Raw genomic sequence first — 65,788 nt, 5'->3', positions numbered from 1 at the left:
GAAAACAATTCAGAGGCAGGAGATGGAGATGGGAGAGAGAACAGAGAATCCAAGAGAGCTAGAGAGAAATTGTAACTTACATCGTATGAAAAGTGTCTTTAATATATTTTTCCAAGGATGGGGACATTCAAAAACCTTTATATTTTGAGCAGGACTGAAACTCTACTTTTTTGAGGCAAAATTCCATTATCACCTTGGCAATGTCACCACTAATAATAATACTGTGTTCATTATTTATCGCACTTTTACATCATCAACATATTTAATAGATCTTCACAGAATTTATATAAGTGAAGTCTACTTTATAATAGGACAGTGTACAGATTGACTTCAAGATCCTCACACTCAACCACAAATCACTTTATACACTGGCACCTCCCTACCTCTCTCACCTGCTTTATACATAAGTACAAGTTGCTGCTGTTGTAATACAACAACAACAAGATTTCATTTATAGAGCGCCTTTCACATCGGGAGGACGCTCCAAGGCCCTGGACAATTGGGTCAGGACCCGAGCAAGGGGAAATGTTCAGGGACGTCCTCCCGACGTGAAAAGCGCTATAACAAATGCAAGGATTATTATTATTATTATTATAGGGTGAGGGGAGGGAAGGGAGGGAGCGAGGAGGGGGTAGAGAGTCGAGAGGGGAGCCGAAAGCACTGTCGAAGAGAAAGGTCTTGTGATCGGCCTTGAAGGAGGAAAGGGAGGAAGCGGCGAAGGCACAGGGGTTGGAGTTCCAGAGCCTCGGGGCTGAGAGGCTGAAAGTCCGGCCACCGATGGTAGGGCAGTTAGGGCGGGGGATGTGGAGCAGACCGGAGCCGGAGGAACGGAGAGTACGGGCGGGTAAGTAGGGGGATAGTAGGTCAGAGAGGTAGGAGGGTGCAAGGCCGTGAATGGCCTTGTAGGTGAGGATGAGGATCTTGAATTCGAGTTCGAATAGTAATAATAATAATCCTTGCATTTGATATAGTGCTTTTCACGTCTTCTAGACATCCCAAAGCGCTTCACAGAATATACTGTAAAGTGAATTGACTGTATATTTGTGGACGAACGCGGCAGCCCATTGCGCACAGCAATGTCCCACAAACAGTCGTGGATTGAAAAATGACCAATTATTGTTTTGTTTTTTGGACGGATTATTATTAGGGATTATTATTAGGAGGGATAAAGATCGAAGAGGGGACAATCTTTCACCCACTTTTATTTCTTGAAATACCTTTGCCTTAGAGATTTGCTTGTAGACTCTCAAATAATGCTGGTATCTCAAGCTGTCACATCAAAGCCACCCTACACTGTATCACAGCCTTAGACATGGATTAAGAGGCTCAATGGACTCCTTTAACATTGGCTTCAGGAACTTATTTGCCCAGAAATCTTGTGGACTGAAGGGACGGGTGGCATTTGGCCAACTATTATGTGCAACATGTGAGCACTCATGATTTTAACAGAAAAACTGATGTTTGTCAATTTGAAGCCAGCTAGTTTTTGCTGCATGAAGTACAATAAAAACAAATTACATTTATGTAGCGCCTTTCACGTCAGGAGAACGTCCCAAGGCGCTGTTTGTTTGTTTGTTTGTGGGACATTGCTGTGTACATATTGGCCGCTTACAAAATACAGTCATTATTTTATTTTATTGTATATTCTGGCGCTTTGAGATATCCTTCTGACATGAAAGAGGTTGCATCAAATATAACGATTTCTTATTATTTAAAGTTTTGAAGGTATTAAGCAGGCAATGAAAAGCTACGGTCGCATTGCATACCATTCATGTAGACTGGCAATTAACTGTGATGGGTGAGTAGCCATCAGCATGGCCACCTTTAGAGAAAGAGGAGAGGCAGATTGATTGGTGAGAAATGGATACAAGGAAACAATGAAAGAGCGTGAAACAAATCTACGTTCGAAATCTAAGTTGGGTTGTGGGTGTAAGAAATTGCTTTCCAAGGTTCTGAAAGTGGAACTTTGTAGCTGGAAGTCAGGTTTGTTTTTAGTAATATTCATATCTTGAGTTATATCAATAATAACAAATTAATAGGTAATTAATATGCACTGCTTTGAAGCAATTAGGTTGAGTCAGTCGCTGATTATATCCACCTACAGTGAATGATCAATTTATCTAGAAGATTGTTGGTCAAGGGTTGGGAATAACTCCCTTCTCTTACCAATACACTATGGAATCCCTCAACAGTGGTAGCACAGCTCGCTCGCCTCGCAAGTGAGAGGACCCAGGTTCGATTACCTGGTGGCACAAAACCCTAGGCAAGTTTCCTTACTCCACCCGCGTCTGTTATCTGGCAGTAAGTAGGAAAACAGATGTTAGTCGATTGACGCATTGCTTTCTGGGGGTAATAAATCCTCCAAAAAGAAGAATTGGTCACTCAATCCATTGCTGTTTGTGGGACATTGCAGTGCACAAATTGGCTGCTAAGGTGATGTTCTTCGGATGACATGTTAAAGCCGAGGTCCCATCTGCCTGTTCAGGTGGACATTAATGATCCCATGGCACTATTTGAAAAGAGATAGGAGTTTCCCTCTCCCAGTGTCCTCTCATCAAATCCCCCAAATAGAATTGGTCAGTTACTCCATGGCTGTTTGTGGGATGTTGCTGTGTGCAACTGGCTGATGCCTTTCTCTCACAAATACACAGTCAACCCATTTTATAGTATATCCTTTGAAGTGCTTTGAGACATCTCAACATATAAGCCGTTATCTCAAGTGCAAGCAGTATTATTAATAATATTATCAATAATAATAATACTGTCAAGAAATAGGTAAGCAGGATGCCCCTTCATTGTAAGAATTCACATTCCATTCTAGATATAGGGAAATCTCCATGTGTAGATGTCAAACATACAATGGAACCCCCCACCACCCAGTCTGATTTGGCTACTCTTTGAGCGTGGCAATGGGTTTCTGCTGTCAGACCAAAAAAATGGCACAAGCGTACTAACAGCTATAACCATGCCATTGCAAACACTGTCTGGCATACCTTCACAGAGATAACATCATGAGCAATGATTAAAGGACTTTTCGCACATTCACACGCTTTGTTAAAGATCTCACCGCAGTGATGTTGCATCTTGGACAATCTGCTCCAGTGATCGATGGCTTGTGGTGCAATAACAATTTATATAGACTGTAGTACTGATTTATGGAACTCAGGATGGTGCGAGAGGATTTGTTGTTTTTCAATCAATCCATTTTAATTAAGAGCGACCAAACTGCAATAAAAGGGCAAATCTGCCCTACAAGTGAGATTGATCCTCCACTCTCCACTGTGCCTTTGTCCGCAGACTTTAATTTAAGTGGATTGTTCTCACTCATTCTCGATTTATAGCATTAATTCATAAAAGTTTAATTCATGTATCACTTTCAAATATTTAATTACTGTGAATATCTGCACCGAATAGACTCGAATTCAGGATCCTCATCCTCACCTACAAGGCCATTCACGGCCTTGCTCCCTCCTACCTCTCCGACCTACTATCCCCCTACCTACCTGCCCATACCCTCCGTTCCTCTGGCTCCGGTCTGCTCCACCTCCCCCGCCCCAACCGCCCTACCATCGGTGGCCGGGCCTTCAGCCTCTCAGCCCCCAGGCTCTGGAACTCTATCCCCCAGTGCCTTCGCCGCCTCCTCCCTTTCCTCCTTCAAGGCCGGTCTCAAGACCTTTCTCTTTGACTGTGCCTTCAGCTCCCCTCTCGACTCTCTACCCCCTTCTCGCTCCCTCCCTTCCCTCAGCCTGACCATTTCCCCCCTGCTTGGGTCCTGACCCAACTGTACAGCACTTTGGGACGTCCTCCCGACGTGAAAGGCGCTCTATAAAAGGAATCTTGTTATTGTTGTTGTTGTTAATGTTCGCTCCTCTCTAAATTACTGTTTTTTTCTTTCTCTCTGCATCCTGCTTCCCTCTTGCGCGTTGACCATCACACCACCTCAGCTTTATCTCGCCATTCCACATGTGAAAGCTAGTTTGGGGTTGAAAACAGCACTCGGACGTCAAAACCACCTTTTCTTTAGTGTGAACGTTCCTAGCTTCTGAAGCCTCTCCTCACAACTCGATGCTATGTTCTAGCTATCAACCGACTAAGTGTCAGCCTGACTCAGTTGGTAGCACTCTTGCCTCTGAGTCAGAAGGTTGTGGGTTCAAGTCGCATGTTAAGACTTTGAGCTCATATAGTCCAGGATGACCCCAGTGCTGATGGACAAGATATTAAACCAAGATTGTATCTGCCTGTTCAGGTGTTCAGGTGTACATTAAAGATCTCATGCCACTATTTAAATAGGAAAGGGGAGTTTCTCCAGCTGTCATGGCTAACAATCCTTGAAATAAAATTGGTCATTCACTTCCTGCTCTTTGTGGGACATTGCTGTGTGCAGATTGGCTGCCATGTTTGCCTACAAAAGACAGTCGATATACTTTTACAGTGTATCCGGAGAATCACTTTAGACATCTTCTTGATGTGAATGCACTTTATCTAATGCAAAGATTATTTATTTATACATGGAAATCCAATGTCTTTCCCTCCTAACCTAATTCCAGAGATTATTAGGCACTGTTTGGAGAGAGCCAAGGTTTGGGATCCTCAGAGTGCGTCCTGGAGGTAATGATGGAGTTTAACCATCTAACACCACAAAGTTTGTCATGAGAGCACTGACTGAGTAATATTCTGATTGTAGCACAGTGACAATTAGGAGGAAATTCATCAGAGGAACAAGAAAGGAACTGAGGCTTAATGACTCTAATGTTTCTGATAGAAAAAGGCATGGAATATGAGCTATCTGCATGCATCTTCTCTCTGTGTCAGGATATTAAGCCCCAGCACCGTTGGTTTAACTTCTTAACATTGCTGACTAGCTCTAGCAGAGCAAAGGGCAGGTTTTATTGTACTGTTGGCCCATAGTCAACATTCTGTGAATAAACTTACTTTCTTGTGTACAATTCCCTTTCTATTTATTTGTACACATTGAACGAGTCACTTTGATATGTCGTCCCAGATAACAGATAATCCTATGGGACTTTTTTCCCCTACACATCCAGTTTCTCTGTAGCTATCCTATCGAATTCCTTGACAGAGTTCCTCTTGAGTTATTTTCCATTTCTGGTCTGTATTTTCCTACACTTTCCTTCTCACAAACTAGTTTTACTATTATTCGGCTGGTTGGAATTGTCATCCTTAATTTTCAGCTATGCAGAGCTTTTCTTCACAACGCAATTAGGTACTATATCAAAAGCAAGGATTATTATTTATTATTACAGAATTAAGGGATCTTTAACATCCACCCGGATAGGCAGATGGTATCTTGGTTTAGTCTCTCTTCACCTTCGTGTCAACGTGCTGTGTGCTCACACAAGGCAGGAAGCTAATCTTTTCATTTGCCTGGAACAAAAGAAGCTCAACAAAAAGTCACGACAACTTGAAATAAAAAGGGTTTGTTTATTGTGTGTCAGTTTGGCTCAGTGCCTGCCCTGCTCGCCTCTGGGTCAGAGGGTTATCACTTCAACCAAAATGGACATAGCACCAGACGAGAAGATATTGCCCTTTTTCTTGGTCAGACAGGGGTCGACTCACACGGAAACCCATCACAAACCATCTCCAACCAAATTGCTGAGAGTTCCACATCCCGCGTGGGAATTTTCATTCCCGTCTGGAATGGATTGCGCACTCTCTCCCCAGAGGGACACACTCCATTTCACCCGATCCTAGAAAGTATCAGCACGGGTTGGTGAGAGCCAAGGTTTCCCCCCCAAACCCCCACCTCCCACCCCAGAGTGTGCGTGCGTGCTAAAAAAAACTCATGGCTTTCCATTTCAAAATCCAAATCCAACTTTGTTTTTTGAGGTGAGTTATTGATAAGTTTCTTTCAAAAAGCCGGCTTCAAAGTTCAAACTCTGAATGCTAAGAAAATGGGTGGAATTTCTCACTGTAACATGTTAAATAAGATTTTACTAAGCGCTCTGAGATGTTACCCTGCGTGGAGGGCGCTATATAAGTGCAAGTTGTTGCTGTTGTTCTTACTTGTTGTTCTTGCATTTCCCTTCGGCTTCCATACAAAGTACAGTGTAGATGCCGTGATGTTACTATGGGGAAGTGCAGAAGGAAAGCGTGCAGAATCAACGGACTGTGGTCTTCACCCCATTTTATTTCTCGCTCTTGACCTTCACTCGACATATCTGATGAAAAATGTGACGAAGCAACAGCCGACCAGAGACATGGCGGACGCCGAGATCACCACAACAATCACGCTGCCTGCCATGTTGACCAAGGCACCTACCCCGGCTCCCACCAGGATTTGTGCCAGCTGCACCATGGAGGTCAGTGCGGCGCAGTCGATGCCTTTACCCCGGCTGTCATATGGGAGTCCCCCATTGCCCCTGTGGTGCATCTGAAAAACACAGGAAAATCATAATCTTCTGTCTGTCGTAGGGCACATTTCCACCAGAACCTTCTAAACTCTGCAAATCCTTATCAACCATCACAACAACAACAACTTGCATTCATACAGCACCCTTCACATGGGCTGGGCTCTCAGAATTACCCTCGCTAAATGTGGCTTTGGCTCAGTTGGTTGTATTTTTGGCTATATCCTAATTGGTTATAATAGTAATAATAAAAAAATATAATAATCGTAATTTGGTCATGCAATCCATGACTATTTATGGACACTACTGTGCACAATTACCTGCTGCGTTTTGCCCACAAAGTATACAGTCAATTCACTTTACAGTATTTTCTGTGAAGTGTTTTCAGACATCTGAATGACATAAGGGTCTGCATTAAATACAACTATCATTCTCATTATTATTATAATAACCCTTGCATTTGATATAGTGCCTCATCACATTCTCAGACTACAAAGTACATCATGGGCTTTCTTTGCAGTTGGGAGAAACTCCCTTCTCTTTTCGAGTAGTGCCATAGGATCTTTTAACATCCACCTGAACAAGCAGACAGGACCTCGGTTTAACTCCTCATCCGAAGGATGGCACCTTTGACAAAGGAAGGACTCAATAGCCTTCAGCAGAGGTTGATGGTGGATTTTAAACAACATCCGAAATTTTGACCAATATTTCCTGTTTCTCCCGAAGGTGGTGGATATTGGTCAGGTTTCTGGGAGAACACCTTGGATTAATTCTAAGGGACCTTTAACCATCATAGCAGCGTCAGAGTTTAACGTCTATCTGAAGGAAACACCAGGAAGGAACTGCATTCAGATAGTTTGAGGTGTTTTACAAAGGGCCTTAGCCAAAGAGGCTAGGATCCTGCCAGATAAAATTAATCATTCACTTTATGGCTGTGTGTGTGTGTGAGAATTGGGTGTTTCGTTCACCTGGAACATACGCAGTCACCACACTTCACGGTGTAGCTGTGAAGCACTTTGAGACATCCTCTCGAAATGAATGGCACTGGATCAAATGTAAGGATCATTATTACATCATTCTTCAACATACATCCCAACTCTTACCTCTTCCTCTCTGTGGTACTCGGAGATCAGGTTAAAGGGGACTGTGTAAAGGGTACTGGACATCACCCCAAAGGCTGCACACAGGACCAGCGTGGAGTTGACAACAGGGAAAATGGCGATTAGCCCAGTTCCGAGACCAAATAGAAAATACCCTACAAAATATAATCCCTTCAGCCCTATGAGTGGTAAAAGGCCCTTTTGTAAATCTAAAAGGAAATAAAATGATATTATTAGGAATAATAATGTTAAGAATAATCCTTGCATTTGATATAGCGTTGAGACATTTTAAAGCACTTCACAAGATGTACTGTAAAGTGGATTGACTGTGTATTTTGTGAGCAAGGGTTTCAACTCACAACCTTGTAGTTCAAAGGTGCACCTGGTTGACACACAGGTGTACCACATCTCTGGTAAACCACAAGGCCACAAAGCACTTGTGTTATTTGTGGACCCACAAAATAGTAAACAGGCTCTGACTATTAAAGTTTATTTAGTTACTTCTGACAACAAGACAAATTACATTTGTATCACGCCTTTCACGTTGGGAGAACATTCTGGATGACTTTAATATTGTCACATTGTTTCATCCCATATGCCTTCAAGCCTCTACTCTTCATTATAAACAAGAAAAAAATGCATTTGTATAGTGCCTTTCATGTAGGGAGGACCTCCCAAGGCCCTGGGATACCTGTCTGCTTCCCTCTTGAAACACCTAAAGGGCTCTGTCTCTACCACAATACTTGGCAGGGCAATCCAAACTCTCATGGCACTATTTGAAAAGGAAAGGGAATTTCTCCCGGTGTCCTTATGCCAGCAATCCCCCCGGATAACATGAGTTAAGTTCACACCGTGGCTGTTTGTGGGACATTGCCGTATGCAAATTGGCTGCCACGTTTTGCCCATAAGACACACAAAGTCACACTACTTCACAGTATATCCTTTGAGATGTCTCGATGATGTGATAAGGCGCTGTATCAAATACAAGGATTTATTTGTATTTGGTTTTGAAACCTTCTAACTCAGAGGGCATGGAGTTCTCAGGGATAGCCAGCAGTCAACGGGATAACACAGCACAACTTTCTGAAAAAGTAGCACACAGACTCCATCTGCAGGTCACTGGATGCAGTATGCTTGCTGTGCAAGCAAACTGCACTTTGACAAGGCCATATAAGAGATCATTTTTAAGCTGAACTGCTTCCAAGGTGACACGCTTAGCAACACAATGTCGGAATCGAGCCAGTTCTCTGTGGCGGTCTCGCTTGTCCAATGGGTCTGCAATATTCTAAGGAACTGCTGATGACAGCACAACTCAGCCTGGCCCATTAGCAGGACTTGAAAGGGCAGACCAGTCACTGGGAGCAGTGAGGCATTCCACTCAGCTCCTTTTAACCCTGCAAGCCCTAACAGGTAGGGTGGTCCTAGTTGGACAAGCAGTGGGAAGCTTGCCAGATAGTGCTCTCAATGGAAAGCTATTTGGTTTAAGTTAGTTAAACTCCAGGAGTTACCCCAAACACACACTCTGGATTCTTGCCAAACTGAGTCTAATACTCTCTGCAGCAACTTGTACACAGCGATGACCCACAAAGAGGGCCAGGAAGGAAATGGTCATTTTTTATCTATGGGGATTGTTGACCAGGACACCAGGTGAAATGCACTTCTCTTTTCGAGTAGAGCAATGGGATCATTAATGTCCACTTAAACAAACAGATGGAACCTTGATTCGACTTCTCATGGTAAATAACAGCACCTCTATCAATGCAGTGTCATCAAAACCATGGAAGACCAGCTTCCAAAAGAAGCCTAAATTCAAGAATTTTCCACAATTCTGCATAATCTTGAATACTGAGACAACGTGTTCTTACAACAACAAATTACATTTGTATAGTACCTTTCATGTCAGGAGGACGTCCCAAGGTTTTGGACAGTCAGGGATTTGCACCCGAGCTGGGGGTTGGGATCCTGGAAGGTGGAGGGCAGGGGGAGTGGCAGTAGGAGGATGACCGAAGGCATGTTTGAAGAGGAGGGTCTTGAGACGGGCCATGAAGGAGGCAAGGGAGGGGGGGAGGCGAAGGGACTGTGGGATGGAGTTCCAAAGGGTGGGGGCAGAGAGGCTGAAGGGCCGACCACTGATGGTGGGGCGGGTCAGGCACGAGACATGGACCAGGCCAGAATCCGCTGAGTGAAGGGAAAGGACAGGTCGGTATGGAAATAGCAGGTTACAGAAAAAGGTATAGTTAACAATCCGGGAAACAGATCTGTATTGTCTTCTTGCCTCAGTTGCAACTTTAGGCTAGTTAGTGACCCATACCCGCTTAACAGTCCTTTTTTGATCTTGTGCTCATCCCTCCCCTTTCGAATCAATCATTACTTTCCAATCGGGTTACAGTACGCCACACTCCTCTTACTTTCCACCTACCATAGATCATCTCATTAAAACTTTCCTGCCCTGCATGATGGCATCAGTAAAAACAAGAACATCAGATAAGACTGTGGTGCAACTTTGGGTTTCAATTCAATAATCAATCCACATCTTATTGAGAACAGTCGCAGATTATTCTCCCTCATTATAATATTTATATTTCAAAGGCAAAGGAGCGATTGGTATCCACAAGACACAGTTGATCAGTAGTGAAGGATTTAGCTTCCAGCACTTACATGAATACAACGCAGATGAAACAGCATTGATGCAAAGGCCCCAACATCCTACTTCCACACCTTGTTCATAGATAATGTACGCCGTGGAATTGTGCTCTGCGTAGGGATTACCACGATAAACTATCTGAAACAAATGAAAAGATGAGGGAAACCAGCTAGGATAATAATCTTTGCATTTGACACAGCGTCTTATCACGTTGACGAGATATCTCAAAGCGTTCCAGGTTGCTGAAGCGGATTAGCTGCTCTGTTTGCTGAAGCTAAAGCCAAAACTACATTTATAATGGAATTGGATTTTCTTGCTTGGAGAGAAAAATAATACCAATGGGTAAGAGTAAAGAGCAAGGGAATGGAGTTAGAGCAGAGAGTCAGCAACAACAACGACGATTTACATTTCTATTCCTGGGGGGTAATAATTCCATCAAAATAGAAAATAATTTGGTCACTCAATCCATGACTGTTTGTGGGACATTGCTGTGCACAATTGGCTGCTGCTTTTTGCCTGAAGTCTTTACAGAATATTCTGTGAAGCGCTTTGAGACGTCTCAAAGATGTGATAAGGCGCTATATGAAATGCAAGTATTATTATGATGATTATTATTATACCTTCCTCCTCACGCAGAGTTGTGTCTCAGACTGCTTGGTCAGCATTAGCAGAGACACAATGGGATTGTTAGCAAAGAATCAGGGGAAAGGTTACTAATAATAATATTTGATCAGGGAGAATGGACACCCCAGAAACGATAAACGTCCTCCCCACCGACAGTGCCGACAGTACCCAATACCTCGGGAAAGCCTCCTGTATGTTGCGGCTATGATCGAGTCTCTGTTGTATCAGGGAGTCATTCACAAAGGCACGTTTACCATGGATTCTCCAGTACAGCCAGTCTGTAAGCCCGACGGGAACTGGCATCTCACGATTGATTATAGGCACCTTAACAAGGTCACCCCTTCCTGCGCATCTCCCATGTTATTAACCAGTCTGCCGCGGGCTGCCCGAGTGTTTTCAATCTTAGATATTTCCAATGGCGTTTGGAGTGTCCTGGTAGTGGCGGACGATCAATACAAGTTTACCTTCACCTTCGACAACCAACAGTATACATGGACTTGTGTTCCCCAGGGGTTTCACAATGCCCCCATCATATCCCACAAGGGTATGGCAGCAATTATGAAGGGGTGTGTACACTCCGAATGTGTATTCCACTACGTGGATGATGTACTGATTGCTACGGCAGACAACAACAACAACAACAAGATTCTATTTATAGAGCGCCTTTCACATCGGGAGGATGTCCCAAAGCGCTGGAGAGTTGGGTCAGGACCCGAGCAGGGGGGAAATGGTCAGGGTGAGGGGACGGAAGGGAGGGAGCAAGGAGGGGGGAAATAGTCAGGGTGAGGGGAGGGAAGGGAGGAGGCGAGGAAGGGGTAGAGAGTTGAGAGGGGAGCTGAAGGCACGGTCAAAGAGAAAGGTCTTGAGACCGGCCTTGAAGGAGGAAAGGGAGGAAGCGGCGAAGGCACTGGGGGATAGAGTTCCAGAGCCTAGGGACTGAGAGGCTGAAGGTCCGACCACCGAGGGTAGGGCCGTTGGGGCGGGGGACGTGGAGCAGACCGGAGCCAGAGGAACGGAGAGTACGGGCAGGTAAATAGGGGGATAGTAGTCGGAGAGGTAGGAAGGAGCGAGGCCGTGAATGTCCTTGTAGGTGAGGATGAGGATCTTGAATTCAATCCTCTGGGGGAGCAGCAGCATCTGGAAATCTTGGCTGATGTAATCCAGCGGCTACAAATATTAGGGTTAAAAATTAACCCTAAAAAGGCTTGATTGATGCAATCTACTGTCACTTTCCTTGGCGTCCAACTATCCGAAACAAGGCGAACACCAGATGAACACAAGGTGAAGATCATACAACGATTGCCCTGACCTACTTCCAAAACTGCCCTGCGATCATTTTTGGGATTGGTGGGTACTAGCGATCCTTTATACCATCTTTCGCTGAGCTGGCAAAACCTTTATACGAACTCCTGAAAGGGGACGATGATTCCTTGCTCCAGCAATGGACTTAGAGACTGAATTCAACACCGCTTTGACAGCAGCCAGGCTGCTATTGCGTGAAGTGGTCTGCAGGTGGGAAATACCACTGCAAGTGGACAGCCACCAGGAGTCCCATTTCACCGGGCGGATCTTTACCGAATTACAGGACTTGTTGGGTATCCAGCAAAGTTTCACATTTCCTTTCACCCCAAATCATTAGGGGTAGTGGAGAGGGGAAACCAGACACTTAAAACAATGCTCAAGAAGTTTTGTGCAGATCACCCCATCCTATGTGCCTGATGGCAATCAGAGCTACTCCACATTCCACCACAGGGATAACTCCACATCAAGCAATGGCAGCAATGGCACTTGATGATAAGACCAGAAAAACTGATGCTACCCAGCTTAACACCGGTCCAAATAAGCGCCATTACTGAAAATTGGGTACTCAAAATGAAAGAGCACATTCAGGCTACTAACCTGTACGTAGCCACCAATATCGGGAAAACCCAAGCAGCAATGAAACACTGCTTTGACAAAAAAGTCAAAGCAACTGAATATGACGTGGGAGACTCGGTTATGGTTCTGGACTTCGGAAAGAAATGCTACCCTTTTCAAGTGCGATATAGAGGCACCTTTCCCATAGTAGATAAAGCCAGCCTCTTTGTATACTTACTACAATACAATACAAAAGGAAGGAAACACACGAGATAGCATCACATTAATCAGCTGAAACTGTATAAGTAACACATCATATGCTTGATCCTTTACAGAAGCAGAACCAAGGATTGAAGTGTGGTACTCATTAGCAATCTGGATCATCATGTCACCTGCTGCACCAACACCCCTTCTGCATTTGATGTCACAAATGTTCATGATTGTCCAAATGATAGTGATGGTAGTGCTGATCGGGTCAGTGTGTTGGGACCACGGGCTAGTTCGTGAGCTGCAACAATGAGCAACCCAGCTGAACCTGATAGATTTAATTCGGAGGTGAGGGGTCAACGTTTAAGCCTTTCCCCCTCAAGGTGGGGACTGTAAATAATGATGAGTTATGGATAATTATGTTATGTATGATCAGGACTATAAGCGTTGATTCATATGATTATGGGTAATGTACTCGCTGCTGTTTAATAAGGAAAATAGGCAATTGAATGACCTTTGAAACCACGGAAGTCAGCAGTAAATTGAACCTAGCGGTCAGCAGGCTGGTACAAATGGGTTTAGAGCTATCAAAGAAGTTAGACGAAGTTACATTTTCCAGAAAAACAAAACATGTCAGAAAACAGTTTCAAGGCCGGGACAGGGAGCCTGGGACAAGGAGATTAGGAGCCAGGAGAAGAGTCACGAGGGGCAAAGGAATGCGTGAGAAATCATCACTGAGGGGTATCGATACAATGAACACCATGCGCAGGTTAAGATGAGCAGATCTGAAGGAAGGTAACGGTCAAAAGGTGATGTGACTGTAAGAGTCAGTACTTTTAGAAACTGAGTGAAGTTGTCTCGGATCGGGGAGAGAACAGGGGAGGAGGCTCTGTGGTCATCATTGCGAAGGGCTGACCTCTCCAACCGAAACCACAGAAACTCAAGATTGAGAACGACTCCTCGTAGGACGAGCAGGAGGGCTGAAGGAGGAAGAACAATACAGACTCCGAGTTAAAACTCAAGAGACCAGCAACAGGCAGCTCTTCCAGTCGATCATGCTGATCACCGGAGAACTCTGGACTGCAGACTTCAGGGGAAAGATCGATTAAGGCAGAATACCACAAACACACCAGAGGGAGACAAGGTAGCCAGAGAGAGAGAGAAAAAAAAGAGAAAAAAAAAGGAAGCCTTGTCACAGACTCCAGAGACCAGTCAGATTTGACCGCTGACCCAGCCTCCTTTCCCAGCACGCTGCTTCTACCCGACCCGGCTGATTGACTGCTAGTTACCGATAGTATAGTTTCGCACTTCCAAGCATCCATGCATAATGCACCCTCTTTCGCTTAAAACCTTTGATATCATGTGATTCAAACTTGTGATTTATTGAACTGTATTCGGGATTAGTATGCGGTCGACTGTATGTGATCTATTTAGTTTAAAGCCTAATGTCCATTTAACCCTTAAGGTATAACCAATCACTAACCCTTATGAGTCTTTCAATATTCGTGATGTCAGTTGCAACCAGTTATTTTGATTAAACTTATTTATACTATCGAAACGGTGTTCAGATCTGTGTGTGTACCAATTCAGCCATCGCCGCTACAGTTTACAGTTGGTGAGCCAGCCAGGAGGGTGTGTATCCCGAGTCATTGTGATCGGTTGATCAAGCCGGGACCCATATAACATGATTTCTACTCGATAGATATCTAAAAAGGAGTAAGCACATGGGGGTAAAAGGCAGGTAAATGGGACTGAAAGGATTGTCCTTTAAAAGAGCCACGACAGACATGACGGCCTTCTTCTTCGCTGTACATTTCTATGGCTCGATCCAAGAAGAATCTGAAAACCCAAACCATTCACAAGTTGTTCCTTTCTTACCTGCCCCATGAAGTCTGTAAAAAAGAGCATGATTGAGAGGAAAGCTGTCCATCCTATAAGGTGGCTGACACACAAGTAACGGTAATGAGCAGGCATGCTGAGCAGAGCCTTAATCAGGGATTTCAGCGTCATACGTGGCTGCACCTTGAAATGAAAGCAACATATCAGCGAAACCCCACAATGACCAAAATTCCTCACAGTCTTAACCTCGGAACTACATAAGATCACAAGAATTTGGTAGGCGAAAGAAGGTCCACATAGTATGCCTTCCACCATCCTGGCAGTCCGTGACTATACACAAACTATACACTGTATCCTGAGATATTATTTTCTAGCAGAACTTTATCTAATTCATCTTGAAACAAATTTTCTGCTTCCACTGCCCCTCACAACCTTCTCCAGTGTGAACAACTTCTGTCTTAACATGTAAGGTTTTGTGAAATTTATAATAAAAATATACTAATTTATAATATTAATTTTAGTAATATATTAATATTAATTTATACTTAAAAAATAAATCCGTGCATTTGATGTAGTGCCTTATCGCATCATTGAACCACCTCAAAACACAGAATATATAATAATAATCCTTGCATTTGTAGCGCTTTTCATGTCTTCCAGACATCTCAAAGCGCTTCACAGAATATACTGTAAAGTGAATTGACTGTATATTTGTGGGCGAAACATATATATATATTGTAATTAGAATTTGGAAGCAATTCTTAAAACTCACTCTTAATTAACCTATTAGAATTTGGAAAGGATTCTTAAAACTCAGTCTTAATTAACCTAATTTGCTTAAATAACCTAAATTCTTGACCTACGGGATAACCGATTCTTGAGTTAAAAGTAAGTTGAATAATTTTACAAAAATTGTGCACGATGTTAAATTTTAAGATCATGTTCTTTAGATTAAGGTCATGAGAAATTTCTTGTAAGGAACTGGGCAGCACGGCAAGGATAGATCTTTTTCCATCCCCTGCAGAACCCATTAAGAAATTCAGCCCAAACTGATGGGATGAATGTTTCCTTCTGAGATAAACTGGTGCAGGCTGAATGCTAGTCATCCTAAAATAAATGCAATGCAATATTCATGTGGAGATAGGCCATGGGGCCATGAATCAGGAACAAAGAAACGCTACTTGAAAATGAAAGGAGTTTCTCCCAAATTCCCTGTGCCTACAATTTCCCCAAATAAATCTGCTCATTCGCACCGTTGCATTATAGTGAATCCTGTGATGTGCTTTGAGATGTCCTCCTGACATGAAAGGCACTATATCAAATGCAACGATTATTATTATAATTTCTCAAAGCTTCTGTAAACCGCAGTGACTTTTTATATTTGTAGGCTAGAGGGGCAACAAATTTGTGCACAGCAATGTCCCACAAGCAGCCATAGTGCGAACTTTATTAATAATAACACTTGCATTTTTTACACTCAGATTAGTTGGATATGGAATGGTGACGGTGGTGAGGCTGAATCCATGTTGGGTTTCAAGTAGTGACTGGATAAATACCTGAAAAAGAGTCAGCTGCAAGGGTATGGGGAAAGGGCAGGTAAATGGAACTGAAAGGATTACTGTTGAGGGCCGAATGGTCTTCTTCTGTACCGTGAATTTGTATTGTTCTACCAATGCACTGTTCTCTCTGAGCTTTGCTTAAGTGTCAGCCTTGATTGTGAGGTCAACTCAACAGTATCTCAGTGGTTAAAGCACTCGGTTCCCTGGGTTCGTTTCCTGGCAGGGCGAAATGTTGAGCCAGTTTCCTTACTCCACGCGCCTCTGTTTACCTAACAATCAGTAGGGACCCGACTGTTACTTGATTGGCGGATTTTCCGGGAGTAATAATCCCTTCAAAATAAATCAAACTAATTTGGTCACTCAATGCCCACGATTGTGTATGGGTCACAGCTGTGCACAATTGGCTGCCGCGTTTCGCCCCAAAAATATACAGCCAATTCACTAAACAGTACGTTTTATGAAGAGCTCTGAGACATCTTGAAGATGTGATAAGGCACTATATCAAATGCAACGATTCTTCTTATTATTATTAACTCCTCGTGTGGGGCTCAAACCCTCAACCTTATTACCGAGAGGTGAGAGAGCTACCAATTGAGTCAGTCTTTTACAGTGTTCCCTTTCTTAAATCACCTCAACAACAATAACTTACATTTATATAGTACATTTCACATAAAATAATTGTCTCAGAGCACTTTACAAAGAGAACATTATTACACATCAGGTTAAAAGGGACTGTGTAAAGGGTCCTGGCCATCAGCCCAAAAACTGCACCCAGGACCAGCATGGAGTTGACAACAGGGAAAATGGCGATTAGCCCAGTTCCGAGACCGAACAAGAAATAGTCTACAAAGTATAATCCCTTCATCCCTATGAGTGGTAAAAGATCCTTCTGTAAATCTGAACGGAAATAAAACTCATTTTAAAATGATATTAGTAATAATAAGAAGAATCATTGCATTTGATATAGCGCCTTATCACATCGTTGAAACAACTCAAGGCACTTCATGGTATGGTATGGTATGTATGGTAAAGTGAATTGACTGTGTATTTTGTGGTTGAAACGTAGCAGCCAATTGTGCACAGCAGTGTCCCACAATCAGTCGTGGACTTAATGACCCAATTTCTTTGAAGGGATTATTTCCCCAGGAAAGTGATTTGCCAATTGACTAACAACCACCCTCCTGCTTATAGTTAGGTAAACAGAGACGTGTGGAGTAAGGAAACTTGCCTAAGGTTTCACCCTGCCTGGGAATCGAAGCCGGGTTCTCTGGCTTGTGAGGGCGAGAGCTCTAACCCCTGCGCTACAGGACTCCATGTATCTGAAAGTATTATTCTGGGTTTACTTACTCAGTCTCAATTAAAATCTTGTATTCCACTGTCCCTCTGAGACATCCTGACTTGTCTACTTGTTGCACATTCCTCTAACAATGCGCATCATTGCAATTGCTCTCCTCTGCACTACTTTAATGGCCTAGGCAGCTCCTTATCTATGGACAACATACCTCTCCTTCTGGTGCTTTGATATAGTTTTTGGCTTCAAATTCCCTTTTCAATAGTGGAGCATTTGGCTTGTACAAATCTGACTCATGTTGACCATCGCCCGGGCTCTCGATGGTTCCGTAGACAGAAGCGTCCTTATCCTTCAACAGAAACCTGTCCAGTTCCGTGCTTTGGCGAAACGGAGCCTCTGGAATGCTACACAGGTGCACGATTAGAAACAGAGTGAAGATGGTTGTCCCAAAAAAGTATATGACTTGAAACTCAGAGCCAAAAATCCTTCCCAGGATTGTGTGGTTCCACTCTATGGCACCAATGAGGTAGCCAAGTGCTCCTCCCAGACCTGCACAAAGAGAGACATAGAGGAAGAGTCATGTCCTGCATAGAAGGGAGGCTGTTATGCCTGTTGTGCCTTTGCCACCGCTACCCTTTTCTCTAACTCGCCTTTACCTCTGTACCTAACTCTTTTACCTCTCCCTCTGCTCAGCAGATTCTGGTCTGCTCCATCGCCCCAACCTGCCTGCCCCACCTTTGGCATTCATGCCTCCAGCCTTTCTGGCCCCACCCTTTGGAACTCCATCCAACACGACAGTCCCTTCACCTACCCTCTTCCCTTGCTTCCTTCAAAGCCCGTCTCAAAATCTTCCTGTTTGACCATCCCCTTGGTCACCCACCTACTCCCACCCTCCCTGCCCCCCACGCCTCCTGATCCCAACTCCCCAGCTCGGGTGAAAATCCTTGATTAACTGGCAACGCCTTGGGACGTCCTCCCAACTTGAAAAGTTATGCAAAATAATCTTTTACATTTTTTACTAATACCAAAAGCAGCTTCATTCCAATCAATGGAAACTGTTGATTATAATAATAATCTTTACATTTAATATTACATCTTTCAGGTTGAGAGGGTGTTTCAAAGTGCTAATTTTACTGTAAGGTTTAGGAACCGTGTATTTTGTACTCAAACGCAGCAGCCAATTTGCACACATCGATGTCCCACAAACAGCCACAAAGCAAATGGCCAATTTTATTTGGAGAATTGTTGGCCAGGACACAGGGTGAAATCCCTTCCTTCTGTTTTCGGGTAGTGCCACAGAATCTTTAACGTCCACCTGAACATGCAAACTGGACTTTGATTTAATGGCTCATCTGAAGGATGACACCACTGACAATGCAACACACCGCCAGCACTGCACTAGATCATCAGTCTAGAGCGAGATGTGAGTTCAAAATCCAGACATGGGTCTCAAACCCACAACCTTCAGCTACCCGCTGAACCAGGCCCGAAAAACAAATTAGACTACAACAATTTGCATTTGTATAGTGCCCCACAAGCAGGATAGAGTCTCAGACCACTCTGAGATAAATTACATTAAACCAGAAATATAAAAGACATACTGGACACAGCAAGAAAAGCAGCGTTAAAACGTGGGAATGTGTTTGCAGGACAATGTAGGAGATTCTTTTATGCCCATTGCTCTCTAGAAGTCATGCCTCCTGGTCTCCTGCCTGTGGTATAGCACATCACGAGGTGAGACTTTGTGTGTGTGTGAGTGCTCTCTGGAATGGAGAAACTTGTGATAATTAACACATGACTGGCTGCCAAGAGCATTAGAAGGCAAGCACTCACCAGTGAACAGAGCATGAAAGTGCAGCCCTCGCTCCTTATCCCGATGGGAGCAGATATCGAACAAATAAGCCTTGACGGGGCCATCTATGAAATCAGCTGAGAAGTCGAACAGGACCACTCCGAACATAGCAGCCAAGATTCTCCAAATGTACCTTTGCTTCTTGCTGCTGATCAGAGCTGAAACACACAGAGAGTGGCCAGTCAGCCTCCCTGAGTCCACCACTGGAATGTGGTTCACTTCTCAAGCACCTCACATCTGACTCTTAACGCAGAACAAATCAGGCCTTCTGTGCAACAGAGCTATTGGTCATTCACCCAGTTACTGTTGTGTTTTTTTTATATAAAAAGGGAAAAATTCCAGTGTTCATATTTAGTGGAGATACTTATTCAATTGTTTCAGAATTAGGGACTGACTGACTTTGAAGACAATTTTTTTGTAAGTTGCTGACGGTATAAAAATGCAAACTAACTATAAAAACATATTGTAATAAGTAAGATTCTCATATACTGCATATAACATATGTATTATAATATAGATATAATACTTATCTACACTATATCGTGATACGTATCTACAGGTAATACCGTAAGTATCTAAAGTGTATTGCAATATGTGTCTACAATACTTTGCATTAAAATTGCAAATAAAATCGTGATATCAGCTGGTCAGTGTGTAACAACTGACACACAAAACGTTAAACTCACCCTATGTTAAAAAAAACCTTCTCTCGATCCGAAATAGTTGCATAACTTTACATAAAAGTTAATATTAAAATGTAAAAAGTTAATTTAAAATTTCATAGCAGAGAACTTTCTTTTTAACAAAAGAATTCACCTGTGTTTCAAAAGAAGATTCCTTCTCTCCACCTGAGAACAGTCCCAATCAAACTCTGCATCAAAGTTTACTGTCGAAACTCCACACAAAAGTTTACAGCGAAACCTCAAACAAAAAGTTTCTTTCCAAAGTGCCGCATAAAAGCTCGTTTTAAAAAGAAAACTTCACAATAAAAAACGAGAGCTTTTCAAACCAAGAAAAAAATATTATACATATATATATATAATAAAACAAAGATAATATAATAAATAAGTCGTGGAACTTGCCCGAAACCAACACGTCTGCGTTGAGAAACAGAGTCATGCCCAATATCATCAGGAGCCCCAGGGTTAGGATGTAGGGTCTCCTGCGGCCCCAGGGAGACCTGCAGTGGTCGCTGGCTGAGCCGATGATGGGCTGTAGGATGAAGCCCACGGCTGGGCTGATGAGCCACACCAGGCTGTACAGGCTGCGGGGAAGCCCGATGCTCAACAGCACTGGGGTCACGAAAGCCGCTTCCACAGCGTAGCAGAACTCCCTGCCGAACATGACCAGGCTGTGCATGACCAGCCTCACAGAGGACCTGCTGGGCGGCTCCCCCGACCTCAACATCTCCCCGTCTGCCATCCTCTCACCAGCCGGGACCCCACCTTGGGCAGTGGATCCAAAACTTCTCCAAACCCCTCTGTTAAACGTGTCATTGCCTCCCCCCACCTCACACACTCTCTCTCCCCTCACACTCTCCCTACCCCCACTCTCTCTCTCTCTCTCTCCCCTCACACTCTCCCTACCTCCCCCTCTCTCCCCTCACACTCTCACTACCCCCCTCTCTCTCCCCTCACACTCTCCTACCACCCCCTTCTCTCTCCCCTCACTCTCCCTACCCCTCTCTCTCTCCCCTCACTCTCCCTACCACCCCCCCACTCTCTCTCTCACACTCACTCTCTGTCTTTCTCTCTCTCCCTCTACCACCCCCCTCTCATTCTCTGTTTCCCTTCCTCGCTCTCACTCTCCCACTCTCACTCACTCTCTCTCACCCTCTCACCTGTCTCCGTCCTTCCTCACTCACTCTCTTCCCCTCCCACGCTCTCCCCCTCCCACTCTTACACTCACTCTCTCCCCCTCTCACTCTGTCTCCTTTCCTCCCTCTCACACTCACTCTCTCCCACCTCACTCTCGCACTATCTCTCTCTCATCTTTCTCCCTCTCACTTTGTCTCCACTCATTCACTCTCTCTATTCCTCCCCTCCCTCTCTCTCTTCCCCTCCACCACCCCTTACTCTCTCTTTTTCTCCCTCCTTCACCTCACTCCCTCCCGCTCCTGACTCTCTCTCTCTCTCTGTCTTTCCCCAAGTCCTGCACACAAGCAACTCGTGGTAAACCAGGCAGAAGAAATACTTTACAGGATCTCTTGTGACTGAGATCTTGCCAGAACACAGATTTGGCCATCAAAAAAAGCAAGGCTAACCTTCCCTGTAGTCACAGGCTTCCAATTAGCCAAAGCTCCATTGTATCTGCTGCACAATGGTGAATGGAAATGTTAAATAATGCTCACTTACTTACATAACTGTGTGACAGCCTGGCTCGGTTCATAACAGTCTGGCCTCTGGGCTAGAAGACTGTGAGTTCTCCTTGCCAGGCCCCACTGACTCCATATTATTGAACGGATTGATTTCAACATCTCTTCTCTTCAAATCCCTTTACGCCCCGGCACCTCCCTACCTCTCCGACCCGCTTACTTCCATGTGAAGTTTTGAAGGAAAATGACCGAGGAAATTAGAAGAGGGCCAGAGGATCACCAATTCAGGTGAATTTAAGACTGCACAGAAGGAGTTGAGGGCAATTTTTTTTCCCTGAGGAGTAGATGGAAGTGGGTTCAGAGGAAGGGAATGGGTTGGAGAAGTTAAGGGAGATGAAATAATGGCATGAGTGACCTATTTCAGCATCATAGTGTCATGGGACCTTTAACACCCACCAGAACAGTAGCTCAGTTTAATATCTTGCTTGAAGAACAGTATTTCTGACAATGCAGTACTCCCTCCAAACATCATAATACATCAGGGTACACCATTGAGACCATGGAGCTTATTTGCATGTCAAAGCAACCACGAACAAACCTGCCTGATTCCCCATCACAACTCTTGTGATGTGGTGTCACTCATTGCATGGTGCCAGCCTGGATCAGTTTGTAGTACTTTTGCCTCTGAATTAGAAGGATGTAATTGGAAGCCCCATTTTGGGACTTTGAATGCACATAGCCCTAAACTGACAGTCTAAAACAGTGCTGGGGGTGCGCTGCGTTGATGGGAGGTGCCGTCTTTCGGATGAAACATTAAACTGAGATGCAATACAAAATTACATTTGTCTAGCACCTTTCATAACATAACATGTAGGACCAGGAGTAGACCATTCGGCCCTTCAAGCCTGCCCCGCCATTCAAAAATGGCTGATCTTCTAATCTAACTCCAGATAATAATCTGACCCTGCCTTATCCCCATATCCCTTAATCCCAATTTGCAATAAGAAATCTATCTATCTCAGTCTTGATAGATAGATAGTTCAAGGACTGAGCGTCAACAGCCTGTACTGCCGATGGTAGGGTGGGCCAGGCGGGGGATGTGGAGCAGGCCACAGCCTGCTGAGCGTGGGGAGTGGACAGGTTGTATAGGGTCAGAACGTTGCAGAGGTAAGGAAGGAGCAAGGCCATAGAGGGCCTTGTAGTTGAGGACTTTGAACTCTATCCACAGGGGAATGGGGATGGGAACTGCAAAATTCTGGAGCTAGTGGAGGGAAGAGTTGGAAAGGCCGACAAGCAGGGAGTTGGCGTAGTCGAGCCAGATGTGATGAATGTGTGGATGAGATCCCTTCTGTGTCTGTTCTGGTGTAAGTTAAAGATCCCATCATGCTACTTGAAAAGAAAAGGAAGTTTCTCCCAGTGTCCTGGCCAACAATCCCCTGTTAAAATTGGTCATTCACTTAGTGCACTCTTTGTGCAGCATTGCTGTGTGCAAATTGGCTGCTGTGTTCACCTACAAAACACAACTTGCACTTATTTAGCACCATTCACGTAGCATAGCATCTCAATAATCACTACAGTTTACAGTATATCCTGTGAAGTAATTTGAAACATCCTTCTGACGCGAAAGGCACTAAAGACCTATTATGCTAGTTTAATTGTTTCTGTGGCTAACCTTTCTGGAGGTTGTGTTATTTTTCAAAATATGCTCATGACCGTTTTCCCTTAGTGAATACAAAGGAGCTCCTTTGAATGCAGCCAATGTTCTTCACACTCCTGGTAAATTTTGTTTCACTGGTGACATCCAGATTTGTAACACTGTGGTAAAAATCCAATTTCACACAGTAAACGTTTTGCTTTTGAGGTTTCTTTGGTAGAGCTATGAACCTCCCGTTTCCTAATCAAATTCTTGATGGATATTGTCTTGCAAGTAATTTAATATTGGAAGGACAACTTGTAACATCATATTAATTTGGAGTATTCATACATTTTACTCTGAATGGCCTCAGATATTTTGTCTCAATCTCTGGAACTTCCTCCCTCTACCCCTCCATGTCAGCACTTTTGTCTTTAAATCGCAACTAAAAATCCAACTTTTCACTCACGGTTAGTCATCTCTCCTTCCCCCTCGCTCGATATCCAGCTAGGTCCTTGCAAAGTGCCTCTTCGTGGAGGTTGCTGTATAAAGGCAACCGTGTTGTTGTAATGATTTTCTCCTGTTCTTATAGTCAGTGCGGAATTGGAGTGGGTCTTATTGATCTCCACAAACTGTGATCCCCAAATTGTGTTCAACACTTGTGCATTCAACTAGCCACCAGGAGGCAAGCAGTCTCATTACATCCTATGTCAACTTATGCTACGAGTTTGAAGCGGTGGGGGAGGGGAAGGATAGGACGTATGAGACACCTGTACAACTTTACAGCAATACATTCTGTCTGCATTTCCCTCATTTTATGCAACAAAAATTTAGATAGTTAGAACATTTAATGCAGACGTGATTTATTGTTCAGTTACAATTTGATTTTTGATCATTTCTTCAAAAAAAATCTTTTCCTTCCCCAGACCTCTGCTCCCACCACCAGCTCGGGTGACCAGCCAAGCCAATGTTGTCCTTTTTTTGTAAAAATAATGATCTTAAATAATAATCCATGCATTCGACTCACAGGTGAAAGTGCTACCAACTGAGCCAGGCTGTGAAATCTGTAAAGCGGTTTGAGATGTTTTGATATTACTTGCTCTAAACAAAATGCAAGAATCATTAGTATTATGAATATGTACATAAAGTCTTGCAAACTTAATTTCTTTTAAAAAACACAAATTTGAAAAACAGTGGACAGAGCCCTTTACTCCACTGAGCAAACCAGACATTCCTCTCAAATGAGCCATGCTATAGTGCAGAGTGACACTAAGTACATTTAACATTTTCCCTGAAAGAGGAATTGGTATTCTTCAACTTTCTTGCTGAAAATATAAGACAGCGTCAACAGCACGATTGCATGTTAACAAGCCGTGATCCATGGGGAACGCGCAGTACGCATGCAACCATCTAGATAATTACCTGAGAGAGCATTCTCCAGAAACAGACATAGAATGTTGCTTGCTGTGAATCAACAGGAATTACAAAGTGGACCACAGCTCACAAGAAGTAAATTGCACTTGCAATTTTATGCATGATTTCAATCAATCATTCCAGGGAGCAAAGCAGTTACAATGATTGCAGTGGTGCCCAGAACACTGACGAAAACCGAAGGAACAGATCAGAATTTAAAAATTTGCTTTTAAAACAGGAATGGATACATTTTAATAAAAGCACCAAGTTAATCATAAATAATTGAAATTTCACTTGAATGAATCAAATTGAGATTTCCTCACTGGAAAAGTTCTCATATCAATGTATGAGAGACGGTCAGCCTCATATAAATCCCTCCACACCCTTGCATCTCCTTGCCTCGCCGATCTTCTCCTGCTCCGGCTCTTCTGCTCAGAAAACTCGGGTTTGCTGTGCTCCCTTCCCCACCCCCCCCACCCCGAAGGGGTGGCCATATGCTTCACCCCTAACCTCTGACCATAACTCACTCCCAATGCAGCTGAAACCTTTATCCACGCCTCCATCACCTCCCGCCTTAATTTTTCGCTGGTTTCCCCAGCTCCACATTCATAAAATCGAAATACGCAACTCAAAAGTTTGCTGCCCGTATCCACACCAGTACTAAACTCCACATGCCCAGCATCCATGCAAGCCAGTTTCGAGATCTTTACATTTACTTACAAATCACCTCCCTATCACTCCGACCTGCTCAAACCTTCTCCTCTACCCACCCACTCTTCTTCCCACTCAGCAGGCTCCAGCCTTCTGGATGTCCCTCATCCCCTCTGATCTGCCACTGGCGGCCATGCTTTCAGCCGCGATACCCCAAATCTCTGGCACACCTGCCTCAATCTCTCCACCTTGCCTCCTCCTTGGCCATCTTCAGATTATGCCCAAAGACGCCTCTTCAACCATGTGTACAGTCCTTAGATCAGCATCAAGTTCCGCTAATGTTAAGCTCCCTGAGGTGCAACCCTGTATGAAGTGCACTGTATAAATGTAAGTTGCTGTTGAATCTTAATTCTTTAATATTTAATGTAATTTATGCTGTAAATGTGTACCTATGTACTGGGCTCGTCAGCAGAAGAATCCCAAGAAAATCATTTTGATTATGTTAGAAAGCAAGTCAAGGCAGTGAGTTTGAGTCCCCATCACCACCTCTCCTCTAATGTGTAAGACGTATTACAATTTAGCTTTGGGTCCATTAAGTTCAATAACCTCAGCACATTGCAGTGCATTTATCTGTTCTCTGGTGAAGCCATATTCCATCAACACAGCTTCGGTATGTTCGCCGACTTTCGGGTCTCTTGCCAGACTGACGCAGGCAGGAGTCCGAGACAGATGAGGGGCTGGTCTAGGGCTCACTTGTCCGTCCTCGTCAGTAATAAAAGACCCCCGGTCTTGGTTATGTGGGTACCTGGAAGCCTCTTGCAGAGACAGGACAGGTGTGACACAAGCGTCAATGTTATCAAAGATCTTGCACCACACTGCTTGGCTCTTGCTTGCAAAGATCTTGGTAAAAATTCTCTTCAACTCTGGCCAGTCAGATAAGCTCATCTGAGGAGGCAGCTCACTCGAATTTAAGCCCAGTCCTGGCATGAAATGCAAAGAAAAGAGGTCAGCCCACAAACATGGTTTTTACAACGTGAAGTGCTGCTTGAAAATCTACTGTTTTTTTTTGCTCAGCTGGGTGTCCGACACGCGTGGCAACCATCAAAACACTTAAGAGAATTCAAACCAGAATTCCACGTATGTACGTTACCTGTAGCTCAGTGGTTAGAGCACTCGCTTTGCAAGCGAGAGACCTGAGTTCAATTCCAGGCAGAGGGCGAAACCTTGGGCAAGTTTCCTTACTCCACACGCCTGATAATAATCCCTCCAAAATACAAAACAATAATGGGTCATTTTCAATCCACGACTGTTTGTGGGACATTGCTGTGCGCAATTGGCTGCCGCGTTCGCCCACAAATATAGTCAATTCACTTTACAGTGTGTTCTGTGAAGCGCTTTGGGACGTCCTCCCGACGTGAAAAGCGCTATATCAAATGCAAGGATTATTATTATTATTATTATGTGTGTGTGTGTTGGGGGTACTGCTAGAGTTCAACCACCTCTTAGCTTACCATTGAAAACACTGTCTGACAAGCTTCACTGCTTGTCTAGTAAGGATCAGATAGAAAATCTATTTGTTCGGGTCACAGAGTTAAGTTAAGTTACTCAACAAACCAATATCCCAATGATATACACAAGTGTGCTCGACAGTTAGCTTTTGTAACATAATGTGCTAAAGCTTACCGATAACCCCTTTAATTTTACTTCCAGGTCAGACTTTTCAGCCAAATACCATGATGAATTCGAACCAACCTAATCCCTTATAATACAATCCTGGTCTCGCCTCCCATTATGGGTGGATCCACACTCGTGACTCTTTCCAATGTCTGGTTTAACCTGGTGAAAGGGACACAACCTCATTGGGGTGACTTACCCCTCTCTCCCCCACTCCTAATGTTACTCATTGAGTAAACACCAGCCTACTTCAAGTTCACAGCCCTGCACGACCCACCATCAGCGGACAAACTTTCAGTTATTCTGCCCCTGGCTCTGCAACTCCTGGAGTCCTTCCAACTCTCTCTCTCTCTCCCCACGTTCAAAATTTACCAATGCTGCTAATTGGCGTACCACCAAATCAACTGACTGAAGGAATATCTTACTTACGACGTCAGAACTGATCCTTTTTCTACAAAATACGCAAGGATCCCAGACAAGATCTATTATTCTCAGAACCGATGTGAATTAAAAGATCATAAGGCTGCTATAATGGCATTAGGCCAGGAACATTACTAAGGAAGAAAATGCCACGAAATTACTGAAAACAATAACTTGTGTTTTAAAAAAAACTGAATCAATCTGACATTAACAGGTTCAATTGGGGAAAAGATTCTTGAAGAATAAAGAGTTAAAGAAAGATAAGTTTCACTTTGTTTAAGGAATAGATTCTAAGCGCTCTGAGACACTACCCTGCGTGGAGGACGCAATATAAGTGCAAGTTGTTGTTGTAGTTTAGCTTTACTTCAAATGCCGCTGCAGTGCTTAGAACATGCAACAAACTGAGAGATAGACAGATGTTTGGACAGTAGATTTTAAGGGGCATGGCAAAAGGACAGTGCAATGCGATTATATATCATAGAATTAGGCACAGATGGCCATTCAGCCCATCGTGTCTGTGCCGGCTATTTAAAAAGAACTATCCAATTCAATCCACTCCCCCACAACCCTACAAACTTGTCGTCTCCAAATAAGTATCTACTTCTCTCTTCAGCGCCTTGGGACGTCCTCCCGACGTGAAAGGCGCTCTATAAATGGAATCTTGTTGTTGTTGTTAAAAGCTGTTATCGCATTGGCTTCCACCACCCTTTCAGGCCATGCATTCCAGATCTGAACAACTCGCTGTGTAAAAAAATTTCTCCTCACCTGCCCTGTTTCTTTTGACAACTATTTTAAATTGGCGTCCTCAGGTTACCGACCAACCTGTGGAAATAGTTTCTCCTTGTTCACCCTAATGAATCCCCTCATAATTTTGAAAACTTCTATTCAGTCTCCTCTTAACCTCTCTGCTCCAAAAATAATCCAAGCTTCTCTAGTCTCTCCTGATGACAGAAGTCCCTCATTCCTGGTACCATCCTGGTAAATCTCCTTTGCACCCTTTCCAATGCCTTTACATCCTTACTAAAATGTGGTTCCCAGAACTGAACACAGTCTCTAGCTGAGGCCTAGCCAGTGTTTTATAAAGGTTCATCATAACTTCCTGACTTTTATATTCTATGCCCCTATTTATAAAGCCTAGTATCCCGTATGCTTTTAAAACAGCTTTATCTACCTGTCTGCCACCTTCAAAGATTTACTTATATGACCCCTCAGGTCTCTCTGTTCCTTCATCCCCTTTAAGATTTTACCGTCAGCTTATATTACCTCTCTCATTCTTCCTCCCAAAATGCATCATTTCGCATTGCTCCACATTAATCCTCATCTGCCAAGATCTCATAAACTGTTAGAACATACAGCGTCGTTGAGCTTGAGAATGCTACTGGACTGAATCACTCAGTTACACATATGCATCATGGAAAGGAAAGAGAAAGGAAAAGGAGGCAAGAGCTCTTTCTGTCCTCTGCTAGCAATAAGTAAGACTATAGTGTTTGTCTCCACTTGCAAGACTGTCCTGTTCACACATAGTCTTAAGGCATCGGATGCTAGTCCCATCATAAACCTGTGAAAGAACAAGATTCACAGACAGGAATTTGCCCGTCTGTTAATCCAGGAATTGATATTCGTGACAGTCTCCTTGCATGGAATTTAAAGCCCGTGTTATGTAATCAAAAGGCATTCTCCACGGGAACCATTAAAATGAAATGCAATTCAATTTCTTTACATGCATTTTACTTACACCAGACTGCGTAAACTCCAGGCGTGGAAACAAAATTAACTTCACATTGTGATCCAAAGGCCAAGCTCCCTTTCCCCTAATTTCCTTCTAATGGGAGTACTTTCTATTTGTCACAAGTCCACCTCGATACCCACTTGCTGAGAAAATCCATTACCAGGAAAATGTCAGGGAAATTGTTTGAGGCAGAGATTACCAGAAAGAGAAGGTGCCATAGTATATCCTCTATCTCAACTGTGTGAAAAATGATTGGGAACAAACTATTTGACAGGGGCTCTATTTGGCCTCAGAGAATCATCTCAGACAACACTTTCTGTGTGTGTGTGTGTGTGTGTGTGTGTGTGTGTGTTGGTGTAAGTGGAGTGGAGGGGGGGGTCTATAATAATAATACTTTTATTATTTAGCACTTTTCACGTCTTCTGGATCATAGAATGTTACGGCACAGAAGGAGGCCATTCGGCCCATCGAGTCTGTGCCGGATGTCTCAAAGTGCTTCACAGATTATGCGGTAAAGTGAATTGACTGTATATTTGTGGGTGAAACGCGGCAGCCAATTGCACATAGCAGTGTCCCACAAATAGTCTTGGATTGAAGTGACCAATTTATTATTATTTTTGAAGGAATTATTATCCCCAGAAAAGTGATCCACCAATTGACTAACAACTGGGTTCCTACTTACTGCTAGGTAAACAGAAGCATGTGGAGTAAGGAAATTTGCCCAACATTTTGCACACAGCAGTGTCCTACAAACAGTCGTGGGTTGAAGTGACCAATTTATTATTGATTATTTTCTTTAGGGATTATTATCAGGCATGGTGTAAGGAAACTTGCCCAACATTTTGCCCTCCAGGAATCAAATCCAGGTTTCTCGCTTGCGACTCGAGTGCTCTAACCACTGAGCTACAGGAATGGAAAGTAAAACTGAGCACGACTCAATGGAATTAATCCTTGCATTTGTTATTGCACCACCATTAATTTTGGGATAACCCACACGAGCCGAAAGAAACACAACAAAAGGTAAACTTTGTAAAGGTCATTGTTTGGAGTGTTGCATTAGGCAATTGGGCAGGTTAGCGCCTGTTGCAAATTACTTTTTAAATTCCTTCAAATGTATCTATACAATATGAAAAACAGCATTTGTCCCCATCAGACATTTGAGAGCTGATAGCCTACTGCAGTAATTGCAAAGCTCACTTCCTCTTGATGCAATAATAAGTGATTTCAGTGATTTTTTTTTAAATTTTGAAGAGTAAAAACATTTATCAAGCCTGTCAAACAAAATACACGTTACACAAAACACAACATTACTGTAGACATCTCAACGCTGTGATAAAGCACTATGTCAAATCCAATGATTATTACTCACATGCTTTGGGATCCGTAATTACTTAAAACACTGTTTAATTGCGTTTTAACACTGCTTAGCTCAGATAACCATTGGTCACAACAACACCAGTGTGGTGGGTGAGCTTAATTACTCCCGGATTCGCAGAGATTTTGGATACTATCATGAACTTAACCTTTTCAGAACCACAACACTTCACCCTCAAAAGTAAAGGTGATAAAGGGGTGATTTTATTATAGTGACAGTTATTCTCTCCGTCTCCTACAGTGCCTGCCCTTCTCTCTCTCTCTCCCATAATGCCAATCCAGGAAGTGTGCTCGTGTGCGCCGGAGGCAATGATTAACTTATATTTTATTTTGGACCCATTATAACAAGCCATCTAATCTTATGGACCTCAAACATGTTGTAACAGATTGCCCTGTAGCAATAAACCGGATGAACTGTTAGAGCTGTCTATACACACACCAACATAGACTTTTAGAACCTATAGCTCACTTCAATGGGAAGAAGAATTTTTTTTCAAATAATAGCTTTGCATTTGTTATGGGCCAAAAATGCCAAAACATTTCAAAGCACTTCACATTACTGTATAGTGTCTCTTATTTCTGGGCAAATGTGGTCATCAATTTACACACGTCTATTCCCAACAACAGTCATGAAGTGAATTGACTAATTTATTTTGAACGACAGGGTGGGAGAATCTCCCGTCTCTGTTCAAATACATTGAGGCACAAAACGAATACAGTAACACCATTAAGTATATCCTGTGAAGCGCCTTGATACGCCTTGAGATGTGTAATAAGGCGCTATATCGAAATGCCAGGGTTATCGTTATAAATACTCCCAGGATCTTTAACGTCTGGCTGACAGGCCTTGGTTTGACGTGTGATCCGAAGGATGGTGCCTCTGACAATACAGTTTCCCCCAGCATGACACTGGAGTGCCAGCTTGAACTGCGAGCTCTGAAGTTGTTTAAAGGGAATTACTGTAAACTTTGAAAGTAGACTTACCTTCTATTAGTCTGTCATAGAACTGAGGTTCCAAAGCGCCGACAGCCATGTACTTCCCATCAGACGTCTTGTATGTCTCGTAGAATGGCGCCCCAGAATCCAGGATGTTCTCACCTCTCGGCTTATCCATTAGGCTCAGTTTTTGAGATTTCCATAGCCAAGAGCTACAATAAGCTGCTCCTTCAACCTGGCAAACACCACAGATTTAATAATAATAAGTAAAACAATCCTTGCATTTAATAAATCACCTTTCATGTTGGGAATGTGTCTCAAAGCGATTTAGGAACAACTTGGTTTTATATAGCGCCCCTCACATAAGGTAGTATCCCAGAGTTCCTGTCAGTAGCAGAGCACAACACAGATCCAGGGGGAGGTGACAACAAGTTGCAATTATATAGCACCCTTCACGCAGGATAGCATCTCAAAGTGATTCTCTCAAGTGTAGTGACTGTTGTTATTGTAGGCAAATATGATATTAGCACACAGCAATGTCCCACAAACAGCGATGAAGTGAATGACCAATTTTATCTATTGTTCAGCACACCAGAAGAAATTCTCTTCACTTTTCAAATAGTGTTATGGTTTCTTCAATATCCATCTGACCAGGCAGATGGAACGTCAGTGAAAGTTGACATTTAAAAGGTGGCATTTTGAACAATGCAGTCTCCCTTAACCGAGACTGAGATCAAGGTCCCGATGCGGGACTTGAACCCACAACCTTGTGACTCAGAGATGAGTGCTACTAACCGAGCCAGGCTGATGCACAATGTGCTGCCATCCATTTTTTGAAAAACATTCTACTCAGGGAAGGTACACTTTTATTGAATGGGATTTTCTTGAATTCAGGAACCACAGCACTAATTCTCTTTTTTTTGGTCAGCCAGTTATCTGACACACGGAAACCCATCATCATGCTTAAGAGCAAACCAAACTGACATTTCCATGCAGCCGATATACATGGAATGCATTCTATTTGTTTGGTCAAGATATTAGGAATAAGAGGTTTGGATAAAGGCCTTCGTCTCATTTCATCTAATCCCCTCTGAATACCTGCCCTACCATGCTTCCTAAGAGCATCAAGCTGTTTTTTTAAAAATGAGTTCCAGTGTCCTGGCCTCAACCAGCCTCCTAGCAACCTCTTGCAGTCGTTAATTACCCTCTGGGTAAAGAAATCTCTGCTGCTCTCTGTCCTACAATTGCCCTTTGCAACTCTAATCGTATGTCCTCTTGTCTACTCTCTTGGTTCATCTGAAAGTATTGTTTTCAGTTTACTCTTTTGAATGGTATGTGTTTGCATATAAATATGCAGTCAGTACACTTAACAGTGTATTCCTGTGCAGTGTTTCATAACATTTTGATGATTTGATAAGGCTCTGTATCAAATGCAAGGATTATTGTTTTGCAGCAAGAGACAGACTTTCAGGAGAGCAACAATGAGAAAAATAAAAATGTAATTTTAGTGTTTATGTCAGGATGACATCTCAATGTGCTAGACAGTTGAGGCTTTGCACTTGAGTAGGGGGTTGGTTTCGGGAGGAGTATGGACCAAGAGGGTGTGGGGAGGGAGGGGAAAGATGACCAAAGGCTTGGTTAAAGAGGCAGGTCTCAAGATAGCCCTTGAAGGAGGCAAGAGAAGGGGCAAAGTGAAGGGACTCCAGAGAGTGGGGACAGAAAGGCTGAAAGCCCGACGGCCAATAATGGATAAGGCAAGGCAGGGAACATAAAGCAGGCCAGTACCTGCCAATCGGAGGGAGTGGACTAGTTGGTAGAATTTAGGAATGAACACAGATTGAGGTTCTAGCTCACCATGCTTGCGTCGATGACTTGTCCTTTCCCCGAATGTGTCCTCTCAAACAGCGCCAGAATTATACCCATTGCACACATAAGCCCACCTCCTGCAAAGTCTCCCAGAAGGTTCACTGGTGCACAGGGATTCTCACCTTTCCGACCAAAATTGGAAAGAAGACCTGAGTTCCAAAGAAACGTCACTTTAAGTTGATCAAAAATTATTACAGCTGCATCACTTCCTATCGTAAACATTGACATGAAACAGTTTAAAAAAACATCTCAGTCAGACGTTTTGCAAAGCAATCCAATGGTAAAAAGCTCTTCCCAACATAAAAGGAGAAAAGATCATGGAGCAAATCAATTATTATCACTAGCAAAATGGTTGTTATGGATGCATGCCTAACAATTCCACTCCGATCCAGTTATTTTGTATATGGTTATCTTCTTCCCTCCCCCATCCCCCTCTTAACCCCTTCCCAAATTGTAACTTCCTCAACCACTTTCCAGTACTATTTCCAACATGAAAGGAATTTTTAAAAAATATATTAGTTCGATTTCTGCTGAATTTGATAGTGATAAAACGGCTATACATACCTGCCAGAGAAATAAAGTTGATATCGTGACCCGCTTTACTGGCATGCCGCCCATTCTGCCCAAACCCCGTTAGTCTGGCATAGATTAGCTTTGAATTCTGCTGGAGTAAATCTTTGGGGCCCAGACTCAACTTCTCCATTACTCCTGGAAAAGAAGGGCTTGTTTTGTTGATGCATTTACAAACTAGTCATCTAGTTACTATTGTGGTGATTCTGCAGAGTTAAGAACTTGGAAAACAATGTCAATAACAATTTCATAGCAGGTATGAGCAATGGAGTAACAGGACACTGATCCGAAGGGTCATAGGATCAGTGAGTCACTGATCTCAGCACTGTGACACCAGACTATAACTCTGGCCTCCTCAAATCTGGCCACCAACAGTGATGGTCTGAGGTTAGATCATCAAAAGATCAGTCTGACTCAGGTGGTAACACTTTTGCCTAAGCCAGAAGTCCCACATCCCACGGTCTCAAGTGTAGTGCTGGAGATGTGATACATTGAAGCAGGTCTTTTGGATCAGACACTAAACTGCCTGTCCAGGTGGATGATCCCATGGCACTATTTGAAATGAGAAGGGAGTTTCTCCCAGTGTTATGACCAACAAACCCCACAAATAAAATTGGATCATGGCTGTTTGTGTGATCCTGCTGTGTGTAAATTGGCTATCACATTCACCTACAAAATATGGTCACCACACTTCAGTGATGTGATAAACCCAATGAAGTGCTTTGAGATAGCTCGACATGATAAGGCATTGTATCAAATGCAAGGATTATCATCAATAAATGGCCCGGCACCTATGACTTCTTTGGATTAAAGGAACATATTTCTCTTTAAATTGATGCAATACATCCTGAGCAATGTATTGGAGTATCATCTTAGACAAGAGTTTCTCAACCCATGGGTTGTGACCTGGGATTGAGTTGTTGGGGGTAGGTTGTTTGGGAGATACTCCCTTTTCGAATGGTGCCATGCGATCGCCACCTGAACAGTCAGACAGGCCTTAGTTTAACGTCAGAATTTGAAGGTTTATGCATTTTGTGGGGTTGTTTTGGGATATTGAACCTGTGTTTCTGTCTGTCGTCGGGAGTTTATCATTGGCTTATGGTTGGGAGTTCTTGAAGTGATTCTTCTGCTGTTTTGGGTGCTGTACTGATGTAGGTGGGCGGATTTTGCGGCTTTGCTTGTGGTATGGCTATCGGCTGGCTGCAGGGCTTTCTTTGCTTCCACCAACTTTGCCAGGTGGATGGGCCAGGCTGTCCGGTTGCTGGTAGCCCAGCCTTCTACTCTTGTCGGCTCACTTTCTGTGGCACATTTTGATCTGGACACACACAGGAGTGCACTATTGGCTATATTTGGTGGGCCACAGGTTTATTGCACTGAGGATGTTTACTGTCTTCTGCAGGCCATCTGGGTTTGAAAGTGGGTCATGAGCCCAAAAACATTGAAACTACTAACTTAGACTATATGGGTTCCAAGTCCCGATTTGGAGCTTGAACCTACAACCTTCTGACTCAGGCTAAAGTGTTACCAACTGAGCTAGGCCACCACAGCATTGCTTTTGTGATCTGGGAAAGTTTACACAGAAGTTTCACTCAGGGGATTATAACAAGGTTTGTCACAGCTCGCTAATTTAGCTGAGAAACCTAGCTGAGACAGGCTTGGCAGGTGAGCGCACTATTTTCTCCAGACAATAAAATTAGTGACTGTGATGGCATGGGCTCATAATAGGACCCAAGACAAGTCAAGCAGAGCACAGTAGGTTATTAGTGTTACTGTAAGGGGCTGCTTAAAAGGGAGTCATTTAGGTCATTTAAAGGAGAAACAAAATTACTTCATCAGAAAACATTGATCAGTAACAAGCCTTTCCTGGTTGACTGTTCAGAAATGTGAACGAGCCCGAAGAGACGCCTTCGATATATGAGCACTCTGCATGCTTCAATGGACTTGAATTTTATGGAGACGTTGAGAATGTAAACACTCAAAAGAGGAGACTTAGTTTATTGGAAGCTGCCTTCACGATGGATGAAATGTAAGCACACAGACAACATTGTAGGTTGGTATCAATTGTACCAATGAAAAGGCTGAAGATCGTTGGCATGCTTGCCAACAATCCTCCAGATAAAATTGATTATTCACTTTATAATGAATGATCCTTGTATTTGACACAGCGGCTTTCATGTTGGGAGGGCGTTTCAAGGTTCTTTGCAGGATTTACTGTAAAGTGCAGTGGCTGTGCACGACACCCAGTTCTGCACACCAAGGTCCCACAAACAGCAAAATGAAATTAATGACCTAATTTTATCTAGAGGAGACTGGGACTGGGATAAACTCACTTCTCTTTTTGAATAGCGCCTTGGGATCTTTAATATCCACATGAACAGATATACAAGTCCTTGGCTTAACGTCTCATCCAAGTGATGGCAGCTTTAAAAACGTAGCAATCCTCAAGCACTGCAATGGAGTCAGCCAGTCACTATGCGAGTTCAAAGTACAGACATGGTGGTTGAACCTACAACCTTCTGACTCAGAGAAGAGAGTGCTTCTGTCTGAGCCAGGCTGACACTCACAGCTGTTTGTGAGACATTGCTGTGCACAAAATCAGCTGCTGTATTCGCCTGAAAAATTCAATCTCTATAGTTTACAGTGAAATCCTGTGAGGCATTTGGAAATCCTATTGAAGTGGTATGAACTTTATAAAATGGAAGGATTTGTAGGGAATATGATTATCTTACCTTTACGGAAAGGCTCAATTAGAACATCAGACTGAATGCACAGCTTCTTCAGTACTTCTGCTCCTTCTGGCTTCTTTAGGTCCAAAGCGATTGAGCGTTTGCCTCTTCCCTGCACATCAACAGTTGTCATTATTCTTGTTCGGTCAACCCGCACCACCTTGGCGCCAAAATCTGCTAGTATCATCCCACACAGAGGGCCAGGTGCCAGACCAGCAAGTTCTATTATCTTGATCCCTGACAGAACCATTGCTTTGGAGCTGCAAGAGAGATCTCTGAGAAAACAAGGTACATTTATAAAGTTATAACAGATCTGCCGCTCTGAGGACATAAAAGAAACAGACATCTATTAAGTTACAGACTGTGAAAAACATATTCAATAATAATCCTTGCATCTGATAGAGCTTATCAAATCATTGAGATATCTCAAAGCACTTCACATGATATACTATAAAGTAGTGTGACTGTGTGTATGTTTTGGTATTTTACAATCCATAATAGAACCATAGAAATTTACAGCACTGAAGTTGCCCATTCGGACTATTGTGCCTGTGCTGGCTCTTATGAGAATCCTTCAGTCCTTTCCCCGTAACCCTCCAGTTTCCTCCTTTTTAGATATCCATCTACCTCCCATTTGAAAGCTATTATGGATTCTGCCTCAAACACCATCCCAAGCGAGGCATTCCATTTCCTGTGTGTATTCTTTTCTTAATTATTCCATTTACTAACTATCTTAAATTGATGCCCTCTAGTCACTGACTCACAGAACACCACAAAAGAACGGACGGTCAGAGAGTCTGTTTACCTATTCGAAAAGAATGCCCTGGAAGAAAATGGTCATTAACTTCATGGGACACTGCGCGATAACAAGCCCTGTGAAACACTTTGAGACATGTTCCCAGCATGAAATCAGAAGCAAAAATCAGTATTTTTTGTTGTTAAACAGGTTTATGACAGTGAGGGGGCCAAATAGATTGTTCAGTTGGGGCAATTGGGTGTTTAGTTTTCTCCAAATCCTAAACATTCATTGTGCCGATCAGACAGACAGACGTGTGGAAGTGCACTTACAGAGAAAATTGACCACCATTCACCATTGGTAACGTAACCATTCTGGCATGATAGCAGCAGCATTCTTTATGCATCTCACATGGGGACAGTGAACTTAATATAACAGAGGCATCATAGAACCTTGCATCACATGGGCTCAGTGTGATCTTCTGACTTGCTTTTATATTAAATAAATCCTTTTAAACAGTAACAAGAACGCGGATTATGCCAAAAACACAGTCATCTGCATTCAGTTTTCAAGATGTAAGAATCTGCTTTCTTTCAGAATTGTCCGTACGCAAGGGACATCGTGTGATCAGTGGTAAAGTTAATACAGATTTTTTTTAAATGAATTGACAGATTCTGAATTGCTAGGCAAAGCATGTGATGGAAAAAGGTTATCTTTTTACTGGAGGACTGAATGCTCTTTGAACAAGCAAATATTGCCATGCACATATTTATTGTTAGCACTCGGTCAAGGCAAAAGGATATTCATGTAAACGCTAAAATTATTTCTGCTTAGGGTCCTGCTTCCCACTATTGTCCACAACCATTGGAGGCCGATCTCATAGAGATGTAGCCCATCAAATGCAGGTTCTCAGAACTGCTCTTTGAATGTTGTACATAAAACCCCAATCTCAAAGTTCCAACTATTGCAGGGTTCACCTATAAAATAGTCACTGCATTTTACAGTGAATCCTGTGAAGTGCTTTAAGATGTCTCGATGTCCTGGCTCTTTTAAGAGCATCCTTTCAAACCCATTTACCTGCCCTTCCCCCCTGAAGCGAACTCCCTTTTTTAGGTATTTTAGTCCCGTTTGAAAGCCAATAGGGATTCTGCTTCAACCACTGCTCACGGTGGCATTCCATTTCCTAACAATTTGCGCGTGAACAAAATTCTAAGCTTCTTATTTGCAAGGATACTTATTGTAAATTTGTGGAATTCCAATATTTCCTATAATCGCACTATGGTTCCTCCAATATAATCTTTACCACACACGCGCACACAAAAATCATAAGATCACAGATGTTCAATTTCATCCTTCCAGAATACCCATTACAGCATCAAGCCATTTTTTAAATTGAGTAAGCATCTGGCCTCCATTACCCTACAACAACAACAACATTTCATTTATAGAGCGCCTTTCACGTCGGGAGGACGTCCCAAGGCGCTGTACACTTGGGTCAGGACCCGAGCAAGGGGAGAAATGGTGAGGGGAGGGAAGGGAGGGAGCAAGGAGGGGGTAGAGAGTCGAGAGGGGAGCTGAAGGCACGGTCAAAGAGAAAGGTCTTGAAACCGGCCTTGAAGGAGGAAAGGGAGGAGGCGGCGAAGGCACTGGGGGAATAGAGTTCCAGAGCCTAGGGGATGAGAGGCTGAAGGCCCGATCACCGATGGTAGGGCGGTTGGGGCGGGGGATGTGGAGCAGACCAGAGCCAGAGGAACGGAGGGTATGGGCAGGTAGGTAGGGGGATAGTAGGTTGGAGAGGTAGGAGGGAGCAAGGCCGTGAATGGCCTTGTAGGTGAGGATCTTGAATTCGATCCTCTGGGGGATGGGGAGCCAGTGGAGGCGAGCGAGGGTGGGAGTGATGTGGTCACGAAGTCTGGTGCGGGACAGTACACGAGCTGCAGAGTTCTGAATGACCTGCAGTGTGGAGGGAGGTGGCGGGAAGGCCGGCGAGGAGAGAGTTCCCATAGTCCAGCCTTGAGGTGATAAAGGCGTGAACCAGAGTTTCAGCAGCGTGAGGGGTGAGGTAGTGCCGTAGTCTGGCGATGTTTCGGAGGTGATGGAAGGCGGTGCCAGTTGTGGCGCGGATATGAGGAAGAAAGGACAGCTCAGGGTCAAACAGAACCCCGAGGTTCCTGACGGCTTTGAGAGGTGGAGAGTGCAGCCTTGGATGCTGATGCTGTCAGCGCCTGAGGTGCGGAGGCGCTGACGTGAGCCAATCAGGAGGGCCTCAGTTTTGCGCACGTTGAGCTGAAGAAAGTTGTCTCTCGTCCAGGACTCGATGTCGGACAGGCAGGCTGTCAGGACATCGGTGGTCATGGAATTGAGGGTAGAGGAGGAAAGGTAGAGTTGGGTGTCATCCGCATATATGTGGAAGTTAACCCCATGTCTGCGGATGATGTCACCACAGGGGGAGCATATAGAGGGTGAAGAGGAGGGACCGAGGACAGAGCCCTGAGGGACATCACACGAGACAGTGCGGGGGCCGGAGGAAAAGCCGTTTGTGGAAACAAAATGAAGACAGAGGGAGAGGTACGACCTAAACCACTCAAGGACAGGGCCTTGAAGGTTGAGGTGGGAGGACAAGCGGTGGAGGAGGATAGCCTGGTCGACCGTATCGAATGCTACCGATAGGTCGAGGAGCACGAGGAGGCAGAGGAAGCCCTGGTCGCAGATGGTCAAGATGTCATTGATGGTCAAGATGTTCAGCGTTCCCTTCACAACCTTGAACCTGTCCTCTTGTTCTGATGCCTTGGGGTATCTAAATATACTGTTCTGTGTTTCCTTTCTTAATTCCACTTAACATTTCAGAAGCGCTCTCTCAGGGATACTCTTTTCAAGGCTGAACAGCCCCAGTTTATCCAATTGCTCCACTCGCTACCTTGTACACAGTTAAACTACGGGACAATTCAAACTACAGTACTTTTAAAAAACGTATTATACTTGTCCCGATTGTCTGGTCAAAACAAATGCAAGTATTCCGGTGGATACAACATTGCCTGCATGTGCTACACAGAGATTAAGATTGATCAATTAATGATGTTTACAGTGCTCCGAGAACTTACCCTTCTATCCTTCGTGAAGGGAAATGCAAATTGTTTAACACAGCCATCAAATGAAACAAGGAATTGTGTTCAAAAGAGGAAAGCTGAACAGAACATTACTTGAATAAATAAATCTTGCATTTAATGTAGCACCTATAATGCTAAAACTTCTAAAAGGGCTTTTGCAGGCAAATATTTTACAACTTGTACTTTGTACGAACATGCCGGGTCAAATAAACATGGTAAGCAAGCAAACTGTACGGGTTCGAAGCTTTTACAGGTCACCCTAAAAGCACAAAGTCCTTTGTTAAACTGAGGGTGTGCCTGCCTGTCTGGATGGATGTTTAAAGATCCTGCAGCGATATTCAAAAAGAGCAGGGAGTTTCACCTGATGTCCAGTGCCTTGGGGACATCCTCCCGATGTGAAAGGCGCTGTACAAATGTAATTTTGTTTTTGTCGTCCTGGCCAACAATCCCTAAATAAAAATCACACCATTCACTTCATGGTTGCTGTGGGACATTGCCATGTGCAAATCGGCTCCTGCGTTCACCTACAAAGTAGTCACTGTACTCTTATCACTGTGAAGCCCTTTTGAGACGGCTCAAAGATGTGACATGCAAGGATTAATTACCGCTATAAACACCCCCACACATGCCCAGGCACTAGTTGCTAACAGTAATATTAATAATAATCCTTGCATTTGATACAGCGCTTTTCACGTCTTCTGAACGTCCCAAAGCGCTTCACAGAAAAGACTGTAAAGTGAATTGACTGTATATTTGTGGGCGAAACGCGGCAGCCAACTGCGCGCAGCAGCGTCCCACAGTCAGTCGTGGTGTGAGATGACCAATTCGTTATTGTTTTGAGGGTAGCGCGGGAGATGCTTGAAAACTAAAATGAGATGAGAGAGAGAGAGAGAGAGAGAGACAAGACAGCGCAGCGCCCGCCAACGCATTTCAACCCGCGGCGGCCGCTGCAACGTAGGATAACAACGACGACAGTAATAATAATGACAGGCATCAGAAAATCAATCACCATTCGCATGCAACACGGCAGGTGCTGTGGGGTCTGGCTGGCCAACCGCTCAGGAGTGAACCTCCTCACAGGCCAGAGATTTAAACTGTAAATAACGACGGCAATCACAGTACTTATGAGCAGGAGCTGCACACTGCCGAGTGTGACTGACACACACACACACAGAGAGCGAGAGAGAGTGGGGCCGACAAGGCGAGGGGGGGGTGGGGGAAGGGGGGGAGAGAGAGAGCACCCACCGGTTGAGGAGGTGGTGAGACTGGAGCGGGTCCAGGGCAGAGCGGAGAGCAACGCAACGCGTGTGGGGCGCGGGGGGAGGGCGGGGAGACACAGACCAGCGCCGGGAGGTGGCAGTTAGTGACCGTCCATCCCGCGAAGTGACAGTTGGTGACCCCTGACCTTGACCGTTGGTGACCGAATCTCTCTCACTCACTCACTCACACACCCCCGAACACTAATGAACCGGGGGGGGGGGGTGGGGGGTGTGGGGGGTGTGTGGGGGGGGTTGTGGTGTGGGGGGGGGGGGAGTGTGGGGGTTGTTATTAAACGACCGCTTTTAGAAACCTATTTGTTTTGGCGCCCGCGCGCCGCCCGCCGCCCGCTCACCGTCCGGCCACGTGACGTGCCGTGACCTGACTTCCGGCGCTCGCGCGCACTGACCAACCCGCCCCCGTTCCTCATTGGCTATCTCGCTCTGGCCCCGCCCCCTCCGCCACTCATACCCCACACGCCCCTCCCCCCACACACTCACTCACTCACTCACTCACACCCCTCCCCCCACACTCACTCACTCACTCACACCCCTCCCCCCACACTCACTCACTCACTCACTCACACCCCTCCCCCCACACTCACTCACTCACTCACTCACACCCCTCCCCCCACACTCACTCACTCACTCACTCACACCCCTCCCCCACACCCACTCACTCACTCACTCACACCCCTCCCCCACACTCACTCACTCACTCACTCACACCCCTCCCCCCACACTCACTCACTCACACCCCTCCCCCCACACCCACTCACTCACTCACACCCCTCCCCCACGCACACTCACTCACTCACACCCCTCTCCCACGCTCACTCACTCACACCCCTCCCAGACTCACTCACTCACACCCCCCCCCCACACTCACTCACTCACACCCTCCCAACACACTCACTCACTCACTCACACCCCTTCCCCCACACTCACTCACTCACTCACACCCCTCCCCCACACCACTCACTCACTCACACCCCTCCCCCACGCACACTCACTCACTCACTCACACCCCTCCCCACCACACTCACTCACTCACACCCCTCCCACACACACACTCACTCACTCACACCCCCCCACACACACACTCATATCCCACACCCCCCCACACACTCATACCCCACACACCCCCACACACACTTATACCCCACACCCCCTACACACACTCATAACTCACCCCCCACACACACTCATAACCCATCCCCCACACACTCATACCCCCCACGCCCCCCCCACACACTTATACCCCCCCCCCACACACGCATACCCCCCACGCCCCCCCCCCCACACTCATACCCCCATGCCCCCCCCCACACACACTCATACCACACACCCCCACACACACTCATACCCCTAACACACATAAACTCCCCTCAATCACACCTTCCCCAACACTGTACCCTCACAACCCCATATACACCAACACCCCCCATAAACACACACAAAATCCTCTCCCCCCCACACACACACACATCCCCCAACGCCCTCACATCCCCTCACACATAAACTCAGCATCCCCCTCCCACCCACAGCAATACCACCCCCTCCACCACACACAAATACAAACGACCTCCCCCCACCCCCCCCCACACACCAACAACCTCCACCATCAATGCTGAGCAAATAAAATTAGGATCACTGTTCAATAAAACTGAACAGACAAACCCTGATTTGTGATGCCAGACACTGGTATTGGTGCATACTTACACGTAACTTATAAATGGACCTCATTAAAACCTGTGACTGAACAGACTGCATAGGCATTTCGTCAAAGTGCCAGGCTCCCATTATACTATAATTATAATTATATTATAATAACCCCTCCAAAACAAAACAATAATACATTTTCAATCTACAACTCTTTGTGGGACACTGCGCAATCGGCTGCCGCGTTTGGCCCACAAATGTACCCTCAATTCACTTTACGGCATATTCTGTGAAGCGCTTTGAGACGTCTAGAAGATGTGAAAATAGTGGAAATAGTGAAAATAGGCGGGCATAGTGGTTGAAGACTTGTCCTCTGATGACATGACAGAAGAGGTGGGAGGAACACGCCACAGGTCGGCATTTGCTGAGCTGATGGAGCGAACGGAGTGAGGCTAGAGAAGACGCCCTAGGTAGTGAGGTGCAAAAAGGGCATGAAGGTTTGTAAGTCGGATGTGGGGGGGGGGGGGGAGGGAGTGCATAAAATTCATCTGGCTTCCCCACACTATAAAAATGGCTAACTTCTGGGTCACCAGTGCATGACATCAGCGACAATGCAATAACCCGGAGGTTGGTATTTTTGTGGTCCACAGGGAGCTGCCAAATGCTCAACTTCCGGTCATCAGATTGCTAGCAATTCTCTTTGACCGAGCCTTCAGCTCCCCTCTCGACTCTCTTCCCCCTTCTCGCTCCCTCCCATCCCTCCCCTCACCCTGACCATTTCCCCCCTCCTCGCTCCCTCCCCTCCCCTCACCCTGACCATTTCCCCCCTCCTCGCTCCCTCCCTCCCCTCCCCTCACCCTGACCATTTCCCCCCTGCTCGGGTCATGACCCAACTGTGCAGCGCCTTGGGACGTCCTCCTGACGTGAAAGGCGCTTTATAAATGGAATCATGTTGTTGTTGTTGTTGTAGCAATGTCACTTTCTGAGGAATTCCCGTGTTCAGTGAATGCATTTTCATCCTTCAGACAAGACATTAAACCACGGTCCCATCTGCCCGTTCAGGTGGAGGTTAAAGATCTCATGGTGCTATTTGAAAAGAGAAGGGAGTTTCTCAGAGTGTCCTGGCCAACATTCCCCACAAATAAAATTAGTTATTCATTTCATGACTGTTTGTGGAGTACATCTGCTCACAAAACACACAGTCACTGCATTTTACACTTTATCCTGTGAAGTGCTTTGGGACATTCTTCCAATGTGAAAGGCATTACACCAAATCCAAGGATTAACGTCATTATATTTGTACGTTTGAACTGAGTGCAAAATATATGCGGTAACAAATTAATCATGTTTTATGAACAATAAGGTTGATAAAAAAGCATACCTCCTCTTTTAATTAAACTATAATTCAACATTTTCTTTGGCCTGCCAATAGTGTCTGACACATGTGGAAATCCATTACGGTGCTTGGGAGCATCCAAACCAGATTGTGTGCTCCACATGTGCATGCCACCTATGCGTAGACATGTTCCTGTGTCTGGGAATGTTTTCAGACGAAATTGTGCTGTTGCAGACAGTAATTCAACATGAGACAAAATAATATTTACAACCACTAGATGTTAGCAATATTGTTTTTCTTTACCCTTGTTTAGAGATGGTTGTTTCTATTTTGCGTTCAGCAGCTCAATGTGAGTTGGAGCCATCAGGGTCCTGATCTATATCTTGTGCGAAAAATAGCACCCCAACAATGTAGAGCTCCTCAAGTCCTGCACTGGAGTGTCAGCCTGGATTGTAAGATCAAATCTTGAACCCACAATATCCTGACCCAGAAGCAAAGAGTGTTACCCACTAAGTCAAGCTGACACCTGAACTGATTATAAATTTGTGATTCATTTATGTTGCCAGACACATTGGCACGGCCACATTCAGAATATTGAGGAGATCAGAAAAGGTTCATAGGAGAGCGACAAATATGATTTAAGGCATAAAGGTCATAGCCAAGAGAAGAATTGTCAAACTGAACCACTTATTCAACTGGGGGAGGTGTGGAGGCGGGAGGTAGGGAGTGGGGGTGGTTTGTTGGGGGAAGGAGATGAGAGGTGTTATGATCAAGATCGTTAAAATACCGAGAAAGACAATTGGTTAATTATATTAATTTGTAGTTGCTATAATAGAGGTTATGCAAGTAAAAGTTGTCAAGCCTCAAGCAAGACTGCAGATGAGAAGGTACTTTTTTCTGGGGGATTAGGTAATAATAGAATCAGTCAAAATTGGTTAACGTTATGTCAGTGTAAAAGGAGCTGAGTGACTTGCCAATGAGCAAGATTGAAGGTTCTTAGAATAAGATTGGACATGGATAATTAGATACTCCACAGAACAGAGGGACTGTTGATGTGTTTTCTGCGGAATGAAAATGGTCAGACTTGGGCAGTGTAATTCAAGACTGATTTCCTGGAGTTTTTTTCTTTGCTATCTGCCTTCTAGGTATCAGCCTGGCTCAGTTAGCAGTACTTTCACCACCGAGTCTAAAGGTTGTGGGTTCAAGTCCCGCTTCGGGACTCAACTCGCATTCTAGGCTGATATTCCAACACAACAATGTACTATGGAAAAAACAGTTGCTCAGAAAGCCACTGTAGACTCCATGGGCCGAATGGCCTTCTTCTACACCATAAATTACTAAAATTCTATGCTTATTCGGGTATCTTGTGGCAATATTTATAAAGGGAAGAGAGTTTCTCCTGGTGTCCTGGCCAACAAATCCCCTTAGAGAAAATAAGCCATTCATTTCATGCAGGACTTTGGTTTAACATTGCATCCAAAGAAACACATTGCATTGTCTCACAAACAATCATGAATACAGCAAGAATGCCACAGGACAGTGATTTAGTATTGGGGGGAGGCCAAAGCGAAAGATTGAAAGATTAGTTCCTCAAATTAGTTCCACGCTTCCTTTGGCTTTATCACTGTTTGCTTGTTAAGGCTTCTCCCCCTGTTCTCCTTTCATTTCAGCAGTACCTGAGCACTTGAAAACCTTCAGCAAGTCCGGATTTCATCCTTTCAGTGACCTAAACAAGCACAGTTTTCCTTCGATCGCAGGCATGGTGGGATATAATTGGATCAAACGTGATTAGGAGCGGGCTTATTTTATATATTTTATAGTATATTTTATAGTGCAAATATTCGGTCCATTCATTTTATAAATACTTCCAGGGAACAAAGACACCGTATCTCGCACATTTTTTTTTCCCTTTTGCATTTTTGTTTAATAAATTACAATGCACTTGAGTGCACCAGGAAGGATTGTGAAAGTGTCTGAGTGAGTGAGAGAGCTTTTTTGTCTCTGGCTTTCAAAGCTGAAACTAATATTTAATCTGGAAAACAATTCTTCACACAGAGCTTTTCTGTGGATGTAGAAAAAAATATATATAAAAGCACTGACCTTGATGGTCGTAGATGCAACATTGGTTGAGTTGTTTAAAAAATAAATCTCTTTTGGTCAATGATTATCTGACACGTGTGGAAACACATTGCAAAGTGTTGCCCACAAAATATACAGTCAATTCACTTTACAGTATATTCTGTGAAGCACTTTTGAGATGTCAAAGATGTGATAAAGCAAACTTCAAAGACATGATAAGGTGCTATATCAATTGCAAGGATTATTATTATTACTAAGAGGATCCAAACCAGACTGAGAGTTCCACATAGGTTCACCAGCTACACATGGAAATTTCCCTGTGTTTAGAATAGAGTGGGCAGTCTCTCTATCTCTCTCCTCAGAAGTACTGATTGTAGGAAAGCATGAGGCATAGCTTGGCTGGAGTCGAGGCTTGAGGACCACAAAGTGGGGTAGGATAACTGCTGGAGTTTAAACCAGCGTAGCTTGCCATCGTGAGCACTGTCTGCCAAGCTTCACAGACAATCTGAGGAAGAATTAAAGGGGAGGATAAAGAAAAAAGAGCTTCATGCAGAGGGTGGTTGGAAAGTTGAATTCTCGGCCTTAAACTGAGGTTAAAGCAGAATCCATAAACTATGTTAAAAGGGAGTCAGATAAATGCAGTAGAGACTTGACAGGCTGATTGTAATTGTCGCATAAAATTTCCGCCTCCAACTCCCCTCCTTTCAGCAGTATTTCTTATTTGATTAACCTGTTCCATTCATGTACAGCACCCAATTAGATTGTTCCCAACTAGTCCGTGCTGGTGTTTATACTCCACGTCAGCTTCCATCCTTCTGAATTCCCTGCCCATATCCCTCTCTTTCCTCTAACACTCGCCCTCCCAATCATCGGCTCCCTTGCCGGGCCAGCTGTGTAAAGCACTTTGAGATATATTTACAGACATGAAAGGAGCTATATAAATGCAAATTGCATTACTCTATTTTGTATTCCCTTGAATGTCATGCAATTGTTAATTTTCACTTGAAATGCCTTGATGCTTTCTCACTACCCTCTGTGTAAAGAAGTTTCTTTTAAACTTCCCTTTAGATCTACATATGATTATATTGTGACAGACTTGACCAACTAGTTGAAACAGGCTATTTATTCTAACTGACTACTACGTGATGTAAAGTGATGTAAAGGCCAGTCTCTGCTAGTCAGTGGTGAGCTGATTGCAGATTGACCCAATGGTATGACTGTCGTTTGACAGGTCACACTTTGGTCGTGCTGTTCTGGGAACTAAACAGCTGCTTAGCAAGATAACTCTTTCTGGCTGTTCCCCCACAACACAGTCTCCCTGAAGAAAAGATAAGTCACTGGTGTCTGTGGCTCCGCGAGGCACTTTATCTTTCATTTATGGTATTTATTTACAGGTATGTGAGCAAAGAAAATGATAGTGCACCAATACTCTAGACAGACCTAATAATAATAAATAGTGATAAACAACAAAATTATATTTGTAGAGTGCCTTTCACATCAGGAGGACGTCCCAAAGCGCTGGACAATCAGTGTTTTGGACCTGAACTGTGGGTTATGATTGGGAAGGGTGGAGGGCAGGGGTGGGAAGGAGGATAATCGAAGGCACGGTCGAAGTGGAGAGGCTTGAAACTGGTCTTAAAGGAGGCATGGGAGGGGGTGAGGCGGAGGGACTGCGGGATGGAGTTCTAGAGGGTCGGGACAGAGTGGCTGAAGGCCCATCCGCCAATGGTGGGGCGCTCGAGGCAGGGGACGTAAAGCAAGCCGAAGCATGCTGAGTGGATGGAGCGGGCAGGTTGGTAGGGGGTTTGGAAGTCTCTGAGATAGGGGGGAGTAAGGCCATAGAGAACTTTGAAGGTGAGGATCAGGATCTTGAACTATATCCTGGTTTGATGGGAAGCCAGTGGAGTTGGGCGAGGATGGGGGTGATAGGATCACAGAGCCTGGTGCGGGAGAGGACACAGGCTGCAGAGTTCTGGATGATATGCAGCCTATGCAGGGAGGAGTTTGGGAGGCCGACAAGCAGGGGTTTGCATAGTCAAGCCTGGATGTTATGAATGCATGCACGAGGGGAGAAAGGATAAGAGGCATGTGGAGCAAATTACCGGCGCGGATGACAAAGGATTTCAAAAAAAGATGAGACAAATCCCTGGAAATTAAAAGGATTCAACATTATTAGAGCATGAGGTAGATGTGCCTTTTGAAAAGGTGTTAGATAGCTGTACAACACTGCTGTATAATATATTTATATTATGCCTTTGACATCAGGAGGACATCCCAAAACATTTAGCATATATTCTATGTTAGACTTATGATATATTTTATGCATATTATACAATACGCAGATAATACACAGTTTAAGAATGTTGTATGTACATTCAATGTTAGATTATGTTATTACAGTAAACTCCTGATAATTTGACCTTGTCTTAATTGGTCACTACCATTTTTGTTTGGTCAGGCGGGTGTATGACACATGCGGAAACCCATCACCGTGCTTAAGAGTATCCAAACCAAGCAGAGATTTCCATGCATCCCACCTACACATGGAAAACCCAGAGATAGATTGTTGGAATGGAATGTGCACTCTCCCTGGAGGGATGCATCCTGCTTTCCAAATTCTGGAAAATATTAGGCGGCGGTTCACAATAGCCAAGGTTTGGGGACCCTAGAGCTTTGGGGTATGGTTGGAGTTTAACCAACTAAAATGGCATAGTTTGCCATTGATAGCTGGCAAAGCTTTCCCGCTGCTTGTCAAGGACCACTCATCCATTAGAGCTTTAGCTTGCAGGGTTAACAGTAGCTGAGTGGGATGACTGGTCTGCCCTTCCAGGTCCTGCCAATGAGCCAGGCTTCAAGTATAATCTTGAGACTTTACTTGACCTCATGGCTCTACATGAAGGTATATAGGATTTAAAATGGGTTTATCATTATTATTTCACACAAGTCAGTAAATACAGATTATGTATTTTGGAAGGATGAGCAAATGATCCAAAGCGTCTTTTTCTCTGAAACTCTCTTGTGATCTTGTGATTCACATATAATCCTGAGACTTTACTTATCCTTATGCCTCACTGAAGCTTTGTGACACATTGCTGGAGCAAATGGCTGCTACGTCTGCTGACAAAAGCAAATGCTGCACTTGACCATAACAACTTGTGTGAAATAATAATAATAATCCTTGCATTTGATTTAGCGCCTTATCACGTTGTTGAGATGTCTCAAAGTGCTTCACAGAATATACTATAAAATGAATTGTCTGTATGTTTTATTGGTGAAACAGGGCAGCCAATTGCACATTGCAGTGTCTCACAAACAGTCGTAGATTGAATGACCAATTTATTATTGGTCCACCAATTAACTAACTGTTCCTACTTACTGCTAGGTAAACAAGGCATGTGGATACAGGAACTTGCCTAAGGTTTCGCACCGCCCGGGAATCGAACTCATGTTCTCTCGCATGCAAGGCGAGTGCTCTAACCAAGTACATTAAGATATTTCAACTTGTTAAGGTTCTACGAAAAGAAAGTGCTTCCAAGTTTTTCCAAAGTTCTTTCTTTAAACAAGCATAAAACAATTAAAATGAGGAAATGCCATTTAGCCCACTGATAAGTTTCAGTCCTTTAAAGCACATTACATTGGATCCTTAGAAGCATAAACCAAAATCCCCGAAGTACAAGTTTGGCTTAGCCAGACACAATTCTTAATAATTGCCTCAATTAGTCTATAAATCATTGAGGACAAATCCATTATAGTTAGACTTGGAAAATGTGAGTTAGCATTGGTTTCGGAAAGTGATTTTCCCTTCCAAAGGCAACATTGCATGTGAGTACCAAACCCATGACATACATCGCAATTACATGAAAATTAAGCATGTGGGATCAATACTGGAACAATTGTAGCGATATGATTTAATAACTCGTGATGCAGCTCATTTATATTTATGGCTCTGAGGCATATTGTGGCTCCATGAGTCCTAAGAGCAGAAATAACTGTTAACATTTATTTGTCAGCATGGCTCAGTCAATAATAATAATAATAATCCTTGCATTTGATATAGCGCTTTTCATATCTTCTAGACGTCTCAAAGCGCTTCACAGAATATACTGTAAAGTGAATAGACTGTATATTTTTCAGCGAAATGCGGCAGCCAATTTTCCCCACAGCAGTGTCCCAAAAACAGTCGTGGATTAAGTGACCAAATTATTATTGTTTTTTTTCTTGAGGGATTATTATCAGGCGTGTGGAGTAAGCAAACTTACCCAAGGTTTCACCCTGCCGGGAATCAAACCCAGCTCTCTCGCTTGTGATGCGAGTGCTCTAACCACTGAGATCTAGAGCTACAGTTGGTAGCACTCTCACCTCTGAGTCAGCAGGTTGCGGGCACAAGCGTTACTTCAGGACTCGGATCTCATACAATCTAGGCTGACCCTCCATCGCAGTGCTGGGGGAGCGCTGAAATGTTGGAAGTGACACCTTTCAGATGAGATGTTAAACTGTGGTCTGTTCTGCCTAGTCAATGGACCAGGTGGACATTAAAGATCCTGTGGCAAAAAGGGAAGGTAGTTTCTCCTGGTGTCCTGGCCACATGGGGAGGGTATTTCAAAGCACTTCATGGAATATATTGTAAAGTATTTTGTAGGCGAATGAGGATGACAATTTGTACGCAGCAATGTCAAACAAACAGCCGTGAAGTGAATGACCAATTTATCTGAGAGATTTTTAGGCCAAGACACTGGGAGAAACTTGCTTCGCTTTTCAAATCATCTCAAGGCACATTTCTTTAACTCTGACCACCAAAATCCAGACAACATTTAAATAATTTCTTGTTTCAGAGCTTCATTCTTGCTGCTTCAAGGGAATGCTCCCGATTTTGGATTCTTCCTCCGTAGCAGCTGGTGCAATGAGTTTTATTCCAGGGAATTGTGATTGACAGAGTTTAATTGTGCACGGCAGCAATACATAGGAGGAAAATTTCTTGGTGTGTGGAGCGTTGCACAGAATAAATTAAGTTTCCATGGCATCACTTTGTTTAGTGGAAAAAGACAATTGATTGTATAGTTCTGCGAATCAGATGGGCTACAATCCTGGGTTATATCATATCTGAGCATTTTAAGTGTTTTGGAGCCTGTTAAAATGTTTTCAGCCATCTTTTACTATTAGCTGCACCTCTTAGGATCATCGAGTTGTACTCATCACTTCCTTTATTGCTCTCCATAGGTAAATGTTCATTTAAGTGATGTTGTAAGTAGGATTCTGGTTGTTGGTAGATTGGCGGATTGCTCTCTGGGGGTAATAATCCTTCAAAAAAAATTACGATTGGGTAACTCAATCCACCACGTTCGTGGGACATTGCTGTGCACAACTGGCTGCTAGGTTTTGAAGGAGAGAAGAGGAATGGTAGAGGGTGAGATGCTCAAAAGAGGGGAAACAGTCAAAGGAATAGGGGGATAGACCAAGGGAGGTTTGGGAGATGAGGGCCACTCCTCCACCACGTTGGTTGGGGCAGGGAGTGTAATGTGAAGTGTAACCAGCTGGAGAGGCTTTGATGAGGGGGATAGGGTCACCGGGGAAGAGCCAGGTCTCTGTGAGTCTGAGAAAGTCGATTTGCTCTTCCAGGATGAGGTTGTGGATTGCAATAGCTTTATTTAAGAGGGAGCGGACATTTTGGAGGCAGTGTCAGGGAAGCGTTTGGAGTGGTTGTGGATATTGGAGGGGAATGACTGTGGAGTATGAGGGGGAGAGTTAAGAAGGATGTGGCTGAGAGAAGGGTGAGGTGGGGGTTTACCTCATGGAGGCGGGTCTTGCGGAGTAGGTGGGTGATGGGGCAGTCGGGGTGGCTGCTCTGGGACAACCATTACCGAGTGCCAAGGTGAGCCTGGCAGAGGAACCCAGGCTGGAGCAGAGGGTGGCTGTGGGAGGGTCCAGGAGGGAGAGAGGATAGGGAGGGCGATATGAGACAAGGACTGAATGGTAGTAATGAAGAGTGGGGAGTGGGATCGGGAGCATTTTGGGTCAGGATGGCTTGGGTCAGGGGCAGCAACCAAACATGCACGCCAAGACTGTGAGCAGAGCAATAAGCGGGGCATCATCAACCCACAGGCATGACGGGGACTAGCGGAGACAGCACAGAGGGGAGAGAGAGGGGGTGGCACTAATAACTATGTTTGGACCAAAGCCAGAGAGGGAGGGGGATGGTGGACGGAGTGGTGGAGGAGGAGGTCAGGGAAGAGGTGAGGTATGGAACTGTTCATATGAGCAGGGTGCATCCCTCTATGAGAGCGTACGCACTCCGTTTCAGACCAATGTGAATTTCCCATGCGTATGTGGCACTTTCAGTAGTTTGGAGACTTCTTAAGCATGCCGAGGAATTTCTGTGTATATCAAACACCCAAATGACCACATATATAAAAAAAATCAATAATATAATAAAATAATCCTTGCATTTGATATAGCACCTTATCACATCTTTGAGTCCTGTAACTCAGTGGTTAGAACACTCACCTCGCAACCGAGAGACCTGGGTTTGATTCCTGGCAGGGTGAAACCTTGGGCAAGTTTCTTTACTCCACACAGCCTGATAATAATCCCTCAAAAAAGAAACCCAATAATAAATTGCGCACTTCAATCCATGACTGTTTGTGGGACACTGCTGTGCGCAATTGGCTGCCGTGTTTCGCCCACAAATATAGAATCAATTCACTTTACAGTATATTTTGTGAAGCGCTTTGAGATGTCTAGAAAACGTGAAAAGCACAATATCAAATATAAGGATTATTATTCCAGCACCTTGTGATGTCCTCCCAACATCCTCCTGAGTACAGATAATAGTAAATTTGTTGTTGGTGAGATTCGATCTATACTGTAAAGTGGATTGACTGGGTATTGTGTGGGCAAAAACATTAATACTTTTGTCTCCTGATGATTGCAGTTTGCATTCATTTCTAGTAACAAAAAGTGTTATTTATATCAGTCTCTGATTCCTTTCTATCTGTTAAGCTACTTTTGGTTGATCAAAGCTGTGTCTGTACTAAACCGAGTTTGGACATCTCTATCTTGTGATTAAAAAGCACGTTGCTTTTATTCTCTTCTGNTTTTTTTAGAAGTCTCAGCATCAAACAGAAAACCTTGAATTCAAATGAAATGTCATCTTTGTACTTAGGCTATCCTAGAGACTGCATCATTCTCATCAAGAGCTTCCAAATCTGACTGGGTTCCGCTATTGAAATGTACCAAAGGAATGAAAATTCAGCTGAGTCCAAACGGACTTCACAGATATTTTATAAGTTCTATTCAACTCTTGCCAACGCTCGCCTTGCATCTCATCTCAATTTGCATAGAAACTCCAAATCTCATCCTAGTAGCCAGCAGATGTGTACGTGAAGTTGAAATGGCATCTGATTTTCATTATTTTCTTAATATATCAGAAAGTGTAGAATTTCACAAAGTCGCAAATAAATAATAACCCTTGCATTTGATATAATGCCTTATCCCTTTGTTAAGAATTCTCAAGGTGCTTCACAGAATATACTGTAAAGTGTAATGACTGTATTTTGTTGACAAAATGCGGCAGCCAGTTGCACACAGCAATGACCCACAAACAGTCATGGATTGAGTGACCAAATTTTAATTAATTAATTAATTTTGGAGGGTTTATTACCCCCGGAAAGCGATCCGCCAATCAACTAACAAAAGGTTCTTACTTACTGCTGGGTAAACAGAGGCGTAGGGAGTAAGGACCCAGGAATTGAACCGAGAATCTCTCACTTGCAAGGCGAGTGTGTTAACCACCACGCTATGGGACTCCGTAACATAAATCTTTATTCTGGAGTTGATTTTCTTGGTTTTATTTTCAACAGGTTAACCTTGGCTTCAAAGTTAGACTGAATTCAATGACTTACCATATTCTGAAATGCTGAGAAATTAATTCAATTTAGATCCAGTTGGAATTTCTCTTGCCATCCCCTCCCCTCCCATCTGACACTTTGTACAAAGCAGTTCACAGAATACACATTGGCAGAATCAATGGTTAAATTATTTAGAGTTAGCATACAAGGATGGATTGATACAAAGAATAATAGGAATATATATCCATCTTGGGATCATGCGATGTAATGTAATCCTGGCTATGTTCAGATTAAAGGCTGGGATTTTCATCTTTAATCAATAATGGATCTGAGACTCCAAGCTTCAAGTGTTCTCCACCTGCCTCTCCTCATATCTTACCATGTCCGGCCCCTACTTTCTCCTTATTTGGCATTAATATCTCTGTAACAACCCTGCCCCTTATTTGTGGCAGGAAAATGATGGCAATGCTCTCATGTTTGGTACGTTTGGTACAGCACTAAAATGTTTCACAGTAGTTTCTGTGTATTTGTAGACAGTTGCATCAGCCCATTTATGCACAGAAATGTCTCACAAGCAGTCATGGAGTGAATGATCAATTTTATTTAGTGGATTGTTGTCCAGAATACCAGGTGAAATCCTTCTCTTTTCAATTAGTGCCACGGGATCTTTAACGTTCACATCAAAACAGTGAGCAGCTTAATGTCTCATCTGAAGGGCGGCATCTCCGACAATGCAGCACACCTTCATCTGAGACTACAAACAAAACAGAGAGAGCTGGGAAAACTCAGCAGGTCAGGCAGCATCTATGGAGAAAGGAAAGTGAGTCAACATTTCGGGTCCATGACTCTTCGTCAGGGTCATGGACCCGAAACGTTGACTCTGAATCCATTCTTCCAACTTATTATTTGGGAGATTGTTGGCTAGAACACCCAGCAAAGCACCCTTCTATTTTCAAGTAGTTCCATGGGATCTTTAACATCTACTTGAACAGGCAGACAGGGCCTTGGTTTAACATTTCATTCGAAGGATGCCACCTCTGACATTGCAAAATCCCCCAGCACTGTATTGGATGGTCAGTCTAAAGTAAGTCTTAAGTTAAAGTCCCTAAATATAGAGCTTGTATGGAGGATTGTTCGCTGAGACACCAGGACAAGCAGTTTTCTCTTTACAAATAGTGTCATGTGATCTTTAAAGTCCACCTGAACAAACAGACGGGACCTCAGTTTAACATTTTATTCAAGAAATAGCACTTCCGAGAATGTAGCAACGCTCCTGCAATTTAAATAGTGAGCTCAACATGGGGCTTGAACATACAGCTTTCTGATTGAGAGGCAAGAGTGATATCAACTGAACCAAACTGGCACTACAAGCATCAATAACTGGCCCAGCAGTGAAGACCAGAGACATAGCTTAACATAAGAACACAAGAAATGCTGGACGAAAAAAGACCAAGATCCATCTAGTTCGCCTTCCACCTTCCTGGGATTCGCATGCACATATGTCCCAAATTACCTATTTGTGACATACTACTGACTGATACCTATAGTTGCTCCAGCAGAGGTCTGAAAGGTGCTGATAACATAGAAAATGAGGGCTCCAATCTTGATCAAAATCTCTGTCTAATTTGTGTGAACAGCATGCTTTGTGCTCAAAATTCTCTTTCAAGTCCTCACACCGTCTTAGATACAGTATTTGCTGACTGCATTTGAAACTGCTGGACTAATTTGAACCCTACCTTCCAACAAAAGCTGCCCATCTACTGAGGGACTTTTCCCTTTCCCCATTTCCTGGAACCCAACTCTGGCCAATATATAATTGGCAAAGCACTTCGTGAGTTTGTATCATGGGCTTCCAAACTTTGTGATTGTCAATTCCATTAAGGAATTTTGCAGAATTCCTCCCAGTCAGGTTTCAAACCTGATCGCATGAAGCCCCTTCTTTTTTGGGGAAAATTACAGGCTGGGGGGGGGTGGGGATTTGCCTGCTTTCAATTGCCTTCAAAATTGCTTTCGCTTTCACCTACAAAATATACAGTCAATTCACTTTAAGTATATTCTGTGAAGCACTTTCAGACGTCTCAAAGACTTGATAAGGCATTATATCAAATGCAAGGATTTTTATAAAATTAGCAACACTTAAATTTAAGCAGTGGGTCTTAAACCCCATCTGGCCAGTAAATGTACTAATTTGAGTTTATAGCAGGAAACATTGTATGCTTTCATTAAGTGGAGCAGAAACAGCAAGGGTCCAAAAGCAATTTTAAAAAGGTCACAAATGTTATGAATTTGACCTTAATTATTGCATGAAGCATTGAGAGAAGCCAAAGATATTACTCTGGGTATCAAAAGGTAAAGTAACTCCATTAGAATTTATTTTTCCCTCCAGGAATAGGCACAACAATAATAAAATAGACAACCACATCTTAAAATATGATAAGAATATCTTGTATGGATGTAGTGCTTTTCATATCAAATAATAAACGTTTTGCAAATGCTTTTCGAAATTCAATTGATTAGAAATTAAACTAAACGTGGCAGCTAATCGGTCCCAGCAACATCCAATTAAGCAACAATAATGCGAGCAGCCCATTCATTTCAATTTGGAGGTGAATTCAGATTAGGTGAGGAATAAAAATCCAGTTGATGTCAGGAAGACTCCATGGGGTAGAAATTCACAGGAGCTAAATGATTTCAATAAAAAATTACATTTGTATGGCATCTTTCACGTCAGGAGGATATCCCAAGGTGCTGGACAGTCAGGGAACCTCACCCGAGCTGGTGGTTGGGATCAGGAGAGGTGGAGGGTGGGGAGGGTAGAGGAAGGAGAGTGAGCAAAGGCGCGGTCGAAGAGGAGGGTCTTTCAACAGGTTTTGAAGGAGGCAAGGGAGGGGGCGAGGTAGAGGGACTATGGAATGGAGTTTTAGAGGATGGGAGCAGAGAGACTGAAGGCCCGTCTGCCAATGGTAGGGTGAGCAAGGCAGGGGATGTGAAGGAGGCCGGAGCCCACTGAACAGAGGCTAGGGTTTGGAAGGAGTTAGGAGGTCACAGAGTTAGGGATGTGCAAGGCTGTGGAGAGCTGTGGAGGTAAGGACCAGGATCTTGAACTGTATTCTCTGAGTGATGGAGAGCCAGTGGAGCAGGGAGAGGATTGGGTCGTGGAGCCTGGTGCGGGAGAGGACATGGGCTGCTGAGCTCTCTCCACCGTTCTTCTGCTTGTACCACACTCCTCTACCCACCGACTTCAATCAGTTGCTTCTGCACATCGCTTGTCCCCTCCACTCCACATTTGGCTGCTTTCAGCCACTAGGTCCCAAATCTCTGGAAGTCTTTGCCTCAATCCCCTCTCTGCCCATCTTCAGATCACACCTAAAGACCTTCCTCTTTGTCCGTGCTTTGATCACCAACTCTTCCTTTCCGGCTTGATGTCAAGCCACGCCACTGTTAAGCAATCTGAAATGCTACTTAAATGAAGGGAAGTATATAAATGCAAATTATTGGTGGTGGTGGTTAAAGACTAAAAAGAAGTGTACGATAACTTTTTTTTGCCACTGTTCAATAACATAATAATTCCTTGACCTGCATCAAATACTGAACCCCAGTGAGCCTGGAATGCAAAGGGTCTCCTAACAAGGTAGTTAGGGAGCACAAGGCAACCACACTTAGTAATAATGCAAGAGGCAAGGCTGGAATCAAGGTTTACCAGTCGAACCCAGAAATGTGTGTACAGCATTGACTTCCATATGTTGCTTCCTGCTACATCATCCGTATCACTCTCAGCCCCACAATGAAATTTTTAAAACCTTTACAGACAGTGACAAAAAACCAATTGCAAGCTTTATTGCACCAATACTCGCTTCCCACCTAGCAGCACAATCTACCATTTTCATAAACAAGAATTAGACAAAACTGACTGCTTGGGGCTAGAGCGTGTAAAATATTTTTTCAGAGCATCTGAGCTAACGTTCAGCAAATGCGTTATACAATAGGAATCCTTTCCATGGTCTCATTCATGCAAATAATAATGACCATTTCATGTAGCGCTTTAACACATCATCAAAATAATGCTTCACACAGCTGCTGTAAATTCTCTCCCTCTCTCTCACTTGTATCTTATTCTGTAGATGCTCTTAGACTGCCCCCAACTGTCTCCCAGTTTGCGTGTTAGTGTGAAGTCTAACAAAACTCTTTCATTTTTTTACAAACACAAATAAAACTGCATTTATTTGGTGTCTTTCAGGTTGGGAGGACATTCCAAAGGGCTAGACAGTCAAAGGTATGCACCCTACAAGGGGTTGGATTCGGGAGAGGTGGGGGCGAAGGGGGTGGGATTTAGGGGGGAAAAATGTGCGTACAAAGGTCAAAGTCTTGAGACAGACCTTGAAGGAGGTGAAGGAAGCTGCAAGGTGAAAGGATTCCAAGATTGAGTTCCGGAGAGTAGGGGCAGATAATGTATAATAATAGTAATCAACCTTGCATTTGATATAGCGTCTTAGACAGTGTTAATGATACTTGGTGGGTGGGGAGAGTAAGAAAAGACTTTCAAACCAACTTTTTAAAATTATTACCAGAGTTAATAATAATAATAATAATCCTTGCATTTGATATAGCGCTTTTCACGTCGGGAGAACGTCCCAAAAAGCTTCACAGAACACACTGTAAAGTGAATTGACTGTATATTTGCGGGCGAACGCGACAGCCAATTGCGCACAGCAATGTCCCACAAACAGTCGTAGATTGAAAATTACCAATTTATTATTGTTTTTGGTTTTGGAGGGATTATTATTATTATTAGGCGTATGGAGTAAGGAAACTTGCCCAAGGTTTCGCCCTCTGCCTGGGATTGAACTCAGGTCTCTCGCTTGCAAAGCGAGTCTTCTAACCACTGAGCTACAGGACTCCACAACTGTTTGCAGTTTGCAAATGGTTTGATTCACGCCAAAATGTATAGCATTAAAACCTTTGACAGATCAAACAGAATTACTTAACGCACGCCAGTCTGGTTGAAATAATGAGGTTCGTGGCAAGATTTTGTTACAAAGATTATTCAGTACAGATGCTGCTCGTTGAGGCAAATAGTTCATTAGTATTGTAATCAATAACAAAACCAAGAAAATGATGCAACCTCCCCAAAATTACCTCATCACATTATTGCTCAGATTTAATTGCAAGTTCTTCCTTTCTTTGAACTAAAAGACATGGAGGATCATTGTAAACAAGGTAGAGGCAGGAATCAAAGTAACTTTGGTTCCAAGTTGGAGTGAGTTTTCATCTTGGGACATCATTGCTTCAAAGGCAAGATTGGCAGTGAATTGATCTGCATCCTTCTAATGATGTGCTTTGAGGATAAAAATAATACTTCCATTTGATATAGCGTCTTATCACTTCATTGAGACGTCTCAAAGTGCTTCACAGAATATACTGTGAATTGGATTGATTGTGTATTTTACACATCTAATTACTACGTGGTGTGCAAGTAGCACACAAAAGATCCTGGATAGTCTAAATGGTTAACGTAATTCAATTGTAATTCTGTCTAGTTTTATTTTTGTTTTCGCACAGTCTAATAGATTTATATATGATGGTTTGCAAATGTGATATGGAAAGAATGAAACTTCACGGCTATTTGAAACAGACCACCTTCTCCCTCGACCCTATCCCTAACCTTTGCTTACCTCCCAGCTCGACCTCCTTGCCCCTCTACTCACAGACATCATAAACCTCTCGCTGTGGTACTGCTCCTATCCCATTAAAAATGGCCATCAGCACTCCTATCCCTAAAAACTCCTCCCTGGACCCATCTCTACTTTCAAACTACCGTCCCATCTCCAACCTCCCTTTCCTCTCCAAGGTCCTAGAACGAGTTGTTCCTTCCCAGCTTTACTCCTTCCTCTCCCACCACTCCCTTCACGAATCTCTCCAATCAGGTTTCATGATAGAAACAGTCCTGGTCAAAGGGACTAAATGATATTCTGTCCATCTGAGACCAGGGCTCCCTCTGCCTCCTCGTCTTCCTTGACCTCTCTGCTTTGACACTGTCGACCACTCTATCCTCATCCACCGCCTCTCTTCTCACCTCAACCTTCACGGCTCAGTCCTTGACTAGTTCAGATCATACTTCTCAAACTGCCTCCACTTCATCTCCACAAACGTTTTTTCCTCTAGACCTTGCACCATCTCATGCAGCGTTCCTCAGGGTTCTGTCCTTAGTCCCCTATTCTTCAATATATATATGCTCTCTCTTAGTGACATTATCCATAGACGTGGGGTCAACTTCCATATATATGCGGATGACACCCAACTGTACCTCTCTGCCTTCACTCTTGAATCCAGGATCACTGCTGTCCTGACAGAATATCTGTCAGACATCAGGCGTTGGATGAGAGCTAACTTTCTTCAACATCAACAAGACCCAGGCTCTCCAAATTGGCTCCCAGTGTCAGTGTCTCCACACCTCAGCCCCTAACAGCATCACCATCCATGGTTGCACCTTCCACCTTGCTAAGCCAGTTTGCAAACCTTGGCATTTTGTTTGACCCTCAACTATCCTTTCTACTACACATCTGGGCCATGACCCGTTCTGCCTTCCCCCGCCTCCGCAACATTGCCCGGCTCTGTTACTGTCTCAAACCACAGGCCGCCGAAACCCTCATACACGCTTTCATTACATCAAGGCTTTCATTACATCAAGGCTTCATTACATCAAGGCAAACTTCTTGCTTGTTGGCCTCCCCAACTCCTCCCTCGATAGGCTGCAGATCATCCAGAACTCTGTACCCCGTGTCTTTTGCTGCATCAGGCCCTGTGCCCCTAACACCCCCATACTTGCCCGACTCTACTGTCTTCTCATCACACAGAGAACAGAGTTCAAGGTCCTGGTCCTCACCTTCAAAACCCTCCGTAGTTTTGCTCTTCCCTACTTCTGCGACCTCCTAACTTCCACCATCCTGCTTGGTCCCTCCGCTCCTAATAACTGAAGTCCCTCATTCCTGGGACCATCCTGGTAAATCTCCTTTGTACCCTCTTGACATCCTTCCTGAAGTGTGGAGCCCAGAACTGAACTTGGCATCAAGTACAACAATAACAACAACTTGCACTTATATAGCGCCCTCTATGCAGGGTAGCCTCTCAGAGCGCTTAAAATAACAATTATTATCAAACTATTGTGCTCTTGTTTTCATTTTTACAATAGTAAACTGAAACAATTTCATTAATTCTCTAATATAAACTCAAATGATCACTTGGTGCATCAGAAAAATGTATTAAACATTTGATATAGCGCTTTTGAAGTCAGGAGGACATTTATCTCAAAGCGCTTCACAGTATGTTTGAGGGTGAAGTGTGGCAGGCAAATTGCACACAGCAGAGTTCCACAAACAACCTTGAAGTGAATGGCAAATTTAATCTGCAATTTTATCAAATTAAAGGCGCTGTATGATGTGCAAAGATTTTATTTATTATTGTTCACCTCGCTCTGCTTGAATGCTGTTGACTCGTAAACTTTAATTAATCCTGACACTGGACCGAAGAGATTACCACTAAAATAGCGAATAGTGCCTTGACATAATAACAGCTTGTGCTTAGTTACAGCCCATGTTCCAGAAAACAGATTTAATTGGAATTTCAGTGGAAGCAAATCCAGGAAGGAGTACGTGAGCAAAGATTGAAAGAGAAGCAGATTATTGCTCATGCCCTCGGCCTGAAATGGCCGATTTACACAAGGATCAGCGCTCACATAATAAGACTCGTTTTTGTTTTATCCTGGGTTCTGAGAGCTATGTTTCACACATTTACACAGTCAATGCATCCATTTTACAACCTGGTGATGTGAGCAGAATCCTTTCCTGTAAGTTACGGCGCATTCAATCACGGTGTGCTGCCAGCTATAATTCACAGCAGGCAGTTGCTCAAGCATCTGGGTGGATACCCTGAGAAAGCAGAATACCACAATTAAAGCAAAATGCAGACCCCCGCGTGTTGGGGAGTGGGGGTTGAACCAATAGTCTAGGGTTGTGCTTTCAGCTGCTACACCCCAAAACACTGGAACACTCTTCCTCTATCCCTCTGCCTTGCCCCTTCTTTGCCCATCTTCAAATCGTACCTTAAGACCTTCCTATTCGTCCGTGCCTACGGTCACCTCCCACTCCCCCCGGCTCAGCGTCGTGCTCTGCCACTGTCAAGCGCTCTGGGACCCTACCCTGCATGAAGTTGTTGTTGTTGATGAATAACGCAAGTTGTTGTTGTAGTCTAGGCTGACACTCAGTTCGGTGCTGGAAGAGCACTGTGTTGCCATAGGTCCCGGCCTTTGGATGAGGCATTAAAGCTGTTCAGGTGGCCGTTAAGGATCTTAGGTCTTAGAGATCAGTGCCAGGAACCATCAAGCTGCCCAGGAGCTGGCCGGCTAAGGCTGGACGATGGGATTCTGTTTGATTGACACCGTCAGTGTTCCAGAGTATAACTGATGTGTCTATCTACAAGAAAGGTGAATCTAGTGAGACCGGAAACCACCGAGAAATATCAACGTGCTTTCAGTAGCTATTAAGGTGGTGCTTTGGATTTTGACAGCATCTATTATCTGATGCACTGGTCATCCTTCCCCTCCTCAAACCATTTGGCTCCCACTCCCACCTCGAGCCCAAGCCAGGACAGCACCTTGGGTTATCCTCCCTACGTGAAGGGCGCTATATAAAAGCAAATCATTGGAGATTATTGTTGTGTTCAGGAACAGGCTAAGTGTCAGCCTAACATGGTACTTGAACCCACCACTTTCTGATTCGGAGGCAAGGGTGCTACTAACTGAGCCAGACTGAGCCAGGTCATCAGATGAGAGAATGTACAGGAGCTAAAACAGTCACAGTGGGCATTTTAGCCCTTGTATATTCCTCTTGCCATATGATTAAACACTTCAAAATTCTGTTTTTTCACTGGTGTGACTTGTCATGGTCCCTTGCTACGCTATAATGCATGTCAGCCTGGCTCAGTGGTAGCACTCTCGCCTCTGAGATAGAAGGTTGTTGGTTCAATCCCCAAATCGGGCTTGGAGTCAATTCGTCTAAGATGACACTCCAATGCAGATCTGGTAATGGGCTGCATTGTTCGAGGTGCGGTCCTTTGGATGAGATGTTAAACCGAGATCCCGTCTGCCTGTTTGGGTGCACACTGAACACCCCATGGCACTATTTACAACAACAACAACTTGGATTTATACAGCACCCTCCACGCCGGACTGCATCTCAGAGCGCTTCACAGGATCCCGAGACCATCCAGGGGGAGGGGATGGAAGCTGACCAAAGGCGCGGTTGAAAAAAAGGTCTTCAGCAGAGACCTGAAAATAGGAAGGGAGGGAGCGAGACAAAGGGAGTGAGGAAGGGAGTTCCAGAGCCTCGGGGCATAGTGGCTGAAGGCACGGCCACCGAGGGTGGAATGGAGGACTCGGGGGATGAGGAGGAGGCCAGACCCGGAGGAACGAAGGCAATGGGTACTTTTGAGGAGAGAGGAGGTCAGAGAGGTAGGGGGTACAGAGGAGTGCAGGGACTTGAAAACAAGGGTGAGGATCTTGAAGTTGATCCTCTCTCGGATAGGCAGCCAGTGCAGTCTGGCAGGGACTGGGGTGATCGGGGAGCAGAGTTCGGTGCGGGTGAGAATGCGGGCGGCAGAGTTTTGAATGATTTGGATTTTATGGATGGTGGTGGAGGCGAGGGCGGCAAGGAGGGCATTGGAGTAGTCCAGCTGAGAAGTGACAAAAACATGGACCAGGGTTTCAGCGGAGAGGTATTGGCAGAGACGGGCGATGCGTCGTAAGTGGAAGAAAGCGGTGCTGGTGAGGGACCGGATGTGGGGGAGGAAGGATAATTGGGGGTCGAACCTGGTGCCTAGGTTGCATATGGGTTCAGAGAGTGTAAGTGGGAGGTCGGCTAGGTGGAGGAGGTGAGAGCCGTGAGATTTTAGACGTTGATGAGAGCCAAAGAGTATGGCTTCCGTCTTGTCAACGTTCTTTTGGTAGGACTCGAACCAGGCGAGCGCGGTCCCACTGAGGTGGATGTCGGAGGAAAGGTGGTGGAGGAGGATGGCGTGATCGACTGTGTCGAACGCGGTGGAGAGTTCCAGGAGGACAAGAAGGCAGAGGGAGCCTTGGTCACAGAGAGAGAGAGGATGTTGTTTGTGACTTTCACAAGTGCAGTCTCTGTACTGTAGGCAGGGCGGAAACCAGACTGGAGTGGTTCGAAGAGGGAATGGGAGGAAATGTGTGTGTGAAGTTGGTTGGCAAGAACGAGTTCTAGAACTTTTAAGAGGAAGGGCAGGTTAGAAATAGGGCGGTAGTGGCTGGGGTTTGAGGGATCTAGGGAGGGTTTTTTTCAGGAGGGGCATGATGACAGCAGTTTTGAGGGAGGCAGGGACTGGTTGATGATGTGAACCAGTAGTGGGCAGAGGAGGGGGAACTGGGTGACCAGTAAGTTGGTGGGGAGGAGGTCGAGGCAGCAGGTGGTGGATTTCATGGAGGTGATGGTGGGTGAGAGGGAGTGGGGAGAGATGGCGATGAAGGAATGTAGGATGGGGCTGGCGGTAGGAGCAGATGATGAGGAGGGTAAGGGGGACAGAGAGGGTGTGGTGGTGGGTGACAAGGTGCAGGTGGATGAGGCTGCCTGGCGGATGTTAAGTATTTTAGATGAAAAGAAGTCCATGACCTCCTCGCACTTGACATTTGATATGAAGATTGAGGAGGCCTGAGGGGGGGCACGGAGGAGGTAGTGGGTGATGGACAAAAGGATTTTGGGGTTGTGTTTAGCCTCCAAGATGATGTTGAAGTAGAAGGCCACTTTTGCGCATGTCAAAGAACGGCGGTAGCTGTGGAGATGCTCGAGCCACAGTTGGAGGTGAACTGTCAGGCCAGTTTTCCGCCATCTGTGCTCAAGTAGACGGGTTTGTTTTTTTTGCCGGCGGAGATAGTTGTTGTACTGGGGGTTTGGAGATGGTCCTGGATTTCAGGGGGATGAGGGAGTTGAAGGTGGAGGAGAGGCGATCATGGAGCAGCTGGATGGCTGTTTTAGGATCTCCGCGGGTGGAAAGCCAGAGGGACAGGATGTTTGATGATGAAAGAGCCTTTATGAGGGTCTCAGGGGGTAG

The 65,788-nt window shown here is 44.3% G+C and overlaps 2 protein-coding genes across 5 annotated transcripts; both read right to left on the bottom strand.

Moving 5' to 3' along the window:
* Positions 1-5,791: 5,791 nt before the first annotated feature.
* Positions 5,792-20,763, bottom strand: slc45a2 (solute carrier family 45 member 2). Its single transcript, XM_007903131.2, has 7 exons — positions 20,424-20,763; positions 19,323-19,499; positions 17,701-18,038; positions 14,679-14,822; positions 10,127-10,250; positions 7,472-7,677; positions 5,792-6,391 (listed from the first exon to the last, which is right to left on the bottom strand). The coding sequence occupies exons 1-7, from the start codon at positions 20,761-20,763 to the stop codon at positions 6,167-6,169; spliced, it is 1,554 nt and encodes a 517-aa protein (XP_007901322.2). The 3' UTR covers positions 5,792-6,166.
* A 5,001-nt stretch (positions 20,764-25,764) lies between these two features.
* On the bottom strand, positions 25,765-42,158 carry amacr (alpha-methylacyl-CoA racemase). Of its 4 annotated transcripts, XM_042335851.1 has the most exons (7): positions 42,061-42,108; positions 41,500-41,584; positions 36,651-36,922; positions 33,916-34,059; positions 33,340-33,500; positions 31,534-31,720; positions 25,765-26,332 (listed from the first exon to the last, which is right to left on the bottom strand). In XM_042335851.1, the coding sequence occupies exons 3-7, from the start codon at positions 36,895-36,897 to the stop codon at positions 25,923-25,925; spliced, it is 1,149 nt and encodes a 382-aa protein (XP_042191785.1). In that variant the 5' UTR covers positions 36,898-36,922; positions 41,500-41,584; positions 42,061-42,108; the 3' UTR covers positions 25,765-25,922. The 4 variants fall into 4 exon arrangements, with proteins under 4 accessions (XP_042191785.1, XP_042191789.1, XP_042191782.1 ...); XM_042335855.1 differs by lacking the exon at positions 41,500-41,584 and having other exon boundaries at positions 42,103-42,158; XM_042335848.1 differs by lacking the exons at positions 41,500-41,584; positions 42,061-42,108 and adding an exon at positions 41,736-41,892.
* Between the last annotated feature and the right edge of the window lie 23,630 nt (positions 42,159-65,788).

Source organism: Callorhinchus milii, unplaced genomic scaffold, assembly GCF_018977255.1.
Source record: "Callorhinchus milii isolate IMCB2004 unplaced genomic scaffold, IMCB_Cmil_1.0 Scaffold1, whole genome shotgun sequence".
Classification (NCBI taxonomy): domain Eukaryota; kingdom Metazoa; phylum Chordata; class Chondrichthyes; order Chimaeriformes; family Callorhinchidae; genus Callorhinchus; species Callorhinchus milii.
The sequence above is the reverse complement of the archived record's forward strand: the minus strand, read 5'-3'. Positions and strand labels throughout refer to the sequence as shown.

Bases quoted from the DNA above. Each gene is read 5' to 3' on its own strand.
- slc45a2 (XM_007903131.2), bottom strand. From the start codon at position 20,763: ATGGCAGACGGGGAGATGTTGAGGTCGGGGGAGCCGCCCAGCAGGTCC. The intron at 14,823-17,700 runs GTATGTTGTCCA...TTTCATTTCAAG, and splicing joins TCAAAGCACCAGAAGGAGAG to GTGCAGCCACGTATGACGCT. The intron at 7,678-10,126 runs GTAAGTGCTGGA...ATTTCCTTTTAG, and splicing joins TTCATCTGCGTTGTATTCAT to ATTTACAAAAGGGCCTTTTA.
- amacr (XM_042335855.1), bottom strand. From the start codon at position 36,897: ATGGTTCTGTCAGGGATCAAGATAATAGAACTTGCTGGTCTGGCACCT. The intron at 34,060-36,650 runs GTAAGATAATCA...CTTCTTTTCCAG, and splicing joins AATTGAGCCTTTCCGTAAAG to GAGTAATGGAGAAGTTGAGT. The intron at 26,333-31,533 runs GTAAGTCTACTT...ATTTCATGCCAG, and splicing joins CTATGACAGACTAATAGAAG to GACTGGGCTTAAATTCGAGT.